Here is a 72,089-nt window from a genome sequence, read left to right on the forward strand (position 1 = left end):
TTTCCACATGGAATTTGATGTGAACATCCATTGCCAATAACCCAATCAATTCTTTCCTCAACTTGCGTCACAAGTTCTCTTTCAACATTCATGGTAGGACTTGGATACTCTTCCTTTATAGCTATAAAACCTCATTCTTCATCAGTTTTTTATTCCTTTTCAGATTCATTATCTATCACACCTTCATTAGCATTATAACAATCTTTCTCATATCTAGTTTGACATCTCCTAGGTCTTCTTCCAAGACACCTTGGTGCAAAGTAAGAAACTTTTTACAAGAAAAATATTTCAAAAGTAATTTTCCTTTATACTTACCAAATCCCTTAGGTATTCTTCTAACAATTAGAGTTTCAAGTTTTTGAATATTTTTTTCTCATTGTCTTCAATTTGTTCAATCCCCTTAGCAAACATGGATTCATATGTGGATGAACTCTCTTTAGGGTCATATTTTTATTTGTTCTTGTGATTTGTAGCTTTGATTATAGTCTCTACCTTAGGAAGGGTATCTCCAAATCCTCTCATCTCAAATACAATTAATTTTCCCAATAGAGAATCCCTTGTGATTGGAGCTATTATTTTGACTACTTCAATGGTTTTCACCTTGTACTTGTAGAGAGAAGGTAAAGATCTCACGATCATTCCCACAATCTTACCTTATGTTATAGTCCCACCAGCATTCCTCGTAATGCTAGCAACCTAAATTACCTCTTGCATATAAACACATCTATTTCCATATTTGACCAACTTTAGGGCTTCAAACGATCCTCTTGCAACTTTGCCATCTTAACTTGAGTATTTGATAAAGTGTTTGTAATATTATTGAAACTTGTGTTGTCTACATTTCCATGATATTAGAGTACTCAAAATCTAAAGGTCATGCACTTGACAAAACTTTTTTGGCTCTAATGTTGCTATCAAACTACTTTTCATCAACATTTGCATCAGCTAGATCTCTAGGAAGTGAATTGCTTTCCTTTGTTATAGCTCAATATTCATTTCCAAGACATCTTAGATGAGTCTCTATCTTATTGTTCCAAAAGGAATTATTTGTGCCTTAAAACCTTGGACTTCCCTTCTTGAAAGTTGTCATCCCTAATCACCATAAGTTTTTAGGATGTTTAAAAGAGGAACCTTGCTTTGATACTAGTAGTTAGAATGAACAACACCTCACAACTGAGGGGAGGAATGAATTATTTATTGCCTAGCCTTGCTAACTTTAACCAGCTTACAAATTTACACTATTAAACTAAAGGTCAAAATTTAATACATGAAAGCACAAATCCACAATGTATAACACCAACAATTTTGGATGGAAACCCTATGAGGGGAAAACTGCAATGGAGTTGAAACCCACAATAATCTATAGCTTGATAAAAGTATCTTATTACAATGGGGAATGCACTTGCATTCAAGTACATTTCCTAGAGCTTATTTCTCAAAGGAAGGATCGTTGCCTTACAATTACAATTGGACAACAGTCCAATGACGAACAATAATCCACAACTTTATGAGTTGGTTGGTAGCATCTTCAACATTTTGATTTCACTTATATCTCTTCACATTATCACCAATGGATAGCTCACATCCATAACCACATCATAGACTTCACAACTACAAATGATTACAATTTTTTATACAATTCATCAACTTTGTAGAGATAAACAAGGTCAGCCTTACTAAACATCCATCTAACTTATTAGAATCAATTTATAAAGCTATATGTTATATGCCAGCTAGTATCTAGAAAAGTTCTTTAACAACATCCTCAAAAATGCAATAGCTAAATAAAATACATTACAATCTATTTGTACACTCTACATCATTATTGGAAGCCACGAACATTGTTCTTCATAAATGCTCCAACTTGTCACTCTAGCAACTTGCTCCACAGACCTAATAAGCACACACAAATCCAACCAAGGACTTGCAACCAAGTCTTGAGCATGACTCTAATTTTTTATCACCTAACTATGTCATATAGAAGCTCACGGGTCCAAGCAATGTCACTTTGTCTATCCCTAAACTCTTCTTGAAAATAGAATATCAATCTCTAATTTTCTAATAGATTAATAATTTCTAATGTGTTAAGCGAATTTGTTATAATTAATTATTTTTAATGTGTTGAGCTAATTCAAACCCAAGACTTCCCACATGAGAGGCTCACAAGTTACCATTGTGTTGTAGGCTCTTGCCTAAAATATAAATAACTACTATTTTTATATGAATGATAAAATAAAAATTTATTTATAGTAAAATTTGAATGCTTTTTTTACTATTGAGTACATAAAATATCAATATACAAAATATAACAAATACATTTGATCACAACTATGATTGACTGATTATATTATCACAGAATACTTTAGCAACCCACCTGTGAGGGCTAGGATTAAATAAAATCACTATCATAGATTCAAGGATTACCACTCAAACTACAGCCACTAGAGGTCTTCTATTGTTTTCTCTTATGAGGATCTTCTGAATCTAGTTTGTGGTTCTCCATAGTTCCTGTTCAAAGAGGGGAGTCATCATCAGGTGCTTCTCAACAATGTATCCAAATCTTATATATTTCTTCAACATTTGGCATCTATCTTTAACACCATTGCATGACCTGCAATGAAATATTGTGGCATATAAGTCTCTCTAGAGACCCAAAAAGATTTCTAGGAACACGAGCAAATACGTTATCTTTCCTTCTTTTTCTCCATATTAGCCATAGAATTCAACTAATAAAATGGAAAAAAATAAGTAGCAAATATTCATGGTGCTCAAGATTTTACTAGATATAATATTACTAAAATTCAAATTATGATCTAATTGGAATCTAAAGATGGCCTAGATCTCCCTGAAACATACAGTCAAAATAGATATGGATAATGCTTTTGAGTTTCCTACAATGAGAGAAAATACTAACTTCCACAAACACATATGATATTCTATGAGGGATATCAAATCTACTACAAAGATTTTCCCACCTAATCATTTTCTAGGACATCCTTAAAAGAATTAATACCATATTAGCCTACTTTTTGAGTAGAACACCTCTAGAATTTTTTTTTTTAAATAATTTTTTTTTTTTTTTTAATTAGTTTTTGATAAGGTAAACAGGTTTCTGAAACCCATAAGTTTAACAACAAGAAAGGCTGAAAATAAGCGAAAAAATGCCCAGCCAAAATATAAGCCTTACGGTTGAAAATAAGCCCAAAGGCCCAGCCTGAAACAACTGCCCACTAAAAAGGCCAGAGAACCAACCAGAAAAATAGAGACCAGACAAAAAGCCAAAGCCAGGAGAAACAAAAACCAAAGGACAGAGACCCAACCTAGCAGACTACTTCTCCATCTCAAGCATGGTCTGGGCAGCTTTGGCGCACTCTTGTTGCTCTTCTGCCTTATGATCCTGGGCGTTCGTCAAATCCTGCTCCATAGTGTTGTCCTTGGCTTTATCCACATCCAACCTCTCTTTGTCTCTGTTCTGTTTATCATCTTCCTCCATCTGGTTCCTGTCTTTGAGATTTTCCAAGAGAGAGAGGATGTTGTCGTTGATCGAAACGAGGAGGGAGATCATTTGACTTGTCAGGTTGTGATTGTAGTTCTCAATATTTTTTACTCTCCTCTCCATCAGAGTCTCCCAGTTGTTCCGGTCACCTTGGCTTTCTGCACCTGTCTTGCTCTTGATTTTTTCCATTTGGGAAACCCTATCTCTGACATCCTCAATCTCATGGAAAAGCCATTTAATTGATCTGAAGTTGTCGATCATGCTATTGCGGGCATTGTTCAAAAAATTCATGCCCGTTTCTCTTGCATTATCAGAAATAGCCACCATAGCCGGGTTAATTAGCTCATTGAGTCTAGGCTTCTCGAGGTCGTCCACCAGGAGTTGGGGGTTCATCGCCTCTCTGTAGATTCCCATAGTGGCCGTTCTCACATTGAATTTGAGCTGTCCTTCCCAAGATTTTATCTTGGTCGATAAGCAACTTTGCCTCCGCCAAAAAATCTTTTTCGGCATGCCAGGTCAGATTATTGGTGGCATTAACCCCTTTATTAGCAAACCAATCAGCCACTGGGTTTGCCTCTCTGTAAACATGAGTGATGTGGACCTTATCGAACTTTGTGAGAGTGGCGCAAGTCTCAACAATTATGTTCGCAATCGTCCACAAGGGAGGGGAAATACCATTAATGGTATTAATAATGTTTTTGGAGTCCCCCTCAAGCCAGAGTTTAGTAATCCTGGCTTCAAAAGCCAACTTGACCACCTTACTCCCAGCTCTTGCTTTAGCTAGATGAATAGTCTGGATTCCCAGCGGGGAAGAAAAGGCAGCTATTCCCTCCCCATAGCTATTTCTTATGATTCCACCGCAACCTGAAGGGCCTGGGTTACCCTTAGAAGCCCCATCAAAGTTGGCTTTTGACCAACCATCTGGGGGGAGAAGCCAGCTAGCATCCTGCCTTTTGAGGTTCCTGTCTTTTTCTTTAGCTATCTTTCTGTCCCCTTCTTCTTCTTCTTCCTCCTTCAGCACTTGGAGATTTTCCTTTATATTCTTCGAGACCTTCCTGCCAAGGATTATAGCCGGCTCCTCTCTGTCTCTAAATATTCTATTATTCCTTTCCTTCCAAATTCCCCAGCAAAAATGGGGTAAAATCCAGTCCGAGTGATCCTGCCGACCAGCAATCTTACAAAGACCTTTCCACTGATGGAAAAAATCCATGAGATTATCCGGTTTGCACCAGAGGGTTTCATTATCATGTGTGATGACATTCCACACCTCCCTGGCATAGTCACATAAGATGAAAATGTGATTTCCGATCTCAGCCTGATTCTTACACAAGGGACATCTACTGGGCATAACATGTCCTCGCTTCATGAGATTGTCATGAGTAAGGATTTTGTTCTGAAGAGCCAACCAGTAAAAAATGTTGATCTTTGGAGTGAGACCCAGAATCCAAGCCTCCGCCCAAGGGGCCTTCTCTTTTAAGCTCCAAAGGGAATTATAGCCTGAGGCAACAGAGTATCTTCCATTGGGATTATCCCTCCAGACCAGCTCATCCCCCAAATTGATAGGAATCATGGAATTGAGCATAAGCATTATAGGAGTCAAGTCCTCAGAGATGAGGGATAGGTCACTCCATTCCTGGCCATTCCAATAATCACAAACTTTGGACCCAATTTGATCAGTACAAGCTTGCATCCATCTCTCAAAAATAGGGTTATTGATAAGTGGATCTTGGGAAAGCCATCTATCCGACCAGAACTGGATGTCCTTCCCATTTCCCAATTTCCATGATATCCTGGCCTTAGCCAGGTCCCTGGCTTTCATGATCCCATTCCAAATGTTCGATCCTTTTGGGATATCTTCATTAAAAAGGGTGAAAAGAAGAGTGGGTCTTCTAAGGTACTTTTTTACCAGGGTGTCCCTCCATTCACCGGTGCTACTGAAGATCCGCCATATTTGTTTAGCTAGGAGAGCCTTATTGAGGTGGGTGATCTTTCTAATGCCTAGACCTCCGTACCTCTTAGGGAGGCAAACCTTCTCCCAGGCAACAAGAGGGTATCTTTTCTTCCCTTCATTACCATTCCAAAGGAAGTCTCTCTGGATTTTCTCCATTCTTTCAGCTATTTTCCCCGGAATTCCAAAGAGGCTCAGGGCGTAGATTGGCAGATTTTGAAGAGAAGATTTGACTAAGAGGCATTTCCCCGCTTGACTAAGAGAGACCCCTTTCCAACCAGCCATCTTCCTATTGAATCTATCCAAAATACCATTCCAAAAAGACTCCGGGGGTGAGGATCCCAAAGGGAGACCAAGATAGGTAGAGGGGAAAGAGCCTACCCCACAACCCAGAATCCTGGCGATTTTTCTTTGTCTAACCTCAGAGGTGTTGATGAAAAAGAGCGAGCTTTTGTTCCAATTAATCAGCTGACCCGTCCCATTGGAGTAAGTATCAAGAATCTTCTTCAGGGCTCTGGCCTCTTTGACAGAAGCTTCCCCCCCCAAGATAGTATCGTCAACAAATTGCTGATGAGTGAAGGGAACGCAATTAGAGGAGGGAAGGATCCCTTTGATACAAGCCTCACGCTTTCTACAGTCTATAATCCTTCCTAAGCATTCAGCTAAAATGATGAACAAAATGGGCGAAAGGGGGTCTCCTTGTCTGAGGCCTCTGGAAGGTTTGAAAAAATTAGAAGGGACTCCATTAACCAGAACAGCCAAGGAGGAGGTGGACACCAATTGAGAGATAATTTTGCAAACTTTACTGTCAAAGCCAAAATTCGAGAGGACCTTCCCAAGGAGAGACCAGTCCACCCTATCATAAGCTTTAGAAAGATCCAGTTTGAGAAACATACCTTCCCGTTTGGATGCCTCAAGAGAGTGGATGACTTCGTGCACCATCTGGACAGAATCCAAAATTTGTCTCCCTGGAACAAAACCCGATTGATGCTGCAAGATTATCATGGGCAAGATCTTGAGCATTCTTAAAGTGAGAACTTTAGAGATGATCTTGTAGAGTGAGTTGCACAGACTAATAGTTCTAAAGTTGTCCAACGAGTCCGCCCCAGGGGATTTAGGAATGAGAACCACAAAAGTCGAGTTTAGCTCCTTGAGAATAGATTTGGCTCCAAAGAATTCCTGGATAGCCTGAACAACCTCTCCCATGATCACCGGCCAGAACCTTTGGAAGAAAAAAGTGGGAAAACCGTCTGAGCCTGGAGCCTTGTCAGCAGGCAAAGAAAAGAGAGCCTCTCTAACTTCCGAAGCATTAGGAATAGCACAGAGCTGTTTATTATGGATAGGTTGAATGAGCTGAGGGATACAGTGTAACAAATCCTCCTGGTCCAAATTGGAAAGCATTGGGTCCTCAGAGAGAAGGCTAGAGAAAAAGGAAACAGCTTCTTTCGAGATGGCAGATTCTTCAGTTAACAGCTCCTGCCCCTTTCTGATACCATAGATCCTGTTACTAGCACGGTGCTTGAGGGTGGTTAGGTGAAAAAACTTAGTGTTCCGATCTCCTTCCTTTAGCCAGGTGATCCTCGATCTTTGCCTCCAAAATTTTTCTTCCTTATTAATAATGTTATGAATTTCAGACAGGGTCTTGAGCTCCGAAACCCTGTTGGTCTCAGTGTAACCTTCCTTCTGAATGCAATCTTGGATAATAGTTAGATTATCAAATAACTCTTTCTTTTCATGGAAGATATGACCAAAATCAGACTTGTTCCAAATTTTAATCATCCTCTTCACATTGCTAAGTTTTCTGGTGACTCTGAACATGGTTGAGCCCTCCACCTCTATCCCCCACCATTTCTTGATATTATCCAGGAGGTCAGGGTGAGAGGTCCACATTTTCTCAAACCTGAAAGGATGGTATCTCCTGTGTACCAGAGGGGAAACTAAAAGAGAAATGGAAGAGTGGTCCGAACCAATTCTGGGAAGCAGAGATAGTCTGCAGCTGAAGGATTGAAGCCAGTCTGAAGATATAAGAGCTCTATCCAGCCTAACCTGAATGCAATCATGGCCTTTTCTCTTGTTTGACCAGGTAAAGGATCCGACCTTAAGCTCTACGTCCATAAGGGCCAGATTATTTATGAAGTTAGAAAGATCCTGTTTACTTTCCCAATCCGGGGGCATACCTCCCTTTTTCTCTTTATCTTCTAGTGGTGTGTTAAAGTCTCCCATGATTATACCTTTCTTAATGTCACAATCTTGCACCATATTACCAACTTTGGTCCAGAAGTTTTTTCTATCTCTCTTATTATTGGGGGCGTAAATATTCACTAAAAATCAGGAATCATTGGTGTGCAAATGTTGAACTCTGCAGAAAAGAATGTTATCTTCATCATACTCAGCTATTATATTGAAATACTTATCATTGAAAAGTAACAGCAGTCCTCCAGACGCTCCTTCAGAGTTAGAGGCTATGCCCTTCATGCTATTGTTGAACTTAATATTTTCCATCCTTTCCTTCTTCATTTTAGTTTCCTAGATTAGAAACACATCAGGCCTTTGGTCCCTTATCATATTTCTAATAACTTCTTGCTTGTGGATTCCATTGAGTCCACGAATATTCCAAGATAAGATCTTCATGATTTAACTATTGAACATGCTTCCTGGATGGTGCGCTGCGTACCATCCTTAATGTTTCTTTTGGCTTCCTCTTTCCTGATTTCATTCTTGTTTTTCCTTCCCACTAGGTTAGATTTGTGGCTGAGATCATCCTTGGCCTTGCTTCTAGTAGAAGGGGGAGATACCGGAGAAGGGTCCCTGCTATTCTTCTTCTTTCTACTCCTGACTTCTGTCCAGGGATTCTCTTCTCCCTCTAGTCCTTTGTCCAGCCAAGCATCAATTCTCGCCAAATCTTCCATTTTCGATGCAGATAGCCTCTCTATGATTCTGTTTACTGTTGAAGGGGGGGGACAACACACCGGGTTAGGGTCCTAGGACATGGGTTCCCCCTCCTTTAGTTCTTCCATGGAGTTCGGGACAAAGGATAGTTTCAAGTCATCCTCCTGAGAATCCAGAGGGGGAAGAGTCATATTTTCACCTGTCTCCTCAGGTTTCTTCTCAGATTCCTTCACATTGGGGAGAGGTGTTGAATCGTCTTTCACTCCTTTCTCTTCTCCCCCTCCTACGTTTCCAGTCGCCCGAGGAGGCCCTGATTCCTCTTGGGGCGCATTAGGAGCAGTATTTGTTTTTCCTTCTGCCTCTCCATTTGCCTTGACTTGCGATGCTTTTTTCCTCCATTCTTTTTGGGATCTAGAGAATCTTTTATCCCCCCTTGTGGATGAGCCTTTCCCACCGTACTCTTCCCTTTGAAAAGTGGGCATGATCCAGCCTTGTGGCCAGCCTTCTTACAATGGAAACAAGCAAAAGGCACACTTTCATAGTCAATCTTTTGAGATCTGTTTCCCAGACGAGATTGTAGTTCTAAAACTTGAGGCATGTCCTAGCCTTCGATGACTCCTACACAGATTCTTGCGTAGTTCAATCTTTTCTTAGCTGCTATGACAGGGTCAATGGAGAGGAGCTCTCCAAAGGTCCTGGCTATGCCATCAAAGACATCCTCATGCCAATATTCCAAAGGAAGTTCCGGAAGTCTTAACCAAACTGGAACCTGAGATTGGAAATCATTGTTCAAATCCAAGTTGGATGTCCATTTTTGCAATATTAGGTTGGATCTGCCCAAAGACCAGTTCCCAGCACATAGTATATGAGAAAAATCTTCCGAGCAAGAGAACTCGAAAGACATGAAGCCTTTGGCCATAGCAGTCACTTCTACATGCCCTTTAAGGTCCCATTTTCTCCTGGTAAATGTCCTCACTACATCAATATTAGGTCTTGGCCCTACAAATTTTCCTACCAGAGTGTTCGCCATGCTTAGGATATTGTGGTCAATAATTTCCCTAGAGATTTCCAGAGCAAAAATACCTTTCTCCTTATCAGATTTGTCAATAACTTTTGGGAAAGACGATTTACCTAATGGTTTTATCCCGAATAGATTCGACCAGCGTCCCCATGCCCCAGACGGCCCACTGCCCACATGGGGGGGAGGGGGAATCTTCTCACCTGGATGGGGCATCATAACCCGTGGGTCCCCATCCTTTGAGGCATCCTCATCTTTCCCCTCTGTTTCCTGCCCTGCGCTTGCTACATGCCTTGCTGCATGCCCTCCTGCAGACGTGCTCTCCTGTCTCCCGCCTTTCTCCAGATTCGAAACAACGTGATTCGAATTGCAGTTCCCGCCCGCTCCATCCCTCTCTCTCACCGTGCCCATCCCACGAATCCGCCTTGGTATGATGTTAGTAGGCATCAATTTTTTTTTTTTTTTTTTTTTTTTAATTAGTTATTGAAGATATTTTAAAGAGTTAATTTTGGAAAGAGAAAAAAAAAAAAAATATATATATATATATATATATATATATATATATATATATATATAGGAATTTGTGGAAGATAAATATTAGAATTGACCATTTTAACAATATAATTACATAAATCAATATTATTTGAAGGATGAATCAATTATAGAAATACACAAATATTTAGAAAGTCAAATCCATTTTATTTATTTTTTAATATAGAACATAAAAATCAGCTAATAAAATTAGTAGAGGATGAAGAGCATAATATTACTTTATAATGTTAATGTTTATATATTTATGCATTAAAAATAATTTATTGATGTTAATAAATATTTATAAATTTATAAGTGAAAATAGAATATAAAATCATAATTTCAAGTGATTACAAATTTTTAAGGTACATAATATAATATATATATTTTAGTTTATCTAAAAAAATTCTTTGCATTATTTGAAGTAGATTTACATGGTTTGCTTCAGCTCTAAATTTAGGTGCCAGAAATTGAACTTTGGCAAGTGCTTTGGGCAACATGTATGCCTTATATGTTTTGGCACCATAGACAACATTTATATCATATATTCATGGATAGATAAGTATGCTTATGTTGTCATTAGGAATGTAAAGTGATATCACTTCTACATATAAAATCTCACTCAATTATTTATATTCCTAAAAACTCATAAATCTTAAGGTGACTTGTAATTTGAAATTTGGTGTATTTTTTGTTCCCTAGCTTAAATATTGTTGCTAAAATGGATTCAAAAAAGTAATAGATATAAATACATGTCAAAATCAAATCAAATCTACACATACGTAATCAAAATTTTATTTGAAAACATTGTGTGTCTGTAAGGCCCCTACCCCAGTACCATTTTATTATCCCTAAATAGCACATATATGGTAAGAACTAGGAAGCGTGAGGAGGTAAGATCTCATGTCCTTGTCTCTCATGCATGGTATGTGAATTATAGACTAGCATCATACACCATATGATGGAAGGATGATGAGTAGGTTATGGGAGTTAGGTACTGCATGATTGGCATCTTATTTATTAATATTGGACCTGAGATCTTATTAAGACTGATATACATTGTAGTCATTTGCCATAAATATCACATTCAAAACTTTGTCAGGTCGATAAGCTAGGGCCCTATGGAATAAAGACTCGAGATGTTGTGACTTAGCAAACTATGCCGATGGGTTCATAGTATGTTATGATCTATTAGGATAGTTGTTTTAGGAGACCTTTGTGAAAAGATAAATTAGCACCCACTCTTATAATGTATATCTCATAATGATAACGAGATAGTGTTAGTAATCAAACTATATGTAATTGAATCAAGGAATACTAGCTATGATGATTTCATTATGCAATCAAAACTAATCTTCATGATTGGTTGATTTAGCAATATAGATCCAACACTTCGTCATTCGATAGGAAATGGATTAGAATGTGGTTCAAAATGTTAGTTGGATCATTTGATTAGAAAATTAATGTTGATATGCAGATTCTAACATTTTAACTTTTCAAAAACTTTATATGAAAATGATTGAGAAATAAAAGTTGATTATGACAATTAAGTATGTTAAAATTGATTATATGATTTATGATTATATGTGATGTGCATATTTTGATATTTTAATGTTTTATTTGAAATGAATAGGAAAGGAAATTTAATTTAAAATATGTTGATATGAATTTTTGTAAAATTCAAAATTTTGTACATTTATGATATATATTTTATATGACCTCCTTGGACTACTGATACTTGAGTTTAATGTGCAGGAAGAGGAACCATGAGAATTCTTGGGGGAAACTAGTTCCAAACCTTTGTGAACATAGTTCAACAAAGGCGAATCTTTGGAAGATTCAAAAGCCTCATTGTGAAAGTATTTTTCTTCGTAAATGTGAGTTTTCTTGCATGTGGAAATGTGAATCATAAAGATGCATTAGGGACATGTCATGTTGATGTGGAATGTGTTTTCATGTGTCACCTGGCACTTGTGAATTTTGTGTGCAATGACATGTCATGTAGGGTTTTGGTCAAGGTGGCATTTTACCCTAAAACTAATTACCTTGTTAATGAGTAAGTAAACCCACTTGACAAGGGGTAAGATGGGTCACAGTCAAAGGAAATTCGATTTTGGAATAGGATAGGGTTTTGAGGGGTCATTATGTGGTCCCAAAGTGTCTTTTAGGTGAAAATGAACTTCCCATGTGATAGTATAACATGTTAGGGACCTAATTTTGACCATGATAGTGACTAGACAGCCTAAAGGGCCTCTTTATCCATGCATTCTTCCACCAATTCGAAAATGGACTTGTCACATGTGTTCTCCTCCATGTTCCCACTAAGTCAAATATAGAAAAATTAGAGGAGACAAGGTTGTAAGAGGGAGTGGCTTAGTGTCTTTGCTAAAATAGTTAGTAAGAAGGCCTTATTAGAGAGTCTTGGACAAACTAGTGGGTTGTTCACCCACTCTCTAAGTTTAGAGACAGTTAGGTTTTGGAGGGAGATTAAGGGAGCTCTATTACAACTATCATTGCCTTTAGCTTGGACCAAGGTTGATGTCTCAAATCATGTTTCATTTTCTTTCTTTTAGTATGGCAAAATAAACCTACAAGTATGGAGGTTTTGTCAATGGAGCATGTATTGTCTTGTGAACCTTGCGTTGTGGACTTTGGTATTGTGTTGTGGTAATGTGAATGTGCAATGTGTCCTTGAAGATTTCTTGGTTTTACCTTCTTGATTTTCTTGTTGGATGTGAATGTTGAATGTGATCATGGGTATGAAGGCTTCACTCACCCTTGGGAGGGAAGAGAAGCCTTGGGTGAAGGGATTAGTTGGGCTCAACATTGTAGTTGAGAAGATTTACCTCATGATGAGGAGTTCGTTGTTCTTTCATGGAGTATGGGCTCCATTGAAACCATATACCTTTATTGTGTTTTGGGAGATACAAGGGGGTTTTGTGTGTATGAAGGAGGAGATTTTTATGATGGCCTTGAGAGGCAAATGCAATTGCAATATGATAATTATGTTGGTTATGGCATCTCCTCTTTGAGGAGCCCACCTTCACCCAATGTGAAATGATTCTAATGGTGAATCAATGTGCAAGCCATGGGAGGGATTTGTTTTGTGTTATGTGTTGTGCTCATGCAATGGAAAGAGATTTATGTGTGTAACCATTTGGATCTTGTTTCCCCTACTCGGTGGGTGGCTTCATAGAATCCTAGGATGGGAGGTGAGCCTCCATGGTTCCTAGTTTGTGGATTATGTGCAAGTTGTGGAAATGAACATCTTGGAGAAGTTGGGGTCTTCCCTTGACATTATCAAAGAACCAAGGGTTGTGATGAGTTCATCTTTTGTTATGTTATATTGTTATGTGTTATGAAGGTCCAATCCTCCTTATAATGTTTTTGAAATGTAAAGGAAATGTGGAGATGTAGCATATGGACTATGACATGCATGTAGCTAGTATTGTGGATATAGTATCTTCATTTTGTATAAGAAGAAAGAAATGTAGTATTCATGCAAGAGAGACTAATTTTAAGGAAGATTATAGTTGATTTCTTTGTAAGTTCAATCACATTGTGGAATGAACGGATTAATGCATTAAATAGTCTTAGATGAAAATCAACTCACATCAAAGGATAGTTCATTGATCTTTTTCTACTCATGTTCAATTAAACCATGAGGCAATACGAGAGATTTATTTTATTCAAAAAGGTCCAATATAGATTAAATTCCATTAAGAATTAGATTAGCATTAAATGGCATTCAATTTCATTGTTCTTAGAAAAGAGTAATTTTATTGGCTCCATACATGTTCATGTCTTTATTCTTTCCTTGTAATTGAGAAATGGTTCAAGGGATTTCTAATGGATCCATTTAACTAAGAAATTACATTAGCTAATGGGGGTAACATCAAATTTCAATCAAAACAATAGTCAAAACCTCATAGTTAAGCAAGGAGAAAAATCAACCTAACCACATTCATCAATCACCAAGAGAAAATAAGCCTATAAATACCTATTTGGCTCTCTGGATTTTGTATGGGGAGTCAAATAAATCTCTTCCTAATATAGGTCAATATTTTATTCCTAGGAGATTTCTTGGACCTCTCCTTATAAAAATCTCATTTAAAAAAAAAGATAATAATAATAATAAAAGAACAAACAAACAAATCCTAATACTAAGTCAACCAATAAGCAAGGGTGTAGTATATATATATATATTCTTCTTATAAAACCCTTAGCATTCACGAGATACTTCACTAATTTTTTTAAATTTGTTACCCTTGAAACCTAGTAGATATTCCCCATAGGAATGCAGACCTATGTGGGTGAAAGGATAAGGTTTGAAAAATAATAATAACACATCACCTAGATGGCCACGCCTATCATCTTCTAAGCATACCACTCTCAACTTGGGCGCTAAATGAAATTGGGGTGAGTTGCATCAGACCAAAAAACAATAGTTGAAAAAGGTCTTGAAATTTGCACCTAGAGTGGAAAGGACACTTTGTGTTATGAGGAAATATTAGACTTAGCTTATTTCTTTTTAAAAGGTGGGTTCAAGTTTCCAAGCACATTCTATTTGATGGAGTAACGTCTATAGGGAAGGGCATAAGTATAAATTTTGGTTGAAACAAAACAACAATTTAAAAGGATGACTTTGGAATTTGAACCCCCCTTCTTCCTGGCACTGGCTATGGTGCAACATATTTGCAATGAGCTGCTGCCCCAATTCCTGCCCGTCCTGCCCTGTTAGATGTCGTGCCCTCCTCTATGTATGCGCTACGGCAACGGCTACCCAGCCAGTTATTTCGACTGGCTAGGTATGCCATCCTCCATCCGCATCATCCCATCCCCATCCGCAGTGCATCGTTGACTTTGCGTCCATGCAATCTTCTTGGCCGACGCCCGTACTCATCTCTAACATTGATAGACGGAACAGACGCATTGAGATAGGGAAGATGGAGAATTTAATTTATGCAAGATTTGCACGCCAAGACATCTTATCAATCTGAATATGATCACTTAAGCGGGATGGCCTAAATGAATAAGATTACTTATCAATCTGAATAAGATTACTTATTTTTTAATCCTTGTCCCCAATCATATAAATCGTGAATGGCCTAAGTGTTTGCAATGTTTTTTCCTTTGGAAGTACCACACTACTTTTTAAAACCTTTTCCGTGTTTCTTTTCACTAAAAAAGATCTGTGCAATATTTACTAAATCTATTATTTTATTATTAATTTCAATTTCAACTTTACCCAAGGGAGTGAGAGTAATGTTTTTTTTGCTAGTCATCTAAATGCCAAAGTTTATTTTAAATGTTAAGAAAATGTAAATTTTTTAAAAAAATTAATAAAAATTTTGTATTCATATTAAAAAATATTCAACACATTCTTGTCATATGTATGTATGTCTGTCAAAATAGTCAAGTGTACACATTAAATTCATATTAGAAAATAGTTAAACAATCTTATTAAAAAAATTCTAAAATCTAAGTCGATTTTTTTTTTGAAAATTCATTTTAAAAATTCTCTACAAAATGGAAACTCTTGAATAATTTAAATTAATATTTTATAATAAATGATATCTTAATACTATAAATTAGAGTATTATATTATATTTATGTATAATCAATATTATATTAGTTTCTTAATGTATTGAAAAATATATAACAATCATAAATTTTAAGATTGTAATATATTGTTTAAATATGGAAAAATAATTATGATTATTATTTGTCAAAGAAAATAATTATGACTAAAACTAATATATTATATCATTGTTAAAATCTATTTGAACATTTTTTTTTATAGTTAATTAGCCAAAACCTAGATTAATTATTATAATTTATTGAAACTAATTATTATTATGTGTTAAGCTCGAGTAGATTCAAAGCCAAGTCCTCCCACATGAGAGGCTAATGCTATGTTGTGTTATAGGCTCTTGACTAAAATCTATTTCTAAATTATTTATCCTCTTTATAATTAATTTAGATATGCCATTTATTCAAAATAAATTTAAAAAATTAAATTAATAGATATATCATTAAATATTAATCAATTTTATTTTAATTAAAAATAAATTTGGTTAATATATTATTAAAATATTAATTGAAGGCAAGAGCCTACAATAAAATGGTAAATTGTGAGCCTCTTATTTGAGAGGTCTTGTATGATAAATAATAATAAATCTTAGCTTTGACCTATTGCTTTTGAGAAAAAATATATTAATTTTAAAAAAATCTTTATAATTTAAACAACAAAACCATTAACAAATAATTTTAATTCAAATGGTATATAAAATGTAAGGCTTCATCAATCCAATCTTATTCGTAGCTTCTATTCATTTATTATTATGATTATAAAGTGCCAATACAAATATAATCATAATTCATTTATATAAAGTTTGATAAACTATAATAATTATCTCAAGATTAATTAATTAATTGTGTGTGTGTGTGTGTGTGTGTGTGTGTGTGTGTGTGTGTGTGAGAGAGAGAGAGAGAGAGAGAACAATGTGACTTATTAAAAGTAATTGACTGGTTATAAAAAATAAGAGGTAGAATTTCCATGTGCATACGAGTGGTCTAATTTCAATGAGTGTTATTATTTTTTCTTAACAAGAGTAGAATATCACCATATATTATAATAAATAAACTGGTTCAAAAAGAGCTCGTGAGGGAAAGAACAAAAAAGAAAACCCTCATTCGTTACTCATAATATTCAAGATTTGTAAAGTGTAATCCCTAAACTAGAATTGTTAAGAAACCCAAAAGGCTTCCCTTATATCTTCTAGATATTCAAACTCTAACCACATATTGGAACACTAATGAGGCTTTATAAAATAGCCATATAAAGTGCCCGTAGAAATATAATCATGAATACATTTATATAAAGTTTTATAGACTTTAATGATTGTCTCAAAATTTATTGGTCATAATCCTCCATATAGATATCATCAACACCTACAAAATGAATGAGTTAGTTATAAAATTCATTTAAGAAAAAGGTCTTAGAAAATTGAATATCATTTCATAATTTCCTTACCATCTCCACTTGTTGTGTTTTGGTTAAGATCAATAGAAAAGGGCAACCCATATTGTTGGTCAGTTTGTTGATCATCTAATACAACAATGCACATTTAACACATCCATTTAGATAAAACTAAATTATAAACTAAAAAATCAAATATAATTTCAAATTTTTATTTTTTCTATCATAACTAAATTCTAAATCAGAATATTGTTCTCATAATCTATATCACATTATGTAACCATAAGAAAAATCAAAATTCCATTACCTCCACAAGTTTGTTGAAATGTTTGAGGATGAATAACCTTTGGCGTTGATGGTTGATCTCCACAAACTACATCTTGGTTATTTGATAAAGCATTAAATGCAATTAGAAATGTGAACTAAATAATTAATTTTAATAAAAATAGTTAATAGTGAGTAAATTACCATCTAGTACTTGTGTGTCATCTGTTATTGTTTGGTTCAAATCAGTAGAGAAAGGCAATCGACGTCGTGGAGATTCTCCTTGATCAACCAAACCTATATTGACACATGTTCAACATATGAAATAAAAATAACAAGTATTGAGCTATATGTTGAAAATAATAAAGTACTTTTAAATAAATGTACTCACCTTGTTGTGACAGAATAACTCTTTCTCCTTGTATTGCTATGCCTGAACGATTAATGACTTTTTTTCCCTTTTTCTTTTTAGAGCGTATAGAGAGGAATTGAAAATTTCCATGCTCGTCAACTCTTTCACTTAAGTTTTGAGTCATAGGTTTTATTTTTTTATGAAAAGATCGATGCTTATGAATTTTACTTGGACTAAACCATGGTGCCTTTCGCTTCATAGGCATGTTCTCTAAGCCAGGAATTGATTCAAAATTGGAACTTGAAGCAAGAGATGCATGTATCTCATTTCTAAATCTCCCAGCATGTTGAATGAATATTTGTTTTTCATATTCTTCTCTAGTTGAAAAATTTTGGATAAATGAATTTACATAATCAATGTAATTTTGAAGTTCATCATGAGAAGTATCAAATGATCTCACACACTCTGTAGTAAAAAAATAAAATTGTAAAGTCAAAATACTTTTTTAAAAGACTATATATTTCTTAAGAAAAAATTTGGTATTAAAACTTACCAGTTCTCTCATCTTCACCAATGTTGACTCCAAGTACATCTTGATCTTCTGAAGGTATAGAATCATCTGCAATTGGGGAAAAATCACTTAACTTTTTGATCCATAAAATAATTTAATATCTACTTGTAAACACACATTCTTATTTAATATCTCATGGAAGCTCAGGCTATTTTATATGCTGTGGAATAGTGTTGCTTGTGGGGATGGAGTAAGATTATCTATGAGTCTAATTCCCAGGTGGTGGTGAACATGCTTTCTTCGCAAAAGCTTGAGGATGTGAGTTGGCAGCTGGCCACTGTTGTTAAGCAGATTCTTTTCTTCTCTTCCTCTTTTCAGTTCATTAGGTTCACGTATATTCCTCGTGAATGGAATAGAACTGCTGATTGTTTAGCCAAATGGGCATCTAGTCATGATCCGGGTTGGAATATTAGGGATAGGAGGCAACTATCCTTTGAGATGGTGCAAGAATTTGATGATCTTGTTGCTCAGGATCGAGCTCCTTGTTGAGCTCTCCTTGTTGTATTCCTTTCTGTCTTAATAAATTTTTACCCCTCTTTTTGCACATTCTTATTACCAATGTTATAGTTTTTATGACCAAAATTCCCTCCAACTTTGTCGTAATCCTCAGCCAATGCAGTAACATCATTTGTATTTAAGATCAGTTTAAGTAGGTCTTAACAATATAATAATTGATTGTATAAAATAAATTATTAAAATTATCTCTCAAATGATACTTACCAACCACTTGACCTTGCTGATTTATATGGGTTCTCTTTAGTAGACCTAAAATCTTTAGCACATGTTTGCATGTGTTACCTCTTTTTGCCCACTCAAAATCACACACTTGCAAATTTGGTCCAAATTTTCTTACAAGATACCATTTGGTTGAAATGGTTTGACTTCTAACTTTAAATGTATCAGGAAGGTCATATAGGTAGCAATCTGTATCTGCTATTCTTTTTTATCTCTCTAAAGAAGTTAGGTAGTACTCTCCTTTTTGAAGTTGGTTAGAAACTCAGATAACTGCAAGTATCTCTTATTTTTATAGTATGGCTCTACCCTATGAAGAAGAACATGAATGAGCCAATCCATTCTCCTTGTGCATTTTCTAGAACAGTCGGTCAAGTAGTGACTCTTGATATGCATGTGGTATGACTCTATGGAAGCATTAGTCTCTTGATTTGCGTGAGAGAAACCTCTAAAGTTTTTTGCCCACATTTCTATGAAAAAAAGTATGATAATGTCTTAGCATATATATAATAAAAGAACCAAGCAATAAAAATAAAAATAAAATAATGTAATGAATAATGTGTATGATCTTACCAATGCATCTCTCATCATGACACCAAGTCTTTCGGAAGTAATCAATAAACTCTTTTTGTTCTTTGAATTCCTCCATAAATTGTTTTATAAGATGAGTAGTGACATCTCCATCATCACTTATGGCATACATTATCTCACCTAGTCTAGTGAAAATATTTGTTCCAACATCCTTATTTCTTACAAACCTACAATAAAAAATATAATATCAAGCTATGTTGTTAACAAAATAACTTTACATGAATTTTAAGAAGAAATGACTCACTTGTAGACATTCTTTAGCCATGCCCTGCGTACATGCCAGATACATAAAAGTACTCGACAATTGAAGGACAATCTACAAGTTACATTACAAGTATTAATAAGTAGCATTCAAACACAATCAGTTATTCAACTAAAATTATATGTTTAAATAATGAAATGTATAGTTTTAAAACCTATATATCAAATATAATTGGAGGATTATCAAACCTAATTGCTTCAATCTCGGCGCTAGCATCATCGATCATGAATGCATTGACTTGCCAATCTTCTTTATATTGCTTGCCTCTTTTGTAAACTTCTGCTAGCCACCCATGTATATCATCAACTTTATTTCTTGACGATATGGCCCATGCAACAGGCACGTCGGCCTCTTGTTCATCAAATAGAAGTAATGAATATAACTCATACTGCACATGAAGAAATCAATAAATTAAGATTTTAGATAAATTTTAGATGAACTAAACTAAAATATATTATATAGTTGACATTGGTATACTCACAGCATATTTATTTGTTGAAAAAGTGGAATCCATTGCTATAATAGAGTTATGTGAATGTCTCACCATCATCTCTCGCATCCATGGTGTTTGAATACCTATGATAAATGGAATGTCTTCTCCACTATTAGGTGTTTTGTAGTAGAAGAAGTTGTCTTTCTCCTCCATGTGCCATAAACTTACACTTGTGGCATCATTTTCATTTTTTTGTGATCGAAGGGAACGCACCCTTTTACATGCATTCATTACGTCTTTTCTTAGCAAAAATGTGTCCCTCTTATTCATTAACTTCGTAAGACTAGGATCCAAATAATGTTGCTCACATATTGTGGAAAACCCCACACCCATCAATAATAATGACTCAATATAAGATTTATATTCATTTGACAATCTCGGTGCAACCATACTCCTTGGGTCACCAGAAGGGTCATCCTTTCCATGACAAAATTCACCACTAGCATCTTGATGACTAAACTCATTATAAGTAATGATGGCAACATTTGGTCTTCCATACATAACTCTAACACAAAAGTGTGTTTTACAACCCCTTTTCTTTGCAAACCTTGGTAACCTTTGCATATCTGTTTCGGGTTTTCTTCTATTATCATGAGGTCCAAATTCACAATGATATCTGTATATACATGTACAAATATATTTATACCAATTTATAATCAATAAATTTTATAAAATTAGAATATTGCATGCCTAATTATTATACTAAATCTAATCAAACCTTGAATACATTTTGGTAGCTTGGTTAGTAGGGTTTGTCAAGTTCTTCTCATGATGTTCTTTTCGTACGAATGTTGTTTCTGTACCATCCAATAGACCTTCTCCCTTGACAAAGTGTGAGAGTCTCTCAAGAGGGATAGCAGCACATAAATCCATAACTGCATTATGATGTCCAATAGGTGTCCACTCTAATTGTGCACTTGAAAAATCACTTCCTTCATTGGGGACATCTTGCACAGGTAGTTTGATGAGTGATTGCCATATAAACTTTGTATCCATTCTAAGGAATATTAATATGGTTAGTGATCCTTAACTTGTTGAAACATGTTTAAAAAAACTAATAGGGATTATTACATATATCTTCAATAAAACAATTAGTATATTGAAATCACAATAAATACAATTATATCCTTGATATGAAATAATTTCACTATACCATCAATGAAATGATTTTGCAAAATTATATTAGAAGTTGATATTAGATATTTTATTCTATATTTTTCTAATCTTGTGATCTAGTAATGAGATGCATGTTAGTGAAAGCCTAGGACACATGATTCATATTGCCCTACGACACAAAGTTAAAATGGTTAATAATCATATTAAATTTGTGTGGTTAATAATAAAAATTATCTTTATATTATGGTGATTTACACATATTCTACTCGTTTTGCCTTGTTGCAAATTATTCTTGAATAACTTCAAAATGTATTATCTCTATTTCCCAAAACCCTACAATTTTCAAGAATAAGGATAATGAAGCTAGGAGTTACTTACATTATGGTATTTAATGTGTTTCTAAGAAATGATATTATTTTTCTAATAACCAAAATTCATCTCTACATTTAGATGAACCAAGTGTTCGTAAAAATATCCACTCTATTGAATGTTCAAGATTTTTCATCCTAAGATAATGATAAGGTGCTAGATCGTGTTTCTATGTTGGTCTCTAACAAACATAACTCTATGTTCATGGAACCTTTCTCTCTAGATTCTTGTATCTTTAAAGGGATATTAGAATTTTGTGCAAACATAGAGTGTTAAGGTGGAAGATTATGTATCCATACAAATAGAGGATTATATCCCAATTTCATCATGGAAGGACCTATCTAGTGAGCCTATATCAAAGGTTGATATCTCATATCTCCTCAACATATTGCAAAAGTGAATGATTTTTATTAATTTTGATAGGAGAGACTAATTTGACAAGTTACTTCATCTTGAAAGCACCCACTGAAGGAGGGTTATAGATCAATTCAAGTGTTGGGTCAAAGAGATAATGGGGAAGTTAAGTGTTGTCTTAATATTTCCAAAAGCGGGGGCCTTCTTATTGAGGTCTCTTCAACTTAGAATCCTTACGAGTGATAGGTTGGAGAGGCTTGGTATAGATAACATCTTTAATTATGTTCTTTGTGGAAATGCAATGGAAGATGTAAATCACTTGTTACTGAATTATGAATTATCTCAATCATATTGGAAATGGTTTTGAATAAGTTTGGATGCTATATTCCTCTTCCTTGCATTCTCTATCTCTCTCTCTCAACATTTGGTGGGATGAGAAATTTTGAATAAGGGCTCTATCATTTTTGAGATATGGAGCATTTCTCATTCGATTGTGGTAAGGGCTAACTGGTCGGAAAGGAATAAGATGATATTTAGGGAGGAATTAGTGTTAGTGAATAAGGTTTGGGATAGTATTAAAGCCTTAATTTCTAAATCACTTAATGCATTTTTTATGTGGTCCAATTCTCTCTCGTCTCCCTTTTCCTTGCTTATGTTTTGAATAGAAGGAAGAGAGAAAATATCCCACTGGAGGGGTACTAGTTGATAACATGGCTAAATGAGAAAATAGAAGGAAATTTAGATGGGAAAGGCCTAATGGATCCTTTACTAAAGGAAAATTTTATGGGACCTCCAAAGGGTACCCAAAGAGGTTAGAGATTGGGAAAGTTCTAAGAGACAATAGGGGCAATTTTTTTAAGATTTAACTATTAGAATTCAAGATGGTTCAAATAATTTAGTAGATGCTTCAGTAGAGTTGGAGGGAGTTCAAATATAAACAAGATTTTTATTGAAGGTTTAATATCTAGAAAGATCATCAGTTGGGAGTTTCAATATGTCTTGGGTGAAATGTGGAAACTTCTCCCTAGATTCAAGGAATTTAAGATTACTCATTGATTTAGGGAGGCTAATGCTATTGTAGATTGGTTGGCTAATTGGGGCACCTCATTGGAATAGGATTCATGTAAATTAATTGGTTTGGAAATGAGTTCATGGGTTTAGGTACACAAGATGTCACGTTCTCTATGAGATGATGTGGTTTAGAACTTGTAAAATGGGACACAAGGACATTTTTGTGTGTGTTTGTCATTGGTATGCTATGGGGCTAAAGATTTCTAGAGGGCTCATTCATTATGCCCACGTCTAGGATTCCATAGCACTGGGGACTACACTTTCTTCTATGGATATATGAAACGTTCTCTCTTATTACAACTCATTTTTCAAAAGGGTAACAAGCTAGCATAAAGATACAAATATTTGTGGAAAGAAGAACAAAGACCTATGTTGTCCTATGATAGTACCAAGAAGACATGATATAAACTTGTGAGAAATGATGATACACCAAATATTCACAATCAATAGATTCTTTCAATATGGAGATTTGATACTAATTGCCAACCCATTATTTCTCAAGCACTTTTTTGTTAAATACATTGGAAACTATATTGAAAAATTTAGAAAAATAATCTGAGACATGTTATGGAATACTTTAAAAAATATAGTTTTTAAGGTATATCCAAATGATGAATGATGAGTTGTCCTTTTTTAACTAACTAAGATCAATTTCAAATTTATAAACAATAATTAAGCACATAGAACAACAATCAAGGATTTCAAGCAAACGTCAACAAGCAATGGGCAAGGGACAAAGCAACCTTGCACATGAACAAAAATAATGTCGTAGTATGAATTTAATCCTTAGAACCACTATTGTGTATGTTCTCAAAATATTTTTCAATCACGCACATAGTCTTGGAAAAGAAAATTTGGCAGCACTAAGGTTCTTAGTAATGGTCAACTCTGTAGCTTTTGCAATCTAGAGTGGGTGAAATCCAATCCTGGCGTACCAGGGTTTTGACATATTTCGAGAATTTAATCAATCGGAGATACTAAGGAAATTCGACAACCCAACAAAAGACTACACCTGTGGGGATTTCCCCCACAAGGACATTTATATAGTGGTTGCTACTACCACATCAAAAATGGCTATTACCGCTTGAGGTACCATACACATGGTTGACCCAATAAAGGGAATGTCCACTATGGTTTAACCCTCTCTAATCAAGGAAGACTCACAAAGTTGTACCACATGAGGACTTGGTTTGGATTTAAGGGTTCCAAGTTTCTGATGTGCCCAAAAGGGAACAAAGCATACTCCTCTAGCCTCTTCACCTTACCCAAACATAGCAAACAAGATTCTTTGACACACTAATTTGAAATCACCTCACCAACTTTTTGGAAAATCCAACAACAAACACCACCAATCTCAAAAGAGAAAGTACTAGTGGATGTTGAGGACAAACCGAAGCAGAATAGTGAAACAATGACAAATATCCTTCCCTACCTACAAGGGGATCCATCGTCAAGAGGAGCTTCACATGTAAAGCAAGCCAATGAAGCTCAATCTCTCAAGATCTCTCAAATAGTGTTCACAGAGCCTAATTACTATGTGAAACATATATGCATGAAAACAAATCTAGATCCAATTTTAGAGCACCAAATCAAGTGTGAATCTATGAAAGCATGTAAAAGCACTCAAGCCAAACACATGAGATGTTCATTTTAGTTCCAAATCCAAGTGTTATAGAGATCCAACAAAATACCTAGTAATCCTTGCAACGCATTTTTCTCTGTTGTACCTTTAATTTATGCTGGATCACTCGCTCGCAATGAACAAAGCAACAAGCAAACACAAGATATGCAATAATATACCAAAGCCAAGAGGTATTCCCAGAGTAGAGGGAAAATGAAAATTAAATGAAAAGGTGTGACCCACATAAGAGAATGTGCAATTAACATTTAATTAAGAGATGTAGAGTGTAAAACTCTATAAAAATTATAAGATGAGGGGTGTTTTTATTTAATTTAAATATAAAATAATCCTTTTTCTTATAAAATAAAGTGTGTGACATTTATTCAATTATTTCTTTTAAAATAATAATTGTTGCACATAACATTAACTGAGGAGGGGTTTTATTTAATCAAAAGGGAGCAAATTCCTTTAATTAAATAATTAAAAAATCAAGATGATCCAACCATTTATTTAAAATTAATTAAATACATTAACTCTAATTTAATCAAAGAAATTGATGTAAAATAATAAGGATTAATTAAATAATTCGAATAACTTAATTTCATGAAAGGAAATGGTGATGTAAATATTGATTCAAGCTTGAAATAAATTATGAAATAAATTATAAAATAAATATTGACTCAAGCTGATTTATAACATAATTGTACAATAAACTGCATACAAGAATACATTCCTAAACTATTGTTTACTTGTCAATTTAGCCCTGTCCAATAACGATCAACACCCTTTAACATTTCTTCTTAAAAGATAGATAAATTAAAAGCTACCTAAATGAGGTTAATTGTCATGAAATTCCTAGTTTGACTATTAGAAGTTGTTGTCAAGCTCACCAGTTAGCTTTGAACTCACTCAGGCTTACATTTCATTCACTCACAGTCACAATGCTAATTTAGGCAAATATTGATTTTTCATATACTTAGCAACTCTTGATTAGTAGCCTTGGTTTTCTTATTAATTTTTTCTATTGTTAATGTGATTAAAATGCTTTTATTCATTTTCAAATTTGTCTTTCTGGTATAGGGATCTTGTTTAAGAATGCCTTGATAAGAGTTCTATGATTATGAGAGATGAGGAAAAGGGGAACATATTATACCTTGAGTTTCTCACCACCCAAGAATGGTAGAGTTATTAGTTACACATATGATGCATTGGTTTTATATATTTGTTCGGAAAAATAGATGCAAGAGAAAAAAAGATTTTAAAAAAAAGAATTTAAGGACTTTTATATTATTTGACTAGGAAAAAACAATTATACATGATTGGAAATATATTTTATTGAACTAACAATAAAAATAGATTGGAGTTGAAAAATAAAATAGTTGATGAATTAAAGTGGTTATATATTTTTGGCATGAAAATTTCACAAATTAGATTTGATTGAAATGATTAAAAGGGTATAAAATGAAGTTGAATTATATATTATATATTTTGTGTTTTTTATTTTTTTACAATGAAAATATTTTACATAGTTTTAGTATGACAATTTTACAAATTATATTTGATTAAAATGAATAAAAAAGTGTTAAAAAAAAGTTGAAAATTATATTATAGTTTTACTTTTTATAAAAATAATTTGATTCTATAAAATGAAGGAAGCAATGATCTATAAATGTTCAATAACTAGGAATGGATATTAAAATGGTGTAAGATGAAGTTGAAAAGTGTATGATTTGATTTTTTTATATAATTATTAAATGAAATAAATAACTAGTGTATTTGACTTTTATATCTATTCCTTAGTTTCTTTTATAAAATTTCGTGGGCTTTTCAAACAAATTCAAATTTAAGTGTGAGAAAAACCATGAATGGATTTTTAAATATATAGTCTGTAAATATTATTAAATATAAATTTAGATTTTAAATTCATCATAGATAACATTGTAAAATATATAGATTTTTAAATATCTAGTCTATAAATATTATTAAAATTAAATTTAGATTTTAAATTCATCATAGAATGTTTAATAAATTTAAATATATATATTTATGTTAACTTGTATTACTATATTAAAGTTTGACATTTTATTTGTTTTAAGTATTCTAATGTAACTAAATATTTTATTAGAAATATATTAATTTTTAAAAACTTAAATGTATTGTTTAATATAAACAAATAAATAAAATAATAAAAATTAAGAAAATATAAAATTAAAAACATAAGATAAGTAGAATAAAATAATTGAAAAAATTAAAATCTTCTTTATAAATCTAAATTATTTTTTTTAATATTAAATTTCATTAATCAAATATAATTGTAAAAGTTATAAATGAAGGTAAAAACAAAACAAAGTCAAATTTTAACATAAAAACTTAAAAACTAAGCATACAAGTTATTAATCAAATATATTCTAAGCGTTTAATCAAACATTTAATTATACTTGTGTCTTTTCTTTACTAATATACTTGTATTTTTAATTCCTATATTTATAGCCATTAATCTCCGAGGAGGCAATTGTTTCCACCACAATCTTCTTCTTAAACCCTTCGTTAAGAATCATATTCAAAATCAAAACTGCAACGAGCAGGAGATGTGGCAAGCAAAATACAAAGCAACAAACGTTGAAAATTGTTCTATAGTTGCAAGGAAGGGTTTGCTTCTTCGATATGCTCTAGTTCGCATGCCAAATATTCTGATGATCTAAGGATCGACATGGATATATGTAGAAACTTGAGTATGATATATGCGGATACACAAATAAGATCAAAAATATACTATTGCAACTTCCTTTTAACTAATTGTTTCCCCAAACAGGCACAACATTAATGAAATGAATCTGTACAAGGGTAAAAATCAAAGCAAAACTATACCAACGAAGGATATGAAAATAAAAGAAAAACATGTTGGGCACATACCTTTCGTCTGCTGAAGAGTGGGGAGGCAAATGGTTGGCAGTAACAGGAGGCAGCTGGTGATTACAGAAGCAAGATGGTTCGCAGTAATAGCAAGCATGCATTACGAAGTAAGATTTTTGGACCGTTGATTACCTTCCCTCTTCTCTTTTTTAACGCGTCTTCTTTTTGTGAAAGTTGGTGTGTCATGAATATGGCTTGTTTGATGTCTTGGCGTGCAAATCTTGCATAAATTAAATTCTCCATCTGCCCTATCTCAACGCGTCTGTTCCGTCTGTCAATGTCAGAGACGAGTACGGGCACCGGCCAGGAAGTTCGCATGGACGCAGAGTCAACAATGCACTGTGGATGGGGATGGGATGATGCAGATGGAGGATGGCATACCCAGCCAGTCGAAATAACTGGCTGGGTAATCGTTGCCTATGCACTACTACCTGACTGTACACTATTATTTCCGAACAACTGGCACAGTAAGTTTTGTTCTTGTACTTACTTTTTCTTTTTAAATATATCCTATATAAAATAATTCACCAAAATGCTTTTGATTAAAAACTGTTACCATTTTTAATGAATATGTTTCTATTTTTCAATTAAAATTGTAATAAGTTATTAAAAAACATCAAGATTATTTGTAACAAATTACAATTTTGCAATACTTTATCAATTTACATTGAATAAATTTTTGACATAATTTTAAGGACGTTACGGTGAGGGCAGCCCAAGGCATGTACATGGGCAGTGGCTCGATGCAAATATGTTGCACCATAGCCGGTGCCCAAGTTGCAAGCCCTTATCTTTTTAGATTGAGACAATTGAAATGTATAACTCTGTGATATTGCTATCAGGATTTAACAGTGTGATTTTTGAGTCAAACTCATTGACCCATGTTTCATGAGTAGTGATTTGACATGAATCCATCTCTCATGGGAATAAATGGAACACTCAACACTCATTGGATCTAGGTGATGCTCACAAGGGTGAAGCACCGGGACTTCCCCGGAGGTCACCCATCCCAGTACTACTCCAGCTTGAGCGCGCTTAACTACGTAGTTTCCTCCATGGTTAAACCCAAAGCTTGCAACCCCATTTGCAAAACCTTCACCAAGTGTTGTGCCTTATGAACCATTCATTAGAAAGCAATATCACAATTTGACTTGCTGTGGAAATTATCTCCTACTTATCAATTTATAACTCTGTCGAGTGACCACCTAAGAAAGGGCACCGGCTACAGTGCAACATATTTGCACCAAGCCGCTGCCCATGTACATGCCTTGGGCTACCCTCACCGTAATGTCCTTCACTGACACAACACAATAATAATTCTAGCCGTGCAAAATAATGCTCTTACTGTAAATAATTTTCTTCACAGCAAATTAAAAATCATAGCTCGCCAATATTTGAATTTTGTAACCAAAGCTTTTCATATATTTTAGGTTTAGTTTAATGTGTTTTTATTATAGATAATATTAGTTTATTTGTGTATTTAGAACATGTTAAAAAAAACATTATGTTTAGTTTTAGATAATTTGAAATTTAAAATTTAAATACAAATAATTATTATTTATTTAAGATAATAAAATAACTTTTTTTAAAATTATTATTTAATGAAAATTTATTTATAACTAAATAACTATTATTTCATAAATGTTTACTTGATTGAAATAAGTAATGTATTATTAATATTTAAATGATGCGACTAATTAAATTAGCCTTAAACAAAAATAAAATAAAGTAAATAAAAAATATTGAAAAATTAATTTAGTTTTAAGGTTATATTACATAATGTCTAATATATTTATTTGATTTAAAATACTCATAATATTTTTCAATACTTTTCATGAAAAGACACAAGTAATATGATAATAATATTCAAAATTTTAAACTTAATTTTAAAAATAAATATTCTAAATTTTTTAGTATTATATTATAATAAACTTAATTAAGTTCTAATACATCCTCAAACGATTTAAGGTTAATAATTTTTTCATTTTAATATTTAAAATAAAACTATATTTTGTTAAGAAGTATTAAAAAAAATTTAAAAATTGTTAATAAGTATTAAAGAAATTATAATATGATTTGACGTTGTTAATATCATATTGTTTAAATAAATTAATACTTCGACTTATGTATTGAATAGGTAAAATTTTGTATTTATTTATATAAATAAACTTTTAATCTTTAGTAAGTAGAATTTGACTAATAAAATAATTATAATAGAATATTATTAATAATTTTGTATTTAAAAAAATTATAAATATATTTTTATTTAAATGTAATGTTTTTATTATATGATATAAAATAATAATAAAATTTCCAAAAAAAAACTATTGCTTTTATTTTATTGAATAATAAAAGGTATATCAATAAGAATATATATAAAATGTTACAAATTATTACATTTATAAATCTAATTCAATTTTAAAATAAATCAAAAACATTTTAAGTAACATTTAAATTTAAAAAATAAAAATTTATTGAAAAAAATGATACTTTTCAAAGTTTTTATTATTAAATTTAAATGTATTATTGTTGAATATATATATAATAAGTTAATATGTTGTCATGTATTTTAAGATTCAAATGAAAAGAGGAAGGATAAGAAGAAAAATGAACAAATGCACTCTTGAAAAATATTAATAATTTATTTAATAATAAGTTTTTATTTTTCATCATAAAAAGATTTTGTATTTATAATGTTAAATATTAAAAATATCTATTAGAAAACTAAAATTAACATTTAACAATAGTAAATTAACATTTTAAAAATATCTTACTATCCTGATTGTTGATGACAAAAAAAATAACACAATAGAATCTAGAAAACAACTTATTATTTTTAAAATTAACATTTTAAAATTATGTCAAAAATTTATTCAATGTAAATTGATAAAGTATTACAAAACTGTAATTTGTTACAAATAATCTTGATTTTTTTTAATAACTTATGACAATTTTAATTGAAAAATAGAAACATATTCATTAAAAATGGTAACAGTTTTTAATCAAAAGCATTTTGGTGAATTATTTTATATAGGATATATTTAAAAAGAAAAAGTAAGTACAAAAACAAAACTTATCGTGACAGTTGTCCGGAAATAATAGTGTACAGTCAGGTAGTAGCGCATACATAGAGGAGGGCATGACATCCAATAGGGCAAGACAGGCAGGAATTGGGGCAACGGTTCACTCGATGCAAATATGTTGCACCGTAGTCGGTGCCCTTCTTCCCATGTGTCACATCCTTCCATAAAGCTTCATACAAGTCAAATCAAACACCATAGAGAGAGCGCCCAACTTGGGCCATGAGCTTACAAGTTTTTCCTTAGGTCGACTAGGCACACACATAGAGGGCACATGACCTTGAGATAAGTTATGAGTGCTAAACAACTAGGTTAGTTAGGAATATTAAAGGGTATTTTATATTAGTCAAGGTTGGTCTGGGGAGATTTAGTATTAGCTTAGTTTTTTATTTTTTAAAGAACAATGATATAAGGGATATGGTCATATAGTGTGTAATGAGTTTTTAAATTAGCTGGTTAGAAGTAGCTAGGCATCTTATTGTATGGGTAAGAATGTTAGAGTTGGGACATATAGGAAAGGGTGATATTAGCTCTAGTAATAACAATAAACTTACTGGTTTATGAATCCTATATAATTATATTTATAGATCTAATTACATTATACAATTTTGATTTTCTCTATAATTTTTAGCAATATGTTTAGTATATCAAATGCATTGACATTTTGCTATGATTTTTTTTAGATAAAGAAAATATTTATTTTTATTATTAAATATATAACTAATTCCTCTGTAGGTTTATCAAAAGATAGGTTAAACTTTAGATATATCATATTTGATCGCCATTAGTGTTGGAATCAAATGATATGATACAGGTCATCAAAACTATAGGCCTAATGATCACTCACAATGTTTTATATAACCTTACAGAACTTGGGAACACACTATATGGTACTTTTAAATAATGATATAGGTAGGACATTATTTGTCAAAAAAAAAGTTGGATATAATATCATTAAGAACAGATATCGTTCAAATATAAATACAACATATAAAACAAGAAAGATAAAACCATGTATAAATTATTCCTCTGAGCACCTCGTAGTTGGAATAGCTTATGTTGTAACCTAAATTAAACATTGAACGTTATGAATAGAGTATATAGTATAAAATTAAATAATAATAATAATAAACAAATAAATAAAAAATTATTATGTAGTGTTTGATTCCAAACACAAATATGAACTTATGTATCTATAACCTCCTTAATACAATTCAATTGTGAAGCTATATCCAAATGGTCAAACGTGATGTCTAAGACCCAATGGGAATTATTAATGCAACATGTTACTAGTAAGTGTATTACAGTATACTAAATCATCAATTACAAAGATTCTCTTCTATAAGTGAAACTAGCAGGTATCATTGCATAACATATGCTAATCAACATAACCATTAGTCGAATATCCTAAGAAGATGCACCATGTATACCTAACTATTCAACAACCTAGTTTCAACATGCATATATCAATTTGTGACTCCTTAAGATTGAAAAGGAAGAAAAAAATGTGTTTGTGTTTTTGCCCTAAACTTTTGGGCATGACAATATCATAAAAGCTCAGGACAGGGATACTGAATGTGACAATGCCTCAACTTAACTGAACATGCACGTGAACACTATAGAGCTCAAACTACATATGAATTGTGTGTTAAAGAACTCCTTTAACATAACCATCTCATCCTCAACCTCAAATACCCACCAAAAAAGAAAACTTGAGCAATCTCAATTAAGTGTCCTGCTGGATGAAGTAGAAAATGAGTTTTTTCAGAGCCCTAGTAGATCAATTTGAAGGTGACCAAAACCAACAATTAGAGTATCATGTCATGTTAGTGGAGTACACTATAGAGCATCATTTAGCATTTGAACATTTACTTTCTTACGAAGAAAAAATGATGTTTGAAGAATACAATAAAAAATGACAGAAGATGGAACTTGGGGCAGACCATTGTGAGATTTATGTATCCTCCATGGTGACTCAAAATAACATTCATCTGCACCACTTCAAAGGCAAGTATCCCAAATCTATGATTTTCATACGTCAAATATTCTCACACTCCATATCTCATTTCACGATGGAATCCACTACAATTATTTTTACTCATTAGTAACAATGTCAATATTGATGTTGCAACCATTCTTTTGGCGGAGGCTAATAAAATCACATCACATTATAACCAAGAGTTTATAAAGTTCATTGTGGATGAAAAAGGGTGAAAAGATGCTAGCAAAACTTTCAAAGAAGATAAATTCTTGAAAAGAAAAGATGAACCTCAATGAAGGAAAAGTCTAACAGGGTGTATTCCATGGGTACCAATCAAGAGAAAACAATATACATAAAAACTATTTTGCCAATGTTTTAATGTGAAAACAAAATGTTATGAGAAAACTTTCCATGCCAGCACTACAGTGACATCATTTTATATTATAAAACTATCGGCATAAACCTTGCATCCTTCAAAGATGTAAGTGCTAGTGTATCTTATTTCAATAAAAACTCACAAAGAACTTTCCCAAATTTAATTATTACTTTTATTAAAATATATTATTCCTTTGTAAATGTCAAAATCAATCTAATACTCTCATCTATCATAACTTCAATAGAACTAAAAGGTTTGGCACATCAATAATGTAATTATTACCAAAAACTAGGCTTTATTTCTATAATTATAATTGCAGGGGGATATTTTAAGTGTCATAGATGGATGCTACATAAATGTAGTATTGGCATAGCTCTACATGCCCTGCTATACAAAACCTCAAATTTTGCAGCATTCAACAACGATTCCAAGACACCAAAGCTAAAACATCACGGATCCCAAGCGCTATAAGGATGTTTGATGATTTCTGGACTTAACTTGGACAGCTTTTTTTATGACATTGCAACCAAATTGACAGCTTGGCAAAATTGAGTATGTGCATATTGTATTTATCTTATACCTTGTGGATTATATTATACAACGAAATAAACCAGCAAAATATGGTGTCTGAAGTTCACAATACTGGTGAAGATGACACTTAATCTCATAGGCTTAAAAATATTTACCTTATACTTCATAGATTATACACTACAATGAAATAAGCCAGCAAAATAAGGTGTTTCAAGTTCACAATAGAAAGGTTTCCCAGGATGATGACACCTCATCTTAGGGATTAAAAAAATGGAAGCTCGAAATACATTACCATTATTGTACAATCTGAAGATAGTTTGAGACTTCAGGCATGGTGAGATTAAATTTCCGGGTCTTTTGCAGAACAAACCTGAAAATGACGAGAAATGGGAGTAGTAGAATGAACCAATTGATTTCCAGCAAATCTCTGAGTCAGGCCCCAAAACAGAGGATAAAAGATAACATAGAGACCTCCAAAAATAGGAATAGCCAAGATGGCCCATCCTATGAGCTGCCAAACACACAATATTGTATATCATGAATAAGAAAATGTTGAAAGAGCAAATAATCATTTTAACGGTGTCTTCATTTTAAAGAACTCTGCAATAATAGATAAAGGAACCAATGCCTACAGCATGTAAAAGTCCAAGGAGTACAGTAACTGGAGCTTTCCCAGTAATGGCCATCCACAAAGCGTTGGGTGTAAGTATGAAATGTTGACCCCCAGATACCCACTCTCCGAGGAGTAGAAATGGAACAGTTAATCTAACACAAAAACATGAAAGCCTTTGAATAAAAAGTTAAGACTAAATTGGAGCGGAAAAAATAACTATGCCCACAAATTAAATTACAGAACAGTTTGAAAGCTAATGTCATACCCAATTTGCACTGGAGTAGCAACAAGATTTGCCAACATGATTGTAGGTAAATTACATCTAGATCTAAGCAATGTGCCCGCTACAGCAGAGAGTACAGCAGTCACCCCTGCAGAAAGAATAGCCCAATTTTTATCAAATCTCAAAGCTTTCAACGCAAAAGACACTACTAAATAGGAACACGACTGATGTATTTTATAAATCTAAAGCACGATGTAGTGCAAGAACTAGACCAACCGACTACAATTTAACAAAGATAAAATCCACAGTGGGCCGGCCGGAATACGAATGAAAACAATCTTTCCTACACAAATAGTAGAAACGTTGACCCACTCATTCAGAATTTCAGAGCATGAACATATTTGTACCATTCATGAGTTCGTAGCCTGAAATATGTATGTAATCCACAGGATGAGTCCATTGATTGGAACGCCAATTACAGGTATGATTTCTTAAAAGTAGAATTAAGAAGGAAAGGAAAGATCACTTTATGATTCTCCAAGAAATTAAAAGTACATATAACATGAGAAATTCCAGGCAAAATATATGTGCAAGAATTATGAATAAATATTTTCCTCGGGCCTCAACTATATTCCTGGATCAGGCTGAAAAGTTCGCAGAGTAGTTAAGAGATAAACGCCAAGTAGAGTTGCAAGAGCGGCTAGGAATTGTGATGCAGGAGCATCGGTCTTTTTTAAATTTGTTTTCCTTGTTAGGTTTTCAATTCTTGTTGCTCAGTTTTGGCTTCTTGTGGGGAGTCTGGCAGGAGGAAGGGAAAGGCAGAAGGGACTCGGCGGTGCAGGGAATGCTCTGGGAAAATTTTTACTTGTTAAAGTCAGTATAAATTTGCAATCGAATCTTTGTAATCATCTTCATTTATATTGCTGCAATAAGATGATCTCTCGGATTTTGTTTTTTGATTTTGTTGTTTTGAGAATGTTGTGTGAGTGTTAATTTTCTGCAAACGGTTAGTAGCTCTGTAAGTTGCTGTCGTTAATGTTGCCATCGAATTGAAACTGGTAATAACATGTTACAAAAGCTGATTATGACCAAAAATGTATTGTTAAAGCATACTTTTGTGCAAATAACAGTTTACCGACTTACCACAACAAATTATCTTTAGCATCGTTCTAGGCAAACATTTCAGAATACTTAGTGTATATATTGGATATAATATGTGCATATGTGCACTATATTTTTTCAAGGTTAATACAATCAATTATTGATGTGAAAACAGACAAGATGCCAGCAAAATCAGTGTTATCAATTTTCCACAATCCATTAGAATTTTGAACCAATAGTTTCTGGTTTAGATCGTGTATAAGTTTTTTAACATCAACATTTCAGATCACACTCTGTGATCATGAGGATGCAAGTGAATGAGAGGCATAAAATAATGAGTTGATGATGGACCACAGAGTGTGATCCAAAACGTTGATGTTAAAAAACTCATACACAATCTAAACCAGAAGCTATTGGTTCAAAAATGCCAGCAAAAGGTCAAAGAAATAATTTGCAAACTCCATTAAGAATCAGAAATGGAACCAATTAACAAGATGCATCTAATCTCCAAGTAGCTTAGAATCTTGCATTTTGAACAATAAAAATTATGTTAGTATCCACTCATGGAATTCTGAGTACCATAAATTTTAAACTTGCGAGTGCAGAACACCGGAATCCAAGCGCTTTAACCTTTGCTAGGTTGAGAACATTAAAATTACTTTGAAAGTAACCTTACTTCAGTGAACAGAAACCCATGCCAAAACTAAGTTTTACAATAATTGGGACTTACAAACTTACCATAAACAGGAAAGATTCCCAAAGTAATTCCTAGAGCTGCTGAAGTAGCCAATTGCTTTGGTCTTATACCCCTGTCATATAGACACAAGAAACCCAAAATAAGATTACAATTATCTTAAATCTGTAATCATCTAATAATAATGGTCTAACTAAACCAATTGCTCTAAATCTCAACCAGGTGATCAAACAATATGAAATCAAGCTAATCTCAAGCATAATTGTGTAATTGGATTGGTTCAATTCTGTTACAAAATTCATTAATCATCAATGGTCAAATATCATTCCTTAATTAATTATCCTAGCTCTTTAATCAAATCAAACTCAAAAATACATATGGCTATAGATATTAATTAATGTGAATAAATTGATTGTCCTATTATCCAAACGAACCACAAAAGGACAAACAAGAGGATTCCATCTAATGAGACACTCAATCACATGGATCACTCAAGATCCTAATCTCAACTGTCCATCATTAATCAATCTCAACCATAGATGGAAAAATTGCCGACTAATTCCCAATTTTTAGAAAGTAAAAACGGCACTTTTCTTATGCCACTTGTTAATTGCTGCGATTTGGAGTTTGTGTAGATGAGCAAAAAGGTTTCCAAAGCCCTTGCTGGCTGATTGCAAGCTATTGAAGGCGAATTCAAGTGGATTTAAGGCAGACCTCAACTGGTTTTGCAAGAAAAATCCCATTCCCAAGTAATTTTGCAGAGTTTGTCTTTATGTTTTTTTAGAAACATTCTATTCTTTGTTTGTTGCATGTAAATGAATTCAAATTCATTCCTATGTAGTTAGAAATGATTTTGAATCATTTGAAGACAATTCAACACTATTTTTGACAAGGTTTTTTGAATCTATCACTGTTTTTTTAAGAATATGTAGTTTTTTTTTTCAAAATAAAAAACCTAGCAATTTGTGTAGTTACTAGTTATTGTTTAATTTTGAATAATGTCAAAAAATAATCAAACTAATTTACATAGTTTCTATTTTTAACTTCGTTTGAAAGTTTCTATTTTTAACTTCGTTTGACTCTTTTTTTTTTTTCTTTTAATTTATGTTTTAATTTTTCATGTGTAGGGCAGCATTTAACCATTATATAAACATAGCAAATTCTGAGGAAGTGTGGCCACTAACACCATGCCCTTCTGGATATATAGGCACCCGGCCAAAAAATGCAAGAGATAAGGCATGGAGGTATGCCTATGAAGCTTCAGATGAGCCTAGGAGGGTGATATGCATAAGATGTAAAAGAGAAATTTGAAGAGGCATAAACCACCTCACATACCACCTTGCAAGCATTAGAAAACATGATTCAAATCCATGTGACAAAGCAAAAGAAAAAATAAAAAGATTTATTAATGCCCTATTTGCAACCGGGGAGGAGAAAAAAATGAATAGGGAGAGGGTTAGATTAGCTAGGAGGGCAGCCATAGCTGAAACTCAAGGTGCTCCTATTGAGGTTGAAGAAGAGGTGGCACTTGAGAACATAGTGGGCTCTCTTCGTGGCCCACAGATATGCAAATAGAGTCTCTTTTTACCACTTCCACTTTCACTTCCTCTGTAGAGTACCTAGTTCTTCATTAGACAGTTATTTTGTGCCCAGGAAACCACCTAAAGCACAACCATTTTTAGAGGCCACCAGATGGAACAACAAGGTGCATTAAAAAACTGATATTGCATGTGCAGATTTTTTATTTTTCAACAATATCCCAATGAGTGTGGTTGATAGTCCCTATTAGCTGAATTTGGTGAACACAATGACAATTTCGGGAAAAGTCTAGAAAGCCCCTTCTCGCAAGGATTTGAGTGGAAGCTTAGTAAATAATCGAAGTCCACCGAGTTCATTTTATATTTTAATTGTCATTTCGTATTTATTAAATCAAAATTGTGTGCTAAGACTCGATTTCACTTTGATTTTGTAGGTTGCTTGTAAATGTGGTTGATAAAGCAAGAGCATTGGTGGAAGAGCCAAAAAAAGAGGGGAGGAAATATGATTGCACCATTCTTATTTGATGTGTGGACAGATGGGAAGAATAGAACTATTATTAGTTTTTTGGTTGCTTGCGATGATGTAGTGTTTTGGAAATCTATTGATGGCTCCAATAAGGTGAAAAATGCACACATTGGCATTGATGTTGGAGAATGGTGTCAGAATGTGGTCCAAATCATCACTGATAATGGGGCAACCTATGTGGTAGCAGGTAAATTTAATTTTTTATGTTGCATATGATTATCATTGAATATTAATAAGTGATATTATTTAATCTATCGTTGATGTAAAATATGAAAAGTTGTATTAAAATCATAAGATTGCTGCAAATGAAATAATACTACCTGTGATATCTATATATTTTTTAAATGCAGCAATCTCCCTTGTATTTATATTGGGAATAAGGCTATGAAGAGACATGTCCCTTGTATTTATATTGGGAATAAGGCTATGAAAAGACATGTCCCATGAAGGGACATGTCTATTCATAATTACATAATTAATATATTAACAAATTGGTATATATCTCATATATAATTATTCATAGGTTTATCCGACTAAAGCTACAAAACATTAACAAGTTGGAGACTAATTATTGAATTTTTACTTATATACTAGGTAGAATCCTTCAAGAGAGGCACACCACTCATTTTTGGTCACCTTGTGCAAAACATATCCTTGACCTTCTCTTGGAAAACTTGATTGGGTGACTCCAGTTGTGGAAGATGCAAGGCAAATCACCAAGTAATCTATAATCACCCTTGGGTTCTAGATTTGGTGAGACCCATTGTCACAAGGTTCACAGCGGTTTTCCTAAGATTGAGAAGGTAAATTCAAAACATTAATTTTTTAATTATTATTGATTCAAGTCTCTTACTATTAATTTGTAACTACATTAATAACTTCATTAAAAAATCTTATTGTAAACTAATTTGTATTTTCCAAATTTCATTTGTAGATGTATGAATCCCTGGTTAGAGTTTTGCACTTAGTTGATGGGGAACAAACCCCAATGGGATGTCTTTATGAGGCTATGGATAGGGTCAAAGAGTCTTTTGGAAATTACTGCATGGGGGATAGACTCAAATTTGATCCCATTTGGAAAATTATTGGTAGGAGGTGGAACAATCAGCTCCACAAACCCATTCAAGCAGCAGGCTACTTCCTCAACCCCCATTTCAGGTACTATGATTCTTCTTCAAATTTTACTAAGACTTCAATTCACTTTGTTTTTTTGGGTTGTGTACTAAGACTTGATTTCACTTTCTATTTTTCTTAAAGTGTGATTATTTATTCTCAGATCCTAATGGAGAGGTCATGGAGGGCCTCTATGTATGCATTGAGAGGATGATATTTGATGTTTTGCCAATACACAAAACACAAATTTATAGTGATTCACCAATATGGTCACATCCACTTTGAGATGGGGCAAATCTTTATTCAATGTTTCTCACATACACAACATAATCTACACACATTTTTATTATACAAATGTTTAATTCTTCGAATATGATGAGACAACAAGGAAATAAATAGGAGGAAATGAATGGTCAAAAGACTCTTGGATTTCACATTCTCAACGTTCTCCCAATTGAAGTCCAACCCGACCAGCCACAAATAGAGATATCCTCATTTCCACTCTTAATGTTAGTTTGAAAACAAACTTACACAAAGTTATACAAGACTTAAGCTTCTCCAAATTTTGTTCAAGAACACTTTGGATGAGTCTTCTACAAACTATGTTGGAGTTAATAAATCCTAGTGGTTGTTTATCATTTTTAATTGTGGTAAATTTAGTACACTAAGCTGATGTACCCACACCTCCACTAAACACAACAATATGCACAAATTCATCATCACTAGATGATTCAAATGTTAAGTGAGGATTAGAATATGATGTTGTAGTCCCTCTATCATTTGAGACATTACCTCTATCAACTTGAACAATAGAAAAAATATATCATTTCATTTAATTATTTTAATCGTCAAGAGACACTTCAGGCTTCAAGGAGTAAAACATGTTCATTAGATCCAAGCATTGTTTCCTTTGACTCTTCAATACTTTCTAAACTAATCTCAACTTCTTCCCTAGTGATCCTATTGATGAAATTCAATCCTTTAACAATCTGGTTAACTACAAACTTGCCTTGATGGATATACGTTACATCAATTTCTTGAGTGTTAACTGGCATATTGGATTTAGATGTTAGTAAGGGATAATGACTTGGCCCACTTCTTTGATTTGAACCTCTCAGCATCGTGAACCATCTTCTCAATTTCCTCATCTATGACTGGCTCAACTAATTTTTTAACATATACATTACAAAACATTGGTCCTTCTTTAGCATGACATTCAACTTGTCTATCACATTTTGTGTGCCTTCCTCTTGCTTATTTTAAACAAATCCATTCCCTTTGGATTGCCTTGACATATCAATTGCAACTTCACATGATAAAATTGGATGAAATACTAAGAATGTCTCATGAAGGGCTTTGTTATCCATCCGTTTATCTAATTTTTTGATAAATAAGTTTGCAATTCCACTTTTGCGAATGCTAGAATCTCAATGTGAAAATATTATTTGAATTGGCTTCCCATTGAGCACCTCTAAAATCCTAGAAGCCTCTTCATAAGTGATAAATTGACATATGCATAATAAACAAAACAACCCGTAGCCATGAAAATCACACAAGATCATGTCCCTACGCTTTGATAGAATGTACACTCCCCCACAGCTTGAAAAGCTCACAAAGTTTTGTGTCATTTGCACTAGGCACAAATTCACCCATAGAGTGACACCCTAGCACCACCATGTTATTGTCATTGCTTGCAGTTGCCTTCAACTCAGCAACCCAATTTTCCAATGTGGTTATCAATGCACCCTTCTTGACAACATTCTTCTGTACAAATTCTTCACCAAAGGCTTCATTAATTTCTTATACCAAGCTCAAGTAATTCATCTAATTAAACTATTTAATGCTCTTTCCAACATTTTGGACAACAATAACCTCCTCTACTAGATAACCAAGTGAATTTTCCTCAGTTTTCGAAGTGCCTTCTATTTCTCGCATATGTTGCAAATACTCCATGTCACTACCACATGTTGTTGGGCTTTTATTAGATTCCAACGTGCTAAAGAAGGCTCCATGAAAGCTTGCTCCAACTCATTAGCATTAATCTTTTTGCTCTCAAATTGCTCGAAAACCCTCTTCCAAGCAGCCAAGGCCTCATACAATAATAGAGATTGCATAGGTAATGAAAGAGCCAACATGGGATGAACAACTCCCTATTCAGTGTGACTCTACTACATACAAGATGCCTAATTTTCTGGCCCAAGCAATTACCAAGGCTTATTTTGTTTTTTTTCGGGGCAATCTTCCATTGTTAACACCCTTCCCTCCCACTACCATCTTCTTACGATCAGCAGCATTAGTGAGGCGGTTAGGTGCCTAAATAGTAGTAGAGCAGCAAACAAGGAAGGGTTCTAGGCAGAACTCTTCAAGTATGACATCAAGGTGTTGGGTTCCTTCCTCTCAAAGTTGTTTAATAAAGTGGTTTGCACTGGATTCCCCTCCTCTTGGTCTCGACACATTATCCAATGGATTCACAAAGTTGGACCTACACTGGATCCCAACAACTATAGGACCATCATGATTAGGCACACGTTCTCCAAACTTTACACCAGAGTTCTACACACCATTCACTCTCAAGAATTGGATCGGAGACAAATTTAGGCTAGAGGACAAGCTCGGTTCCATCTGGATTTTCAAACCTTGAACCACATCATGACTCTTAGGGTGATTTTGAGTAAGTGTAGCATCGCTCCTCAATGGTTTATTGTTTCTTTGTGGATTTTTGCAAGGCATTTGATTATGTTCCCAAGATGAAGTTGTTCCAGAGGCTTCAAGATATTGGGATTACTAAGACACTTGAGCCTATGAGTAGGTGGTGGGGAGCATCAAGACAACTTTCTAAGTTCATTCAGAGCACCATTGGGAAAAAATAGGGCTGCCCTCTTTCCCCCACACTTTTTGGACTTTACATTGATCAATTGGAAGGTTACCTTCAGGCACACTCCCTTCTGGGGGACAACTGCTCCTTGCTTTAGGTCTTGATTTTTATTTTCCTATTTGCGAATAATGTGGTCCTCTTGGTCTCCTCCTCAGAGGAGTTGCAAAGACTTTTTGATGGCCTTGCTTCTTTCTACAACTCACGAAAGTTAACAGTGGACCTAGAGGAGACCAAGGTGATGATCTTCAATTGTCTCAAGACTTCTCACCTCCATTTCTTCTTCCAGGATACTAAGATTGAGATTTCATCGTCCTACAAGCATTTGGGGGTCAAGTTCTCTAGCTTTTGTTTCAGTATGAGATCAGTGCTCCATCTCTACATTAGTAAAGGGTATGGTTTTTTTGGCCCTTGTTGAGAGACAATGTTTCAGGTATCACTTTCAGGACGTAGCACCCAAGTTGAGTCTTATGAACACTTTGAATAGACCGATGGTATTCTATGACTCTGTGGTGTGGGGGGACCTCCTTGTTGGAATTTGATTAGGCCTCAATAGAGTGAGTTAGGACACCATTTCTTTGCTACATTATTTGTTATTGGCAAACTATTCTGCATAGGATTGTCCAAGCAGAGTTTGGGGTCCATCCTTTCAGACTTGATACTATCTTTGACATAGTTTGGTTCCTAAATAGCCTACGATGTTTCGCAGGTTCCTTGGAGTGTCACCATAGATATTCTACCTTGCCTATTGTTCCTCAATGAATATTGCTCATTCAGACCCCACATGGAGGTCTAGTTGTTGGTTTGCTCAAGCTTCGGCTCTTCTGGGGTCTGTCTAGATTGACATCAACTACCTTCCTCCTTATCAATACTCTTTTGATGTCCTGGCTTATTTGTTGCCTCCCTGTCAAGAGTTGAACAAACATATTAGGATAGATATTTACAAACAATACATCCTCACTACTTGGGTCAACCCCCAAGCGATTTGAGTTCGAGAATGGCCTTCAATGTGGAGCACTTTTTGGATATTCAAGATGGGATCATTGTGTTGGGACTCAAAATTGAAGCCTTGATTTTGAGTACCATTTTAAAAATCAAGCCCTATAAGCACTTTTTAAGGCATGTGTACCTAGCTGTCCATTAAAGGCCTAAGAGTTGTTTAATGTTTCTAACACTTTGCATTCAACATATCCATGCGTTCCATGAAGATAAATTGCCATTCTGAGTCATTCTGTGAAATTCCATTTTGAGCAATGTCCAAATCTGCATTTTTGCCCGTGTCAAACAGCGACAGGAGGCCTTGTTTGTATTTAAATATCTCGCACCGAGTAATGTTTCATGACTTGTCACTTTGGGAGTGTTTTATATCCATATTAGAGAACCTATGTTTCAGATTTCAAGTTGTTTCGACATGTTTTGACTAGGTTTTGAATCCCTCAAAGTCAATTGTTTATTGTTGTCATGCTGATGCTTATTGTTCAGAATTTTGGGAGGCTCTGTTTGACCAGTTATAACTTTGACCCAATTGACCAAAATGAGAAAATTCCTTTTGCATTGCGTTCTAGAGGTCAGAGACTTGTTATGTTTCAATTTTGAACTTATGACGAATCCATTTGATCAGTTTTTGAATGTGATTCCATTTGCAGCTTGTAAAGTTTTACTAGTGTCAAAGTGCAGATTGATCAGTACCCTTGTTCGTGATGTCATAACTCTGAATCCATAATAGGTAAGATCGAATGGATTGCACCGTTGCATTCTACTCTAAAAATACTTTAAGTGTGTCAATTTGCAAGTCTTGACAAATCCGTCAACACACTTTCCTAGGTCCTTTCCATTTGCAAAAATCGCTTTTCTGCCATTGTTCTCAACTCTGCAATTTTGAGTAGCCCATTTTGACCACTTGCCAAAATACGCCCAGTTATTCATCATGAGCCCAAACCACATATTTATATTGTCCTCATGATAGTGAACCAATGCCCCAATTTCCGTTCCCGCAAGTGTCAGTTTGACCTGTTTTTGAAGCCCAATCCGAACGCGATTTATTGTTTTCTGACATGTTTGCTTGCAGGCAGTTCTAAGAAGGAAACTTTGATGGTCAATATCTTTTGACTGAGAATTCGTCATGAGACGAGATTCAGGGTGCAAGAATGTGGAACAGAGAATCAGTGTGTCTGATTTTAGAGCTCAGTTAGGTGATTTTGTCAGTTTTTAAGGCCAGTCAAAGGACCCCTTGGCACGAAGTCGACAATTTGCAAAAAGAGGTGAAAATGAGTTTTCGAAGTTGAACCAATGATGCAGATTGATTTCAATCAAAGTCAGGTGTTCAATAGATCAGTTTGGCAATTCAGTCATTTGAAAACGAAATATTTTTTAGCTGGACCCACTTTGGGGCCCAACTGATCTCATCAAGGTGTTGAAATATGGAATGGATTAAACGTGTGTTTAAGAAGTCAACGTGGTTACAATTTGTTATATATCCCAATGTGTACAACTTGTTTTTTCATGCTTGGATTATTGTAGAATTTTCATCCAGCTAATTCAAAAGACCAATTGACTAATTAGAGGGACTCCATGTCAACAGGTAAAGTTAGAGAACGACGAAATCCAAGCAAAGTGGCCGAACAATTTCTTTATGGAGGAGATAGAGAGTTGCTTCGAGAGGATGTACTCACAAACAAAGCAGAGGAAGCGTTCTTCTTGCCTTATTATTTGATTTCCCATGAATCGGAATGAGCCACATCTTCAATAGATTGAGGCTTAGTGACTTGTGGTTTTGACAATGAGCGCAAATTTATGGCGAAGAGTAATGTATTTATTTTTGTTGAAATTAACAAAAAAGGGGATACGTGCATTGTTAGATTCCTTTCTAGGTAATCTGCCGCAAAGTGTAACATAGGGGTTTCCTAGCCGGAAAATGTATGTCTCTCTAGACAAAGCAGCTAAGAATGAAGCAGAGATTACCCCGTAGCGAACACTCCATGGAAGACTCTTTCTTGAGACTTTTTGGAAAGGACTCCATCGGGTCCAAGTTTGGAGAGGAGCACCACAACATACACTCTACACGTTCCCAATTTCTATGCCCTCAAGCATTTCAAAAATATATGCCCTCACTTAGCTTATCAATTTCTTAGGTCATGTCATTAGCTATTTCATGTCTGGGATCTTTGCATAAGTATTAGAAGATTAAGGGCTTTATCTGCTTTGTTAGATTCAAGTGTATGTTTTAGCAATTGTACCATATAAACGAATCTAAGGTCCACCCGCCTAGGTTTTGCGAAGCCTGAAGTAGAAGGGTCTAGCCTTATAGTTGGCCCAATGTCTGAAAGGGTTTGTTGAAAATGGGAAGTAGTTGCCCCTAGATGTATTCTATTCTCATCGAGGCAATTTGAAACTGTAATATTTCAAAACACCGACACATTGTTTGCCCCTCCTATCTTTCCAGTAGTTGGTCATATGTACTCCATATCTCTCTTGGCTCCTTTAGGGTTGGATCTTACAGGCTCTGCATTCAATTTGACCATTACTTACCGAGGGATGATAGGATCTACTAGTTTTGTGATATGGTGGTGGCTAAGACAGAGACTAATTTCATTTTATGTTGCCCCATATACTACGAGTTCAAAGGGAGGTTCTACTACTTGTTCAGAGAGAGATGGTCTCTCCCATCCTTCTTTGAATAAACAGACTAGAGGTGCCTTACTCTCTATCTTCAAGAGGCTCTGAGACTCTAGGACCAAACTTTACAGAAGCATTTCCACATGTGACCACACCTCGACCAGCTCATCACATCATTCTTTACGGTGGTTTCCCCAATGCAAGGAACCAAGCAGCCTCTCAATCCTCCTTTAGAGACTCCCTGACTTGTGCGTCCCTGTATTTCCTCCTTACAATTGCAGCCCTCTTCCACACCCTCTCCCAAGGGTTCTTAGCGACGGCCTGGGATCTCTTCTTATCCTAAGGCCTATCCTTCGGTTATGGACTTCTTCGCGGTTGTTCGGGGCAGCTAGTGTGGCGGTTCACTTTCTCCTTTTGATTCCTCATTTTGTCTTTTATTGTTCTTGTTATTGTTCCTTTCCCTGGACATCGATGGCACTCCTATTGGTTTTTCTTTGGTCGGGTTTTTGTAGTCCCTTGGACCCACTTGTTGGTCTTTTGTTGGACATTAATAAATTTATCTTATCTTATCAATTGGATTCAAAAGTGACTTCACGTCCTTGAGAATGCAATTGTCACACCAAAACAAAAAATTGTTTGAACTAAGGAACATATCTAACTTCCCATAACAGCCAGCTGTTTTCATTTGTTAGTGTTAATAAAATATCACCTTTGTCAATAACATCACAAGATTTTTTATTTCCAATAAAAACCTTACAGAAGGCATCAATTTGTAGGGTTTTGGAAAATTCTTTGCACAGAGTGGCATCAAAAGATGCTTGCAAATCAAACATTCAAACATCGGTTGTAGTTTCTTTTGTAGTAAGAATAAGAGCACCTAAATCTTCTAGGTATACTACAATGACTTCATCTTTTTTTGACTAATTCTCAGTTTTCTTATAGGATGAGAAAATTCTTTTTGATATGGCATTGCTTGCCATAATACCAACAACCAATATCTCTACCTCCAGACTTGGATTCTGGTTTACCTCATGATTTCCTACGACATCTTGGACTCTTACCTCTTTCTTTTAATCTTCGCCTATCTTCTACATTCAAAACATGATCCACTGTTGAAGTCTCAGCTGTGCTCTTCCTTCGCATTTCCTCACTTAGAATTAAACCAACAACACCATCAAATTTCAATGTATTTAAACCAGAAACAGAATTACTAACTGCCATAACCAAGCTATTCCAGCTTCTTGGCAAACAACACAAAATTAGGAGAGCTCAAACCTCTTCATCAAAATTTACTTTTACAAAAGACATCTGACTGATAGTGTATTAAATTCATTTAAATGGTTTGCTACACAACCAACTCAAACCATTTTCATATTAAACAAATGCTTCATTAATAATATCTTGCTCAACTCTAATGGCTTTTCATAGAGCTTATCCAATATACTCATCAAATCAGCACTTGTTGTTTCTTTGAATATGTTAAATGCTACAAATCAGGGACAAGTGCAACCAATAGCTCTAATGCTTTCTCTATCTACAGTATCCCGATCTTTATCTAACATGGCTGGTGGATAAATAATCCTCCATCTGCATTTTCCATGATCGGCAGTTGTGGCCATTGAACCTTAACTTCCCATCTTCAAACGACATTGCTCCCTCTCAAACTTAAATCTCTCTAGCCAAGTGATCAAACACCATTATTTCACACATATTGTTGAAATAGCCACAAGAAGAACCACAGAAACCCTACAAATGATAAAACTCCAACATACCTAAAAAGGAGGTTCTCCGTGTCAGATTTGAAATTAACTTTTGTACTAGACAGAATTGTGGGGTAGGCATCAAATTTGAGTTCCATGGTAAAGAAATACAATCTCTATAAAAACCATCAGATACAATAGAGATTTTGGGAGGATCTAATCAACATAACCACAGTACCCAATTGATAGAAGATGATAGATTGGTTATCAAATCAATATGGAGGACAGCCAAATATTCTGTTCCATCTGTGCCACTAGCCACTTGTGGACCTGACAGCATTGGGCATAACCTGGGCTACCACCTCTCAACATACAAAATCTCCAACATGAACTATCAAGAAATTCAAGCTGTTTTAGTGAAATGCTGTAAATTTGGACATGAACTACACTTGAATACCACTAAAGCAATTTTATAAATTTGCACATTCCATTAAAGCAATAGATCCAGCCAAAGACATGTAAGGAAACAAAAATCTGCACAATGTGTAACTCAAATAAGATACATACTTGAACCTATTTCCCTTTAACGTAACAGCTATACAAATATAATAGGCAAATTTAAAAAGGCATTTGAAATTTGAATTAGTAACTTACTCTATGAGAAACTGAAATCTACAAATCAGAATCATCAAACAAATATGAGGAAATATATTTGGAAACCGAATGCATAGAAAAAATCTTCTAAACAAGGAACCCAACTTTGTTAAGTCGTACAGATTTCAAAACTAGACATACACAGAAACAACCAGATAAGCAACTAGATTTGTTTGCAAATGGTATAGCTTGTTAAGTAAGCTTGATGTGTGAGGAAATTCCACTCCTAAGTGACCTTGAACCAGATTCTTATCAGGATGACATGTACTGGATTATTAAGGGAAGTCCAATTCAAGCTAATTAAACGCTGTTCTTGTAAGCTTCTGCTCATGAAAAATCAATGTAATAACCAGATTCTTATCAGGATGAGATGTCATGGATAATTAAGGGAAGTCCAATTCAAGCTAATTAAATCTTATTCTTGTAAGCTTCTGCTAATGAAAAATCAATGTAACACAGGCCCTAGGGGACTGTACCGTGGGACAAAGGGAGGGCAAGACAGGTTTCCAGGACAGGGGACAAGTGGGTCCAGTTTGGGGACGCCGGGGGGCAGCAGTGAGTAGCATTGTATAAACTATATCTTATACATATAGTACTTGAAATAACAGAATAAGAAGTAAAATAGCAAATGCCAAATAGTAAGTACTTGAACATTGAATAGTAGAACGTTACATATCGAATTACAAATTAGAAATTTAAAAGTTACTTTTTTATGTGCCGCTACAGGGGGGGACATGCAAAAATCCCCAAGACAATCAAGGTACAACTGGGCACACCATCCCCCGTGTGTCCCAGCAATGTGTGGGCGGCAAAAAGGTGGTGGGGGGACGCTAAATCCTTGTCCCTGTACTAGAAACTTATGGGTTAAGGCGATGAGAAGCGTCCCCATGTTTCACTGTGAATCATTGAAGTACTTTAGTTTTGAGAATTTGATTTTTAAGAAACACTAATCAAGAACAAAAGATGAAACTACACAAACTCTAGAAGATAGGTTTTTGAGAATCAGTTCATAAAGATGAACATTTTTTTCTAAAAGTGCATTCCTGCATTGGTGTGCTATGAGGAAAGTGATACAATACCTCACGCTCCTCAGATTTGGCGTCTGTATCTGTATCCTTTGTGCCCTAGCACTCTTTGTTCCTCGGCCACATCACTTTGTACTCTCTTCTGTTGTTTTTCTTTTGGTCAATTAATTTTTTTTGTGCTTTATCTAGCTGATATAATTGTCGCATGTGTTGGCTTGATTTCTCTATTCTATACAAATTTTTCCCAACTTGCCCTGGGTTCGGTACTTGAGACCCAACACTCTAATTAATTCATATGTGGGTGGTAAATGGGAGATATTAATGATCACTGGGGAAATGAGGATAACAGTGCAGAAGATGGAATTAAAACAAATGAGACCAAAAATATTGAAAGCAATATCCAGAAACCATCTTATAAATCAGTTCTTTTTGCAAAAGATAAATTTAAAGTGTTCACCGTTTACAATTTTCCATGGAAGAATCATGGAAGAGGGAGGAGTGGAACTAGGAGGATTATTGAGGACTAGTGGAAATGGACTACAAGATGGAGGATTCGTCAAAAATGGAGACCCCAGAGGAAGAAACAATGGTAAGTCTCCGGCCCTAAAGTACTCCCAGTTAATTTGAATGATGATATGATGAAAACAATTAGAAGCCAGCGAGCTAGGTCAAGAAATATGGCTATCTCTTTTGTTTGCATGGATTCTAACTCTTTGCCTTCTAAGAAGTTTTTTGATGACTGGATTTTTAATAATGTTTGGGGACAAAAAACTTGGTATTTATGTTAACTCTTGTAGAATGATGCAAAAAGGTTTATTTGTTGTAGTATTAAAAAATCACAACATACAAGAACAGGTTTCGAAAAAAAGGTTATGGAATGTTTACCAATCTTATCTGAGTTGGTTGCAGATTAAAAGGGTCTCGATAGAGTATCAGTCCTCTTTGCCTCATATTGAGAAACCTATTGGAATTGGAACCAAGGGTCACCCTCCCTCTTCTGAATGCTGGCCCTTCTCTAGGATATGGTTGTGCTTGGGAACCTTAATGCTTGTTTTCACTATAGAAGAAATGGGCATACCAGAAGGGATTGTTCACTTTCAAAGAAGCCCCAAAATGGGACCTTCAACGTGGTAATACCCACAGGTGCCCCAAATGGGGAAAATCCTAATTTGAAAAATCTTCATGCATCTGAAACGGTAAATCAAGAAACTGTAGCCCAAAATGACAGAGGTCCGGATTGTAATACAAGAGAAGGAGATAGGTCTTGTTGTGAAAGGAAGGAAGAACCTATAGTTTATAACATTTCCTTGCCTAATCCTCTGTTTGAAGATGAATTGGAGGTTATCCCTGCTAATAATGAGGTTGAAAATAACTCCCTTGGCAAGGTTCACCCAACAGTTACTAATGGAGATGATAGTGTAAAGAAAAAGAATGCTCAGGAATTTGCTCTAGCTACCATTAATGACAGAGCAGAGGTTTTAAGAAGCTGAGACAACTGCCCTCTCACCACAATGGTCTGCTACCTGGTGGTGTCAAGTCCAACATACAACCTAGTAATGAGGGCTAGGGTAAAAAACTTGTGCAATCTAACTCTGAAATTGAGATGACAGCCACCGATCACCCTGGTGGTTTGGTCCCATTTGAGGAGGTGGTTAAAAAGAATAGAAAGAAGAAAAAGGAGATTATGGATAGAGAGTCCCCATCCAACAAAACCCTTGAAAAAATTCCTCCCAAAAAAGGGGAAGACATACCAGATAGTTTTAATAAGCTTCATAAGAACCAGAATCCCCCAAAAAAAAAATCAAAATAACATGTTATTGAACATCACAAGCTGGAATGTTAGAAGGTTAGAGATGTGTGACAGGAAATATGTCGTCAGAGACTGGTGCAAAAAATTGAGAAAAAAAAAGACATTATAAGTCTCCAAGAGGTAAAAATTGTTGGGTTTCAAGCCTCCAACACTCTTAAATTCATTTGGAACCAGGCACCATGTTTCATTACTGTCATGTCAGGGGAAAAGTTGGAGCTTCTATGATGATTGGCCTAGATGGGTTGATAAGATTGAGTCTTCAGGAAGTTCCCCCTGCAACAGAGTATGTTGGGTCATACTAAAGCATCCAGGAAAAAATATTGGTATATTTAGCATTTATGCCTCTAATGAATACAGGGAAAGGGAAGTGCTTTGGGACTCACTGGCTACATCCCTCCCTAAAGGTCAATGGATTCTCACAGGAGACTTTAATATGATTGAAAACAGAGAAGACAAAATTGTAGGGAGTAACCTGTTTGGAAAGGAAATGAACAATTATTTTGGTGTAAATGCAAAAGGAGACTGAATTTGGTTGATCCTATTGAGAGAGAAAACAAATTCTCACCAGGCATTGGTTCCCCTGGTGCGACAATCAAGCAACCAAGAAAAGGATTTATTGCAGACTTGACAGGATTTGTGCAGACTCCCTTATTTTTTTATTCTGAGAATGAAATTGGTAACTATCCTATTACAGTAAACCCAGCCATTATGTATGATTACTCCCCTATCTCCACAGGCATCAATATTGAGATGATCCAGCAAGTTAGAAAGAGAGGGAGAGATAAATACTTCTTCAAACTCAATACCTCCCTCTTGAAGGATTCTGGTACACGAGAGGCCATCAGAATGGCTACATGCTTGTCAAAATTTTAAAACAAGGATATGAGGCCGATAGAAATACGGGCCTCCCTAAGAGACTTGTGGAGGAAAATGGCTATAGACAGAAACAAATCTGAGGCTAACAGATAAACTACAAAACAGACTTAATAACATTAGAGGTCACTTACAGACCAGAGATCAGGATCGAGAATTGAAAGTGGAAATGAGTAAAATTCAGATGGAACTTAGGAAGATCCAGAACTTCAAGTTCCAAGGGCAAAGAATTAGAGTCAGAATTACATGGCTGAGAGAAGGTGATAAAGGAACTAATTATTTATTTAATTTGATCAAACACAAACAGAAAAGGGAATTGATTGAAAAGATTCAGCTTGATGGAGGGATGTCCAATGATCCTGATGAAATCAGGTCTGTGGAATCTCTTTACGTCAGAACATAAAGAAGAGAATAATGAGAAGCTGCATAAATGTTTAAATATGATTCCCAAAAAAACTCTAAAGAAGAGGCTAAGGGACTTAATAAAAAAAATTCTGTCAATGAAATTGATGAGAATTAGGTCAGTGTTCAATGGGAAATCCCCAGGGCTAGATGGATGACCAGCAGAATTTTATGAAAGGAATGCAGAATGGACTAGTCTAGAATTTGCAGAGCTATACAATGATGCCTTTGCACAAGGGCATCTCGGGAAGAACGTAAATAAGGGAGTGATTAAACTGATCCCAAAAGATGGAGACAAGACCCTGGTGAAGAATTGGACACCAATTACATGGCTCAATCTTTCTTACAAAATCATTGCTAGAGCCCTTGCTAGAAGGATCACTAGGACCTTGAAGGAAGCATATGTGTTGCCCAAATTGGTTTCATTAGGGGGAAATATATATTAAAAAATATGATTACTAGTTGGCAGGCTATGCACAGGGTCAAAGAAGATGGTATGAATGTCGCTATTATAACGTTGGACTTTGAGAACGCATAAGACAATTGAATGGCCTTTTGTGACAGAGATGCTCCATGCCTTTGGGTGCACTCTAAATTTTTGCAGGTGGATTAAAATTCTTTATAAAGACTCCTCTATCGTGATTGATGTAAATGGGAAACTATCAGAACCAATTCAGTTGCAGTGCTCCATAAGACAAGGGTATCGAATTGCCCTTGCATTGTTTGTGATTGCAACTGATGCTCTATAGTATATACTATATACTATATTCTTATGTGTTCAGATTTGGAGCTCCCGATTAAAGGTATAAGTTTATCTACTAAGGCTTGTTTGCTTAGTGCTCAATTTGCAGACGACATGGCATTACATGTAATGGATAGGCTGCAATTCTTTTGTGCAGCCTCAGGGGCAAAAGTGGCCCCTCACAAATCCACAGTTATTGGATGGGTTGTATCATTCCAGATTGGCTAGCAAGCGAAGGGTGGGTGTGGGCTGGCCCATCCAAATTAGTGGGTCTGTCTCCCCTGTCTTGTGCCTTGTGTTTGGTAACTGAGTCCATTGAACATGTTTTCTTTGAATGCCTCCTTTCCTAAACTGGTTTGGTCCTTGTTCCTTGGCAACCCTTTATTGGAACCCTCGTCCAGGTCTGTCTGGGATTGAATCCTGGCAGGTTATGTTTATTTATTTGATGAAAGATTAAACAAATTTTGGTCTGTTCTTTCTAGTGAAGTTTTATGGTTTTTGTGGAAAAGGAGGAACAGAGAGGTCCTTCAGGGCAAAAAGAGTAGCCTTATTGAGTTTAGCTTTAAACTCACACATTTTAATATTTTATGATCATGGTGTAGGTTTCCACTGTGCTGCAAATTCCTAAAAGCGGGTTAATGATTTGGCGTCAGCTATGCTCAACACAGAATGCACCAAAAGTCAAATTTATTTTTTCTTCAGATCTCCGAAAACACAGTGATTTTTTCTCAAATTTTTTGTTGTTTTCGATTACAAAACATTCAGATCATGAAGAACAAATGCTGAAAATTTCAGCAATATCTATTGTGCTTTCGATATTTTCAATTTTGGTCAAAGGTGCATTTTGTGTGGAGGATAGCTGTTCTGGCTCAAGTAGGTATCTTGCTGATTTATAAATCAAACATTAGATCTGTTCACTTTTTCAATTCATATAAAGACATGTTGGATTCAAAAGAAAAAGAGCTGCTGAACCAGTTTCTGAAAGATAAAGGCATTACCAAGGAAGACATTTCTGAAAGATAAAGGCATTACCAAGGAGGACATTTCTGAAAGATAAAGGCAGTACCAAGGAGGATATTGAAGCTAAAAACAAAGCAATTAAAGTACCTGATGCTACCATATGGGATGATACAGCTACACCTGATGTAGATCCCTCTTTGGAAGGTTTGACACTGATAGAGCCGAATGCAGTAATAATATCACAGGGCCATGGGATGCATGATGAGCCGAACTTCCTTAGTTTGAATATGAACTCTCGATGTTATTATTTTTATTATCTATGACCTTCAATGATGTTGTTAGGTAGGCTAACGTAGTTTATTTTTGGTTGTTTATAGTTTAGATACAGTTGCTTAGGACAGACTGCTACTGATGAAGCATATATCATGTATTGTGCTAACTATCTTTACTATAAAAATAAAATTACATTCATGCAGATCGATATAGCATAATGTTAGAAGTTGTCTCCTGCATTCATAATAAAAGTGGTTATAATGGGATATCTCAATTAAATGTGACTAATAAGACAATCAATAAGAAATTCATTGGAAAAATATTGGGCAAGAGAAATCTGAATTGCGAACTCATAGGAAATGTTGGGCAAGAGAAATCTGAACTGCAAATTCATACGAAATGTTGGGCAAGAGAAATCTGAATTGGGTAAAGCAGAATTTACTCTACACGAGGGGAAAAGTCAAAATAAGAGAGCTGAGAATTGATTAAGAGAATTCTTCTTACCTTCTACAAATGGCCAGAATCGGCTCCACAAGTCCCTTATGTGCCCACCTAATGACCAACCAAGAAGACTGACCATCACCCACTTCTGCTATTTCTGTCGTAACATCATTATCATCTTCATCTTCTTTGACTTGCTGGATCAGTATTGCGTTGGTTTCTATTCCATTACCATATACTTCCAGCAGGGGCACCGTAGACATTGTTAGAACTAACTATGAACACAACTCGAACAAGTCTGTGAGATGAATTGAGAGGCCCCTCTGCCATGGCCTTGCGTTGAATCTAATGGGCCTATTACGATATGGATGTCCTTTTACAGTGCTGTAAATATGGGTGTTATTTGCTTTGCTGTTGCTTTGGTTGTTTCGTGTATTTGGCTTCACCTGCACCTATCTTCGCAAAGAGTGAACCCAGCGCAAAGGCCATGTGCAAGCTTGTTCTAACCTAATCATGCGGTCTCATGGATGCGTAGAAGAACGCTGATTGTTGGATTTTTCGGTGGCGTTGAATTATTTGTTGGCAAACAGAATTTTAAATTAAATTGCCGGCCCGGCGCCCATTTTTGGATGAGGAAAGGCATTCCTGTGCGATGAATAAATTATTTAATATTTTTTTTATTTGCCGCATTAGGACGCTGTCCAGATATTTTTTGGGAGGCTTTTGTTTCACCCTGATCCTCTTGATAAGTCAATGGACCTCTCCAAATGGCGGATTTGTGCCTTGTAAGGAAAACCTCTAGGGAACGGGACCCACAGCAAATAGGAGTCCAATATTCTTCATTTTCGTTAGAGTGACCAGCAGTCCAAATATGTTTCCAAATATCTTGGTAAATGGCATTATATCTTCCTATTATCATGTTCACTATATTCGTTTAATCGATTTAACTATAAATCTTTGGCACTTTATTATTATATTAAAAATTGTATATATTTATAAAAATCATTTTATCCAAGTGGTTCTAAAGTACACAGATTTCAAATTGCAAATACAAATGAGTTATTAGTCCCTTGTTTGACGATATAAAAAATATAAAATAACTTTATGAAGTATCATATTCACTTTCTCTCAAACTTCTTTGCACTTTTAAATGCATTAATTCTTCTCTATAATGAAATGACCAAATTTGATTGGATATGCAAGTATGGAACGACTAAATATCTCCAAGTAGTAAGAATTCAGTTTGTGTTGCATATTTCCAAATTAAATATGAAATGGTTGAATGTTTCCTACCATTCAAATTTGAAAATTGAGTACCAAAAATGAATGCAATCACCTTGCCCATTCGAATGAATTTATATAAGGAGTTGCCAGCGTCAATTTCATTACCACAAATACTACTTATCTCTTTGCTTTGTCTGAATATTCTTGCAAGGCTTAGAGGTGGATGGAGGATTTTTATTTTTTTGGATGGAGGTCATCCACAAAAAAGTTGTAGGTACCCGATACGGACACACGCATGCCTGAAATCTCTTTAGCTAAGAGCCAAGGACTAAGGAGCATCCACGCTACCAAATTTGCTAAGCGCACAATCTCGATCTCATCCCTTATGATGTCTTCGAGCCTTGCACTTAGCAAGATTTGATCCCTTATGATGTCTTCGAGCCTTGCACTCAGCAAGACTTGATCCTTTATGGGCTCTTTGTGAGTCATTCAACTTCACCAGTAGACCAAGGGCCCATTGACGAAGGAGGATTTTATGCACCATCATCGTCAAAAAGATATTGTTAAGGTTGGTACATTAATCTAAATTTTTTTTAATTTGAAGAAATGGATTAATATTTTGAAAATTTTGTGTTATATCAAGTTTACATAATCTTAGGATCTAAAACATTTACTCTTTTACAGTGCCTATAAGTATTTGCATCGATTATAATCAGTGAACAAGGTAGTTTACTATTCTCTATAAAGTTTTTTTGTATTTATATGTTTACTATTTTGTATATATTTATTTGTAGGTTTCATATACATAAATTGTAGCCTCATTCATTTTTATCTCATTTAGGGTTACAACATCAATAAATATTTTTTAATTATATCAAAGTTACCTCCTTTATCACCTGCATCTATTTTATCTCATGCATCTTGTTTTCTTGTATCATCAATTTTTCAAATGCTTTCCACTTTATTAAAAAGTTTACTAATAATATGTATACATAATGTATGCATATATAATAACTAGCACTTGCACGTGAAAGAGGTAAGAGGTTAAAGGGATAAGTCGATAAAGTATTTTATGAATTTTATCATTGCCTAAAATTGCATAGATCACTAAAGGGTGCAATGTATTTTTACTATGATTTATGGAATTTTTTGTCATGAAACAATAATGGCTAGGGTGGTCCCAAAGTGCTACACAACAAAGATAATTTTCAACACCTCAAGTTATCTCTATTTATCAGATTTTCATACCAAGTATTTTTCAAGTTCAACTTCCCAAGTTTTCTACCTACCGTGTTGATTTGATTAACTTTTACATTTTAATTATGTAAGAATTTTTAATCAATTGTACTTCTTGTAGGCTAGTACTATTGCATTCACTTTGCTTTAATTCAATATCAATCAACCAATAAAAACCAACTATTTTTTAGATAATCAAATATTTATAAAATTACTATATTATTTTTTTATTTTAATATCTTTTATATATATTATTTATCAATAGTAATTGGTTAATTTCATTAGGTGTTATAAGACCCCTTTTTTCAGAGGCTCACCCATATTGATTTATTTTCACCTATATTTTCAAATAGTTAATATAATTTATTAATATTAAGCTTTTTACTTTTTATGAAATCATTTATAGATTACTTTAATATACAACTATATAAATAATTATTTTTAATATTAAAATTAGGTTAGCTCAATTTAAGTGCTTACTATCATTTTAGTGGTTAGTAAAAAATATAAATAATTTAAATTAAACAAACATATTAAATTAATAGAAAGAAACTTTATAGTACTAAAATATAATATAATACACAATATACTAATAATAATTTGATTACACGCCTATTTTTTAATCTTTGGTTTACGTTATCTTTAAGTATTACAAATTTTATTGTGTTTGGATTATTACAAATTTACTATAACAATTGTATTTTAACAACGAACTATTGTCCTACATACTATTTTGTACATTGCACTTTAATGGCAAGTAGATGTGAGCACTTGTTTTGAATTATGTTTCGTGATGATGAATTTTTTTCTCAACATTTTGAAATATATTATATTATCTAGGTGAATTTTTAAGTGGTGTAATGATATCAAATATGCTAAAAAATGGAAAATATTGCTAATAAATTCATTTTTATATGACTTTATATTGCTAAATAAAATGGAAAATATATGACTTCCAACAATAAAAGGTATATTCTTTTTTATTTTAGAAATTATAATTTTTTTGTATTAATTGAAATAATATTTGAAATGCTCTTCTAAATAGTCACCTTAAATCATTAATATAATAAATTAATTTAAATTTGTATTTAGAACTTTCCTAGAGATTGTTATTTACTCCAATTAAATTAATTTCAATAAAGTAGTTATTTTATCTTTTATGAGTTAAAGAAAAATATATTATTTTTCATTTTTTTAAATCAAATTTACTTTTCAATGATTGAGAATATTTCTATTACTAATCATATAATAAATAAAAGATAAGTTACATGAGGTCTAATGTTTTTATTGAAAGTGGTCTTTCACTAGTAGTAATTTTTTTTTAATTATTATTAAAAATTTATATAATATTTGAAATATTTTAATTTTTAGAACAAATATTTTATTTTAATTAAAAATTTAAATAAATATTATTTATTCTATAGTTGATTAAAATTAAGTTTCTTTTATTTGATATAATAATTTTATAAATTGTAAAAAATCATCAAATCAAAATCTAATAATATTCAAGTAGGTTGGAATTGTGATACTTTTGTTTGGAACAATTTTTTAAATAATGAATATTTTAAGTTAAACAAATATTATTTTAAATTTTATTAGAGGTTATTCTTATATATTTCAATCAAATTGATTGTAATTGTCTAGATTAAATTAAATTATTAAAAAAAATTTATTAGATAATAAAATTTATTTTGAGAAAAAAAATTAATATTAAACATTTTTCTTGACTAATAGTCGTTATTTTTACTATAATTTTATATTTATATTTTAAAGTTAAGATATTTTAATTAATTTAATCAATCTTCATAAACCATCTTGAAATGTCCTACCCAAATTTTCAACAAAGTTCCAAAAAAAATCCAGTTAAGCTCATGGACACTTTGTCAAGCATTTAGTAGAATAACAAAATAAGCTACTAATATTATTTGGGAGTTTCTATATCGTATATCTTGTTCTCCTAGCTAATCAATGAGATGGTGTTATTTATTTAGGCCTAAATTTTAGATCGAAAAGTCAAAGACTGGGACCCAATTTTCATGATTTATCAACTATACATGTCTCTATGCCTATGGAATATATTTTATTTAAAAATATAATGATGAATAGTCTATGACAATTTATTGTTAATCACATTAATGTTTTATATTGGTTGACATTAATGCTTTATATTAGCTAACCAAGTCAAAAAAAAAACCAATGATTTTGCAAAACAAAAACCATGTGAGATAAAAATACAATAGTTTGGATGTGAGATGTGGTATGAGCGTGAGACAATGAATGATGTGTACAGTCACGAGTCCTGTAATGCCTACCCCTAGTTCGCATTTTGTTATCATTGTTGAACTCTTTTAGAGCTAGTTTTATGTTGTTGGTTAGCAGTATTGTTTTGAGATTATCAGATATTGTGCTATGGATTCAGTTGACATGTGATTAGATTACTTAGACTCTACATTTTATGTATGCATGATGATTATTTTTAGTGTTCGCAATTATTGATGATGATCATTACATTGCTTTCAGTTATTAATGATAATTAGTAAGATGATTTATTATCATATGTGTTTTCTTATGGATACTTACCCCATACTTGCATGTGTATGGTGTGCGTGTTTGCTTTGCGTGTTTGCTTTTGTATGGCGTGTCTGATGTGGTTAAGGAAGGGAGTCGTAGTCACTTGCTAGTCGGGATCTACACGATGCACCACTTCCTGCCATTGTCTGTTTAGTTTAGTATATATTGTGCTTCTACATGCATGGTTTTTATGTAGGTTGTAGGTACCGGGTATCGACTTCCCTGAATTGTCAGGATGAGCGTACCCTATCACATTATCTCAATGATAAGAGAGGGGAGATAAATTCTCAAGTCCAAATCCTAACCCTTTAAGCCATTTGTTCTAATTGAAAAATTAGGACAAGTATATAAGTTGAGTACCCTCTGAATGCATCAGATGATGTAATTCATGATATAAAACCCTTGGTTTGATTTGTATGTATGTTGGCTATGATGAATTTTTCGTATTTTTACCTTTGTGAGTCTTTAGAGTATTTTCTATTAATTAAGCCTAATTAAAAGATTTAATTAATAGTTTAATTAAATGCAAAATTAATATGATATTTTATTATTTATTTTATTTAATTAATTAAGAAATTAATTAAATAAAATAATTAAATTGGAAAATAAAAGTTATAATATTAAATTTGGAATGTAACAATATTTATTTTAATAATAATATATTTGGAGCTCATTTTTAAATAAATGACTAAATAATATTACTATTAAAGCTAATAAATATTTTAGCAATAAAATTTTGAAAAATGAAATTTGAAAGTGGAAAATATATTTTAAATCATTAAAAGATTCTAAATCTTATATGATTAAAATATAAATATATTAATATTGAAAAGAGGAGATATTAAAGTTAGTGCATGAGACTTAATAAATTAATTAATTTTGGAAAGAGTAAAGTAAATTGGAGTTATAAGCTTGCGTGAGAATTAACATATGTCAACAATACGAGGGTTAGTGCATCAATTAAGCACAAGGTGTCTACAATTCTATGACTCATCAAAAAGAATTGGAAAAGACCCATGCTTAGTTGGTGACACCTTTCAACGGTTTCAAGAAGCATTCCAAAGGTTTCTTGAGAGCTCTTGATATTCAAGCATTCATAAAAGCTTAAAAGAAAATATTAATGGAAGCTACAAGTTTAATGGAAGCTACAAGATTGATGGAAGCCACGAGTTACAAGCAAAAAAAAAAAAAAGATAGAAACTTCAAAGTTTACAGGCAGGGGAGAAGATTCATATGCTCATATATTTTCTACTTGCTTCTATGCTCCTTCTAGCACTTTTAATCACTTGGAGGATTCGATTGGCTTAGATTCTTGAAAGAATTGTGAATGATAGAAAAGGAAGAGATTTTCTATGGACTTCTGAGACATGGCAAATTAGCATCATTGTCTAGGTGCACTCGTGATATTCTCATATTCCCTTTGCACTCTTTCTCTTCCTGTCTTCATCATATCTGTTTTATGTGTCTACTCTCTGTGATTGAATCTACTATTTGAAATTGGAATCTTGATATTTTATTTGGATGAGAAGAAAACAATAGAAGAATCTTAGATTCAATTAAAGAGAAATAATTAGATTTTAATCGGGTTTGGGTTCGAATTTATATTAAATTAGAAAGACAAGATTTGGAATTAAAATAAAAATTATAAGTTGAAAATTCAAATGATTAGATGTAATTTTTCTATCAATTATATTTTCAGATGCATATGAACAAACCCTTTTATGGTTAAAATTAGAGAACAATTATTTTAACAGGAAATTCTTAATTCATCACAAATTGTCTTGTCGATGCCCCTTGGATAGACCCGAATTCAGTCATTTATAACTTTTTATCGGGATCGAATTTATTCGATCACTCCGGTCAGAGTCGGTGCAGCTTGGCCCTCTCCAACATATTTAAATTTCAGCCCGATCCAACGGTTCATTAGGGAGATATGGCCGCCGTACTGGGACTATTTTATTCAAGAACTAATGTCTCTTCATCTTCCATAACCAAGAGTTCTTTATGCTTAAACTTCACAAAGATAATATATCAAAGTAATATAATTAGATTTAATAATTATTTAATTAGTCTAAAGACTAATAAGAATGTTCTAAATAAATTAATGAAATTTTTTTAATAGAAAGTTGTGGATGGAGCTGATGGATAGAGATATTGAATTAATAGAGAATAGATGACTTTCAATATTAAATACTATTTAACATATATAGTTAAGAGGTGGTAATGTATAAAAGTGTTTAATGGTGAGTATTAAGAGACTCAAATTTTAATGATATTGGATTTAGATTTAAATATGAATTATTATATTGACAAGGAGTCATAGTTATATTATAACATTGTTATAACATAGCTACGATTTGAATTATTGATATGCCTTAAAGGTTGGTTAAATAATATCTAATGGGACTTATGGAAATATAGTTTGATGAGTTTATTATTTATTAATGTTTGTTGGGTCTAACAAACTATTAATAAATAATAGTTTAAATAGTTATCAACAAATCTGATTAGAGATAATCTAGTGGAAATTATTTAATGAATTAAAGATATTATTGCAATCTTCCCTTATTAAAATCTTATTAATATGCATTAATTTTATATAGTCTATTATCTAATCTAATTAAATCAAATTTAATTAAGATTAGTTAATAACAGAAGAAGTGTAATTAATTATTAGTCAATCTAAGTAAATGGATTAAAAAAAAAGAGATTTTAATATAGTTTATATAGTGGACTTTTTATAATGTATATTGAATACTATTAAACAATTTTAGAGTTGTTTAATGAAGATGATAATGTTAAGAATTTGGAGATTATTCATGTTAAAATCTACAATGAGTCTTATTGGTTTGTGATAGGATTCTTTTTCAAACAACTTTTATATAGACAAAATATTATTAGAACAATTAGAAAATGGAGTCTAATGGGTGATTTTAATATTGATTAAATAATTGTAAGATGATAATTTATATTATATTGATTTAAATTTAGAAACTCTAAATGATATTGGATTAAGATTGAATTATTATGTTATTGGTTAATACGTTTGAATACCTTAATGGTATTAAGAGTTAGCTAATGAAGTTCTATGTAAAAGTTCTCTAGATTGATTATTTATAGTTGTGATAAGTTTATTATTTATTAATGTTTGTTGGGTCTAACAAACTATTAATAAATAATAGTATAAATAGTTTAAATAGTTATCAACTAATACAAACAGAATTACTCTAAAAGAGATTAGTTAATGATTGAAGTACTATAAAAGATATTAATCAAATTGAATTGGTTAATAATTTGGAGAATTATCAGTTAACTGAATCAACGTACATAGGGAAAACTTATTTGAGATAATAATACTTGGTATTGAGGATTTATTATAACTTGTTATTATTAAAATATAAATGAGAACATTGTTGCAAAATGATTAATGTGATCTATTAATAAGATTCGCAATATAGCTTGTCATTAAATATTAGCAAGCTATTATTATTATTGAACTATGAACCTGAATATTTGTGTGTGGCTGACCTTTAGTTATTAGTCAGCTAATATTCATTGGGTTGATGGTTTGGTTGTGAAATTACTAATTAAATCAATTAACTAGAGTTAATAGGATTTAGTTAATAATTAAATTATGTAATAGAGATTTAATTGATATAATTCTTTTAATGAGATTGTAGAAATATTAATATCAAGTTGATAGGTCTTATTCTTATGACTTGAATTATGACTTTAGATATTGTATGGTTGTCAACGATGGTGACGATTAAATTCAAAGACTCAAACTTTAGTAATACTTAATTAAGTTTCTAATTGAAAACTAATAAGATGTTAATAGGTCATGGATGGTGTACCTATGTTAATAAATTGAGATAAATAAAGTTATAATCTCTTATTCGAAGAATGATGATTGGTCCTCTTATAATATAGCGAATAATGATCTTAGAAAAGTTGAAAGGTTAATTAATTAGAATGTGGATCATAGTTAAATAAAGAGAACAATTTAATTAAAGGCCAATAAGTAAATACTTATTCTTAAGTTATTCTTAGAATTTAATTCTTAATAATGGAAGGATAATGCTATCGGGGAACAAATGGGTTGACTTGTAGGTCAAATGATGAAACTTAAGACACTTGAAAATATACTTACAAATAGAAAACTGAAAACCTCTACACTGATTCAACTATGTAAGATAGCAAAACCAAAACATGTGTTTGCATCGTGTATTCTATATGCTTCTTGTTTTGGGTTTTGGGTTGACTAGCGTTGACCAGTCCTAGGTTGTGACTAGAGGCTCGGGGGTTATGAGATGTGATGGCATGTTTATCTTATTTGGTCTCGATCTTTATAAGCCCAACCATGGTTATGTGATCGTATGCTCTATGAAATGTTTGTTATTGTTCATCAGTCTTCATATGTGAAGCTGAGATGTATGTGTATGAGACACTTGAGCTAATCATTTTTGAGTCATTGATCAGTTATCCTTGGATTGCTTTGTAGTCGCCATGATGAGACTAAAGTGTTGATTTATTTCTTGATGATGTCATATTGTGACATGTTTGACTCAATCATTTTGGAGTCTTCGATCAGTATGATTTTAAGATATCATTGGTTGCTTATTGAGAACCAATGGATTGTGATGATATATTTTGGTTATTGAGAACCAATGGATACTTATGATTATCAGTGATGCCTTCAGTTGCTAATAGAGAACTGTTGTGATCATGATTTTCTATGGATGTTTTTCGGATGCTCATGGAGATTTGATGATTCTTATCTTGGAGATTTGATGATTCTTATTATGGATATTTGATGCTTTTATCATGGATATTTGATGATTTTTTTTTTATGGATTTTCTTTACAGTCGCTTGTACAGGACTGTGGTGATTTATGATTCCATGAGCATTAGGGTAGGTAATCTACTTGTAGTGTCGGGAAGTGGCTTGCAATGGGGGTTGGGGCCCTAAGTGGCTGCCAGGGTAACTCATTGTAAGTTTGGTTAATAAGTGATAACATTTACACACTAAATGGGGATTAAATGAACCTAAAAAGATAATTGTTTTGATTCTCGCCCATGTCTTGAGTGCTTGTACAGGCTAGGATGGGAGTAGTGAGAATGCATGGTTGCAACCTTGCATTCCATAGTATGCCTCGTCAGTATGAGAGGATACTAGTGGCCGCATGAGATCTGTATGGACCCATGGAGTTTAGTTAACTGCCAGGGTAACTTGTACGAGATAAATGTGATGACACTTTCCTGCTTGCAGAGTAGGTTTCCTACATGTCATTGTTGTGCCTCTGGGAAGTAGATGTCTGTTTTGTGATTGGAACCTTTGAGTTAGTATACTTTTAGGATTCCTGGACTTTAGAGATTTGTGCTATGTGATTTTGTTAGCCTATTTGGGACTTGAGACTATCTCCTCGGCACGATGGGAGTGGACCACTTAGGTTCCACACGGTTGGGTGGTAGTAATCTTTCCGCTCTTATCATTTGAGATCCGTCGGAGACACCGTGGCTGGAGCATTCTTGGTTGGTATTTATCTTCATTATGTTCTTGGAGCATTATGATAGATGATATACCTTATGATGAATGTATTTACTGGTATGTTCTTATATTGATGATTTGCATATGGTAGACGATGGTATCCTATGCTTTACTGTGCATGTTAGTAGGATGTTTTAGGAGTGACATTCCTACTATGTTATAGTCGATGATCTCTTCGGTGCTTTGGGATGTTACGCACGGAGGGATGGCTAGAATCCACGATGGTCTAATGATGTTATTAACGGTTGGGAGGAACCGTGCACTTAGTTTATTTTGTTTGATCTTTATGATAGATGTATATGTCTTTTATGATGATGTATCATGTAATTATCTCTACTTTGATGTATCATGGATTGGAATAGGATGATGTACCCTATTTCACATATGTATATTCTTTTAAGCCTTCATACCCTGTGACATGTACAGTGGATGATTGAGCATTTGAAAATGTAATGTAGGAACATTGGACTTATCATTATTATTCATGTGGATGTTGTACTAGATGGATTCATTTATGTTAGTTAATTTAGATGTGATACAACGTTAAGGGATCTTTAAAGAATGTAGTCTGTTATGTATATATGTTATGTTTATTTTCATTTGAATTGTTGCTATTGCTTCCGCAAATTTTATGAATGGTTTTATCTTTCATGTTTAAAAAAAAAATTTAAAAAAATTGTTTGGCAAACTTAGCAAAATTCTTTGGATCCCTTGGCGGGGCATTACAAGTCCACTCCAAAGGAGAAGCTTATTGGCTTATTTATTTATATATGTACATTATTATGTATATGTATACATTATTATGTACATATGTATACATAATTGTGTGTGTGTGTACTTGATTTTGTATTAAGAGACACATTAAACGGTTGTAGCCCTGTGTGCTTATGTTTTATATCATGCATCTTGGTTTCTTATATCATCATTCTTTTTAAATGATTATTTGTATGCATAAAGGGTTGCAATAAAATAATGAATCATTTAAGTTTCATTTTGGTATCTATTTTCGTCATTTGTTCAAATGTGTTACATTTCTTTAAAATGCATACATACATACATATGTATGTATTTGTATATTGCATATAAAACTACATAATGATGAAAATGTAACTACAACCACAATGACCTCCACGAGGCAAAGTGCGGTTAATAGAAACAAAATCCAATGACACTCTATTAGTCATATAGGGGACATTAACCCAATGTTGCAATAACTCTTGTGATCCACCTCCAAGGGCACTTTATTTACATGAACTTGTATCTACATTAGAACATTGTTACGCATACAAGCTTTGGAATACATTGATACATTTATATCAAAAAGTTGAGAGAAAAGAGAATAGCATTCCTATCCTTCCAAAGGTGATTAGAATCTCCATCATGAAAGAATGTCAAATATACAAAAACTTCAAGGGGATTCTAGGCAAGTCAACCAACAAGGCCATATGCCAAGAAAATGGCTCAGGACTAAATGATATAAATATATCATGAATTCAAATCTAATATTGTTGAGCTCACCGATAAAACTAAAAAATATAGAGAATTTTTTTATGGTTGCCCATAAAAGGGGCATTTGGAATCTAGAACCCTAAGTGTTTTAGTCAAGAACCCAAGAGCAGCCCCTGAAAATGCACACACAATTTTAAGTGTGTAATCTTGGGTACTATGGTGGTGAACCAAACAACAAGAAACCTAAGTCTCTAGAATTTATGAGAAGACTACGAATGCCACCACTGGTTGAGAATGGTGACCCTGGGAAAATGTTGCACCAACCAGTGATATCCCATCTTGGATTTGTAATTGGAGAGAGGAGTCCAAGGATACAAGTTGCAATCCTTCCACGATGGCTTGACAAATTGGATATCAAACTTCTAGAGAAAATGTGCAAGCAAAGCTAAAACAAGCAAATCATTTGAATGTTTATCGATCTAGTTGAGTGAGGTGAAATTGAAATGGAGATCATCCCATGTTCAAAGGATCATAGTGGCTAGAAAATCCTTGGAAGTTCTAATGCCTTGTTTGTGAAAACACAAAGCACTCACACCTTAGAACTTTGTAAGCAATAAACCATGTAAAGAAAAAAGTGGAGACCACCAAATATTGTGTTGGTTCATAAAGAGACCATATTGAAACCCATCTTCAACCCACTAAAACCAAGACTTATTAGCTTCCCAAGCTCTCCAAATGCTTTTGGCAATGAAAGCTTTCTAAATATGAACCAGGTCCTTCATTACAAGAGGGGTTTGAAAGCCAATTCCCTTCTAAGGTAGTCTATTAATAGGGAAACCTAAAGAAATGTAGTGCCAAAGAAGAATTTTCCAACCCCCATCCTTAGTTAAGCATGGATAATCCATTTAGAACACAAGATAAGCTATTTTTCTTGAGTTGATAAGAGGTCCAAACCTCCAGAATCTTTGGGATGTAACAATACTCTTAAGCAACTTTGTGAAATCCATTATTTTCTACTCCAAATGCCCAAAGGTTCAATATCTAAGGAGTTTTTCAAGCTTCATGTAGGATGACTTGAAAGGAGCCCAACATGAATAATAGTGCCCATGGGTAGTATCCAAAGCTTTAGAACATATCTAGAATTTTCTAGCTAAAGAAATCAGCTTAGAAATATAGTAATCCAATTTATTCTCATCTTGGCAAGAATTGCATTCTAGATAATTGTTGGAAATCTAATAGAAAAAGTGAGATATTGAGGGGGGGTGAATCGAGATCTATAAAACTTTTCACACTTCAAACATGAAACATACTTAATATTACCAAATAAACTCTCATTTAAATATTTGTCTCATATTGATGTAACCATTTACATCAACATAATATCATATCTACCTTCTAACTACATGAATGTAAACTCATAAACACATAACACACAAATTTGGTAACACAAAAATCCTCCACGATGAAGGTAAAAATTATGGTAGGGATAACACCCATAAAATCTTCACTACTGCAGTAATAAAGTTGTGTTTGTTAAGGCTACAATAATTCGATCACTTCTGATGATCTACCATGTGAGAGGTTTTTGGGCTATTGATGGCTAAAATAATTGCTAGGTTCTACCTTGGTTAAAGGATTTTATATCACAACTAAGTGAGTACTCTATTAGGAGATTTACAAAATTATGTTAAAGCTACTATGTTAAGAGATTTAAACCCAAAACACCTGTTAGAATGTCTTGTACCTAATCCTTTGGTTAGCACTTTGATGCTTGATAAAAAAATCTCCTCTATGCAATATAATATCACCTTGTTGTGATAGATCTTCTCTACCTCTACTCAAAACTGTACATTGCATTGCTTCGTCTCTACTGACTTAACACTTTGATTCATCTTTCAAACTTCGTATGCAAACATAATCTTCAATTCTTACACTCACACACACTCATAAATACAAACTAGGTCATAGACCCTCCTTAAATAGATGTTTGGGTGAACCTTCTAGATCCAAATCAATAATCTAGAATCAATCCTTTTGCCACTTAGTCCTTGCATTTTTATGGTTAGTGGATTGTCTCACATATGGATTGATAATCTTCCTTTGAATGTATAATCACCTCCTTGATCTTAAAAACATGCTTCCAGCTTGATAAACATAGTTAACATAAGATTTTGTGTCATTCCAAACAAAAATGTGAAACTATGTTACTTGACACTTACATCACACTAATGCTTGACATAAATTATTTATTCATGATGTCCCTCAACCTTAACTGTGCTCAACATAAATTGAATGACTCAACCTCTACATCACTCAACATCAACTACTATGCCTGATAAACTCTACAATCACTAGAGTACTCAGTGACCATTAGCTTGCTTGACAATAATTACTTCTCAACACATGACTTGGAATATTTACAAGTCTTCACTCCTTAGCTCAACCTATATAGGATTACTTGGTCATAGTAATGACCAAATAATCATACCTTGTGAATGATTAAATGCTTGACACTAATTGACAACATGACTTAGGGATCAACAATCTCCTTCTTTGACATTAGTGGAAAAAATACTTTGTCATGATAAAAAACTATTCATTACAAAACTAAAATACTATTACTCCCCCTTATAATATAATTCATACCTTAACTTAGTATACATTGTACATGTTCTAACTCTGCACTCGGTATATACGTGCAAAACTAAAATAAATTCATTTTTTTTATTTTTTTTGCAAAACTCTATGTGATCCTTCTTATTCATTATCATTTTGAATCATGATCATAACATTTTCCCCTTGTTTTCTTCTCATTTTCCCCCTTGTTTTTGTCAATTATGGCTATTCAGGTAGGGGTGTCAAACCAAACATATCCAAAAATGGTTTGTGAATTTGCAAAATACTACTTAAAGTACTATCTTAGTTAGTCCTCATGGATTCAATAGCTTGAATCTCTAGCTCTAGTTTTACTGCAAGGTCCACTGGATTGTCAACAAATGATAAATTTGGATCAATGTGGACTAACTCCTTTGCATTCTTCAAATGCAACTACATAACCTCAAGGTGAGGTGTCATCATGGCTTGTATACAGATCAACTTTTTATCTGATCCTTCTATACTTAGCAATCAATTCTGTAAGCCTTACCTATTGAAAATTTACCTTGGATAAGTACAAAAACTAGGACTTGCATTTGTGATTAGTGTATTTTCATTGTACTACAAGTAAGATTCTAATGGATCCATCCTCTCTCTAATATCTTTTGTGTAAGCTGAGATATCACACAATTTTCTAAACATTATATTTACATTATTTAAAACTTGTTCCAAATTGGTCACAAGTTTAGACATCTCAACCTGTCTTACAACAATTTCAACTGCTAAATCTTTTCCATCACTTTTTTTCAAACTTATTTTCTGACCATTGCCTGAATTTTTTATTGGCATCTATATCTAGTTTGTTTATTTTCTCTACAATTTTAATCAACTGCTCAACAATGGGAGCATTATCATCCAAATTATCAATAACAAAAGAGTCAAGCAATATACCTTTTATGTCATATAGTACCTATTTTGTGCTTGTTTATGTTGGTGCTCTCTTCTCAGCTTAGCTTATTTTTCTTTCCTGGAAAATAATTCACTCAAAATCTTCATTTTCTCTTCAGTCAAAGTTGACTTGTTCTAATCTGGTATAACTATATCCTCATCAAGCATTACAAGCTTAGCTTGAAATGAAATAGGGGACAAACTTTCTTCTTCTTAGTCCTTTTACTTGGAGTGTCGGAGCTCGACATGGATACTTGCAAGCTTTGTGTTTGGAGCTCGAGAATCAGTCTTTTAATTATTGCATTGTGACCTCAACAACTTTTGGCTCATCTACCAATTTCCGCTCCTTGGTCAGTTTGAGTTCAATTGTGGAACTCAACCAAACTGTCTCCTTTGCTCCCTTAATTTGAGGACCTGAGACATTTGGCCTATCACTTCCAGTAGTGCATTTCTCTACTTATGCATTTTGGCTCTCTTTCTCCTTGTTCTCATCTTGATTTCCCTTGCTAGCAATAACTAATTGATTTATACCTTCATTGGCTAGCGCACTTTGTTGCTCGACAATAACATCATATTTTGCCTCTCCTAGCATCTGCACATTAGAATCAAGAGCAATTGTAGATGTATCAATTATATTGATCGGTATCTATTGAGATTGTTGTTTCTCAATGCATCTTTGATTGATTTAGGAGCTTGCTCCTTATTTTCTTGCTTGATCAACTCAATCTTTTTATACTCTTGTTCTATAGTAGTCACATCTGACACTATGTTTTCTAGAGTTTCATCTTATATAGTGACTATTTCTATTTTTTTCTCTCTCTCATGTGTCATCTCATGTATTGTTTCAATCAACTTCTTAGCATCATCATAGATATCTTCTTTGTTGTCCAGCTCTACTTCTCTTACATCCTTCTCTTCCTTATCTTCTTTCTCCTCATCTGCAAGCATAAGACCAAAAACTTTCTTCCATACTATCTTACTCTCATGTACAACTTCAATTTTATTTCTCAAAATCTTATATGCCCTTCTCTTTGGCACAAACTTCTTATCATAATCATTCATAGCTATTGATATATAATGTTCTCCTAAATTAGGCATAACTTGGGCTAACGTAGCGTCTCTCTCTTTTTTTTATGTGGTTACTCCCAATTTCCACTTAGCATCTATCTTATAATATAATTCTCCAGTAATCCCTAGCCTAATTCTATTGGTGTATAGTTAAAATTCACTATCATGTCAATAACAATTTGATCTACCTTTTCTTTATGAGTCATTTATAAAGGTCTCATATATAATAGACTTAAATCCTGCTAACCCTGTTGAACTTCTCAAGTTTTCACATACTTTGTCAATACCTTGACATTCTTTTGTGAAAATTAACACTATTGCAGTCACTAATTATTAATCTCCTATTATAAATGATTATTAAACTGTTGGAAATAAATTCCCAACTAATATCGAAAAATAATACAACTGCAACTTCACCAATAGAAATATGGAAAGAAATTCATGACACAATGAACACAATATTTTCAGACAAATTGTCACTAGAAAAACCCCTAAGGGAAAACCAACTCTACAAATGAGGAATTATATTAAACTTCAACAAATCAAGAGATACAAAATTCCTTTCCTCTCACAGGCAAAACTCCAACAACCTCCTAATTTCTTTTGCTGATATTCCCCACTACTATTCCTACACTAACAGTGCACCCTTGCTAACACTACAAGACAATTTGCTATCACTGCAAATGCTTCTACAAAACTTGTCTTTCCAAATGACCCAATGACCCCTTTTTATA

The 72,089-nt window shown here is 33.7% G+C and overlaps 2 protein-coding genes across 2 annotated transcripts; both read right to left on the bottom strand.

Moving 5' to 3' along the window:
- Nucleotides 1-19,790: 19,790 nt before the first annotated feature.
- LOC149530574 (uncharacterized) lies at nt 19,791-27,891 on the bottom strand. Its single transcript, XM_089808214.1, has 4 exons — nt 27,706-27,891; nt 27,574-27,626; nt 20,118-20,745; nt 19,791-20,024 (listed from the first exon to the last, which is right to left on the bottom strand). The coding sequence occupies exons 1-4, from the start codon at nt 27,889-27,891 to the stop codon at nt 19,791-19,793; spliced, it is 1,101 nt and encodes a 366-aa protein (XP_089664340.1).
- A 5,783-nt stretch (nt 27,892-33,674) lies between these two features.
- LOC149530575 (uncharacterized) lies at nt 33,675-55,367 on the bottom strand. Its single transcript, XM_089810024.1, has 5 exons — nt 54,780-55,367; nt 36,217-36,287; nt 34,420-34,525; nt 34,174-34,306; nt 33,675-34,052 (listed from the first exon to the last, which is right to left on the bottom strand). The coding sequence occupies exons 1-5, from the start codon at nt 54,977-54,979 to the stop codon at nt 33,882-33,884; spliced, it is 681 nt and encodes a 226-aa protein (XP_089666150.1). The 5' UTR covers nt 54,980-55,367; the 3' UTR covers nt 33,675-33,881.
- Nucleotides 55,368-72,089: the final 16,722 nt, after the last annotated feature.

The sequence above is a fragment of the Cupressus sempervirens genome, chromosome 11, assembly GCF_028749045.1.
Source record: "Cupressus sempervirens isolate cs-2001-9-10 chromosome 11, ASM2874904v1, whole genome shotgun sequence".
Taxonomy (NCBI): Eukaryota; Viridiplantae; Streptophyta; class Pinopsida; order Cupressales; family Cupressaceae; genus Cupressus; species Cupressus sempervirens.

Excerpts from the sequence above, each read along its gene's own strand:
- LOC149530574 (XM_089808214.1), bottom strand. The coding sequence starts at position 27,891 with ATGCGAACTTCCTGGCCGGTGCCCGTACTCGTCTCTGACATTGACAGA. Across the intron at positions 27,627-27,705 it reads TAAAAAAGAGAAGAGGGAAG|CTGCCTCCTGTTACTGCCAA; the intron begins GTAATCAACGGT and ends TGTAATCACCAG. Across the intron at positions 20,025-20,117 it reads TTTCAACAAATAAATATGCT|TATGAGTTATATTCATTACT; the intron begins GTGAGTATACCA and ends CTTCATGTGCAG.
- LOC149530575 (XM_089810024.1), bottom strand. The coding sequence starts at position 54,979 with ATGTCTACGGTGCCCCTGCTGGAAGTATATGGTAATGGAATAGAAACC. Across the intron at positions 36,288-54,779 it reads ATTCTGGCCATTTGTAGAAG|GGGTATAAGACCAAAGCAAT; the intron begins GTAAGAAGAATT and ends TCTATATGACAG. Across the intron at positions 34,053-34,173 it reads TCCTTGGACTTTTACATGCT|CTCATAGGATGGGCCATCTT; the intron begins GTAGGCATTGGT and ends TGTGTTTGGCAG.